A 72,089-nucleotide genomic window follows, 5' to 3' on the forward strand; every position below is an offset into this window, starting at 1 on the left:
CGAATGCCTTATCAGACCGGCTCTACCACTTCTACAAGGAACTTACATCTCCAAAAGAAATCTAGATGGCCCTACAATTCAAATACAAGGTGCAAGAAGCAGGTACGAATAAGTATCTTATTACAGAATACTTTGATTGGTCAATTACATGAGAAATTGCACCTGCACACTTGATTGGAAAATTATAAGTTTTGTTTTCAGTATTTCAATAAGTGTTGATTTACTCTCCTGAGAATTAGTAGAGGAGAGTATGGGGATTCGATACCGCGCAACGCACGGGCACCCATGTGGCTCGCGATGGGCTGTTTTGGTTTTGGTGCATTGCTGACCATTGATCAACGTTGAAGAGATCAATGGTCACGATTCGATCGGGTGTGATCAAGAGACACAATTCAAATTTAACAGTCACTATCTGTTGACTACTTCTTAAACAATCACAAGGTCTGAAATTGTGACAGTTCAAGGTGCATTCTCTAAACCAGCACCTACCTTTTCTTCATACATCTTCACAAATTATTTAAGGAGCATGAATTACACTCCAAAACACACAATGTCGAAATTCACTCTCTCTCTCTCTCTCTCAGTCCGGTCTGCTACAGGCTCACAGAAGGTTTCTTTGGAGACTCTTCAACTTTGCTCGTTGCGGATTCTCGCCCAATGCTCTGTTGTATCCTGAGTACGAATTTTCATGTAACCCAATAGTAAACTTAGTAAAACTGATTGGGGGCAAAAAACGTTCCAAAGACAATGTCTTTAGACACGCCTCAGAGCTTCTCCTCAAAAGTTATACTGACCCCATTTTCTCCAACAATTTTAGAACGTTATTCTGCAATGGAGGTGGAAGCAAGCATGACTTCGATCAAGATGATGAACCAAGATCTTGTTCAACTAGACCAGTTCGATGGAGAAAATTTCAGCCAATGGCAAGACAAGATGATCTTATTTCTGACCACACTGAAGCTATACTATCTGTTAGACCCGAATTTGCAATCACTTCCTGAACCCACTGACAAAGACTCAAAAAACTAAAGAAGGAAAGAGCAAAATGAGAAAAGGACTCACTTTTGTGCCGAGGACACATACCGAATGCCTTATCAGACCGGCTCTACCACTTCTACATGGAACTTACATCTCCAAAAGAAATCTAGAAGGCCCTGGAATTCAAATACAAGGTGCAAGAAGCAGGTACGAATAAGTATCTTATTCCAGAATATTTTGATTGGTCAATTACACGAGAAATTGCACCTGCACATTTGATTGAAAATTCAATTTTTCTCTTACAAAACCGAATTTTGAACTTGTCCCACATTGGAAAATTATAAGTTTTGTTTTCAGTATTTCAATAGGAGCTAATTTACACTCCTTAGAATTAGTAGAGGAGAGTATGGGGATTCGATACCGCGCAAAGCACGGGCACCAACGTGGCTCGCGATGGGCTGTTTTGGTTTTCGTGCATTGCTGACCGTTGATCACCGTTGATGAGATCAATGGTCACGATTCGATCGGGTGTGATCAAGAGACACAATTCAAATTTAACAGTCACTAACTGTTGACTACTTCTTAAACAGTCACAAGGATTGAAATTGTGACTGTTCAAGGTGCATTTTCTAAACCAGCACCTACCTTTTCTTCATACATCTTCACAAATTAGTTAAGGAGCATGAATTACACACCAAAACACACAATTTTGAAATTCACTCTCTCTCTCTCTCTCTCAGTCCGGTCTGCTACAGGCTCACAGAAGGTTTCTTTGGAGACTCTTCAACCTTGCTGGTTGCGGATTCTCGCCCAATGCTCTGTTGTATCCTGAGAACGAATTTGCTTGTAACCCAATAGTAAACTCAGTAAAACTGAGTGGGGGCAAAAAACGTTCCAAAGACAATGTCTTCAGACACGCCTCAGAGATTCTCCGAAAAAGTTATAATGACCCCATTTTCTCCATCAATTTTAGAACGTTATTCTGCAATGGAGGTGGAAGCAAGCATGACTTCGATCAAGATGATGAACCAAGTTCTTGTTCAACTAGACCAGTTCGATGGAGCAAATTTCAGCCGATGGCAAGACAAGATGATCTTCTTTCTGACCACACTGAAGCTATACTATCTGCTAGACCCGAATTTGCAATCACTTCCTGAACCCACTGACAAAGACTCAAAAAATTAAAGAAGGAAAGAGCAAAATGAGAAAAGGACTCACTTTTGTGCCGAAGTCACATACCGAATGCCTTATCAGACCGGCTCTACCACTTCTAAAAGGAACTTACATCTCCAAAAGAAATCTAGAAGGCCCTGAAATTCAAATACAAGGTGCAAGAGCAGGTACGAATAAGTATCTTATTCCAGAATACTTTGATTGGTCAATTACATGAGAAATTGTACCTGAACACTTGATTGAAAATTCGATTTTTCTCTTACAAAACCGAATTTTGAACTTGTCCCACATTGGAAAATTATAAGTTTTGTTTTCAGTATTTCAATAGGAACTGATTTACACTCCTTAGAATTAGTAGAGGAGAGTATGGGGATTCAAAACCACGCAACGCACGGGCACCCACGTGGCTCGCGATGGGCTGTTTTGGTTTTGGTGCATTGCTGACCGTTGATCACCGTTGATGAGATCAATGGTCACGATTCGATCGGGTGTGATCAAGAGACACAATTCAAATTTAACAGTCACTAACTGTTGACTACTTCTTAAACAGTCACAAGGATTGAAATTGTGACTGTTCAAGGTGCATTCTCTAAACCAGCACCTACCTTTTCTTCATACATCTTCACAAATTATTTAAGGAGCATGAATTACACTCCAAAACACACAATTTCGAAATTCACTCTCTCTCTCTCTCTCTCTCTCTCAGTCCGGTCTGCTACAGGATCACAGAAAGTTTCTTTGGAGACTCTTCAACTTTGCTGGTTGCGGATTCTCGCCCAATGCTCTGTTGTATCCTGAGAACGAATTTGCTTGTAACCCAATAGTAAACTCAGTAAAACTGAGTGGGGGCAAATAACGTTCCAAAGACAATGTCTTCAGACACGCCTCAGAGCTTCTCCTCAAAAGTTATAATGACCCCATTTTCTCCAACAATTTTAGAACGTTATTCTGCTATGGAGGTGGAAGAAAGCATGACTTCGATCAAGATGATGAACCAAGATCTTGTTCAACTAGACCAGTTCGATAGAGAAAATTTCAGCCGATGGCAAGACAAGATGATCTTCTTTCTGACCACACTGAAGCTATACTATCTGCTAGACCCGAATTTGCAATCACTTCCTGAACCCACTGACAAAGACTCAAAAAATTAAAGAAGGAAAGAGGAAAATGAGAAAAGGACTCACTTTTGTGCCGAGGACACATACCGAATGCCTTATCAGACCGGCTCTACCACTTCTACAAGGAACTTACATCTCCAAAAGAAATTTAGAAGGCCCTAGAATTCAAATACAAGGTGCAAGAAGCAGGTACGAATAAGTATCTTATTCCAGAATACTTTGATTGGTCAATTACATGAGAAATTGCACCTGCACACTTGATTGAAAATTTGATTTTTCTCTTACAAAACCGAATTTTGAACTTATCCCACATTGGAAAATTATAAGTTTTGTTTTCAGTATTTCAATAGGTGTTGATTTACACTCCTTAGAATTAGTAGAGGAGAGTATGGGGATTCGATACCGCGCAACGCACGGGCACCCATGTGGCTCGCGATGGGCTGTTTTGGTTTTGGTGCATTGCTGACCATTGATCACCGTTGAAGAGATCAATGGTCACGATTCGATCGGGTGTGATCAAGAGACACAATTCAAATTTAACAGTCACTAACTGTTGACTACTTCTTAAACAATCACAAGGTCTGAAATTGTGACAGTTCAAGGTGCATTCTCTAAACCAGCACCTACCTTTTCTTCATACATCTTCACAAATTATTTAAGGAGCATGAATTACACTCCAAAACACACAATGTCGAAATTCGCTCTCTCTCTCTCTCTCTCAGTCCGGTCTGCTACAGGCTCACAGAAGGTTTCTTTGGACACTCTTCAACTTTGCGCGTTGCGGATTCTCGCCCAATGCTCTGTTGTATCCTGAGAACGAATTTGCATGTAACCCAATAGTAAACTCAGTAAAACTGATTGGGGGCAAATAACGTTCCAAAGACAATGTCTTCAGACACGCCTCAGAGCTTCTCCTCAAAAGTTATAATGACCCCATTTTCTCCAACAATTTTAGAACGTTATTCTGCAATGGAGGTGGAAGCAAGCATGACTTCGATCAAGATGATGAACCAAGATCTTGTTCAAATAGACCAGTTCGATGGAGAAAATTTCAGCCGATGGAAAGACAAGATGATCTTATTTCTGACCACACTGAAGCTATACTATCTGTTAGACCCAAATTTGCAATCACTTCCTGAACCCACTGACAAAGACTCAAAAAACTAAAGAAGGAAAGAGCAAAATGAGAAAAGGACTCACTTTTGTGCCGAGGACACATACCGAATGCCTTATCAGACAGGCTCTACCACTTCTTCATGGAACTTACATCTCCAAAAGAAATCTAGAAGGCCCTGGAATTCAAATACAAGGTGCAAGAAGCAGGTACGAATAAGTATCTTATTCCAGAATTATTTGATTGGTCAATTACACGAGAAATTGCACCTGCACATTTGATTGAAAATTCAATTTTTCTCTTACAAAACCGAATTTTGAACTTGTCCCACATTGGAAAATTATAAGTTTTGTTTTCAGTATTTCAATAGGAGCTGATTTACACTCCTAAGAATTAGAAGAGGAGAGTATGGGGATTCGATACCGCGCAAAGCACGGGCACCAACGTGGCTCGCGATGGGCTGTTTTGGTTTTGGTGAATTGCTGACCGTTGATCACCGTTGATGAGATCAATGGTCACAATTCGATCGGGTGTGATCAAGAGACACAATTCAAATTTAACAGTCACTAACTGTTGACTACTTCTTAAACAATCACACGGTCTGAAATTGTGACAGTTCAAGGTGCATTCTCTAAACCAGCACCTACCTTTTCTTCATACATCTTCACAAATTATTTAAGGAGCATGAATTACACTCCAAAACACACAATGTCGAAATTCACTCTCTCTCTCTCTCTCTCAGTCCGGTCTGCTACAGGCTCACAGAAGGTTTCTTTGGAGACTCTTCAACTTTGATCGTTGCGGATTCTCGCCCAATGCTCTGTTGTATCCTGAGAACGAATTTGCATGTAACCCAATAGTAAACTCAGTAAAACTGATTGGGGGCAAATAACGTTCCAAAGACAATGTCTTCAGACACGCCTCAGAGCTTCTCCGAAAAAGTTATAATGACCCCATTTTCTCCAACAATTTTAGAACGTTATTCTGCAATGGAGGTGGAAGCAAGCATGACTTCGATCAAGATGATGAACCAAGATCTTGTTCAACTAGACCAGTTCGATGGAGAAAATTTCAGCCAATGGCAAGACAAGATGATCTTTTTTCTGACCACACTGAAGCTATACTATCTGTTAGACCCGAATTTGCAATCACTTCCTGAACCCACTGACAAAGACTCAAAAAACTAAAGAAGGAAAGAGCAAAATGAGAAAAGGACTCACTTTTGTTCCGAGGACACATACCGAATGCCTTATCAGACCGGCTCTACCACTTCTACATGGAACTTACATCTCCAAAAGAAATCTAGAAGGCCCTGGAATTCAAATACAAGGTGCAAGATGCAGGTACGAATAAGTATCTTATTCCAGAATATTTTGATTGGTCAATTACACGAGAAATTGCACCTGCACATTTGATTGAAAATTCAATTTTTCTCTTACAAAACCGAATTTTGAACTTGTCCCACATTGAAAAATTATAAGTTTTGTTTTCAGTATTTCAATAGGAGCTGATTTACACTCCTTAGAATTAGTAGAGGAGAGTATGGGGATTCGATACCGCGCAACGCACGGGCACCAACGTGGCTCGCGATGGGCTGTTTTGGTTTTGGTGCATTGCTGACCGTTGATCACCGTTGATGAGATCAATGGTCACAATTCGATCGGGTGTGATCAAGAGACACAATTCAAATTTAACAGTCACTAACTGTTGACTACTTCCTAAACAGTCACAAGGTTTGAAATTGTCACTGTTCAAGGTGCATTCTCTAAACCAGCACCTACCTTTTCTTCATACATCTTCACAAATTAGTTAAGGAGCATGAATTACACTCCAAAACACACAATTTTGAAATTCACTCTCTCTCTCTCTCTCTCAGTCCGGTCTGCTACAGGCTCACAGACGGTTTCTTTGGAGACTCTTCAACTTTGCTGGTTGCGGATTCTCGCCCAATGCTCTGTTGTATCCAAAGAACGAATTTGCATGTAACCCAATAGTAAACTCAGTAAAACTGAGTGTGGCAAAAAACGTTCCAAAGACAATGTCTTCAGACACGCCTCAGAGCTTCTCCTCAAAAGTTATAATGACCCCATTTTCTCCAACAATTTTAGAACGTTATTCTGCTATGGAGGTGGAAGAAAGCATGACTTCGATCAAGATGATGAACCAAGATCTTGTTCAACTAGACCAGTTCGATAGAGAAAATTTCAGCCGATGGCAAGACAAGATGATCTTCTTTCTGACCACACTGAAGCTATACTATCTGCTAGACCCGAATTTGCAATCACTTCCTGAACCCACTGACAAAGACTCAAAAAATTAAAGAAGGAAAGAGGAAAATGAGAAAAGGACTCACTTTTGTGCCGAGGACACATACCGAATGCCTTATCAGACCGGCTCTACCACTTCTACAAGGAACTTACATCTCCAAAAGAAATTTAGAAGGCCCTAGAATTCAAATACAAGGTGCAAGAAGCAGGTACGAATAAGTATCTTATTCCAGAATACTTTGATTGGTCAATTACATGAGAAATTGCACCTGCACACTTGATTGAAAATTTGATTTTTCTCTTACAAAACCGAATTTTGAACTTATCCCACATTGGAAAATTATAAGTTTTGTTTTCAGTATTTCAATAGGTGTTGATTTACACTCCTTAGAATTAGTAGAGGAGAGTATGGGGATTCGATACCGCGCAACGCACGGGCACCCATGTGGCTCGCGATGGGCTGTTTTGGTTTTGGTGCATTGCTGACCATTGATCACCGTTGAAGAGATCAATGGTCACGATTCGATCGGGTGTGATCAAGAGACACAATTCAAATTTAACAGTCACTAACTGTTGACTACTTCTTAAACAATCACAAGGTCTGAAATTGTGACAGTTCAAGGTGCATTCTCTAAACCAGCACCTACCTTTTCTTCATACATCTTCACAAATTATTTAAGGAGCATGAATTACACTCCAAAACACACAATGTCGAAATTCGCTCTCTCTCTCTCTCTCTCAGTCCGGTCTGCTACAGGCTCACAGAAGGTTTCTTTGGACACTCTTCAACTTTGCGCGTTGCGGATTCTCGCCCAATGCTCTGTTGTATCCTGAGAACGAATTTGCATGTAACCCAATAGTAAACTCAGTAAAACTGATTGGGGGCAAATAACGTTCCAAAGACAATGTCTTCAGACACGCCTCAGAGCTTCTCCTCAAAAGTTATAATGACCCCATTTTCTCCAACAATTTTAGAACGTTATTCTGCAATGGAGGTGGAAGCAAGCATGACTTCGATCAAGATGATGAACCAAGATCTTGTTCAAATAGACCAGTTCGATGGAGAAAATTTCAGCCGATGGAAAGACAAGATGATCTTATTTCTGACCACACTGAAGCTATACTATCTGTTAGACCCAAATTTGCAATCACTTCCTGAACCCACTGACAAAGACTCAAAAAACTAAAGAAGGAAAGAGCAAAATGAGAAAAGGACTCACTTTTGTGCCGAGGACACATACCGAATGCCTTATCAGACAGGCTCTACCACTTCTTCATGGAACTTACATCTCCAAAAGAAATCTAGAAGGCCCTGGAATTCAAATACAAGGTGCAAGAAGCAGGTACGAATAAGTATCTTATTCCAGAATTATTTGATTGGTCAATTACACGAGAAATTGCACCTGCACATTTGATTGAAAATTCAATTTTTCTCTTACAAAACCGAATTTTGAACTTGTCCCACATTGGAAAATTATAAGTTTTGTTTTCAGTATTTCAATAGGAGCTGATTTACACTCCTAAGAATTAGAAGAGGAGAGTATGGGGATTCGATACCGCGCAAAGCACGGGCACCAACGTGGCTCGCGATGGGCTGTTTTGGTTTTGGTGAATTGCTGACCGTTGATCACCGTTGATGAGATCAATGGTCACAATTCGATCGGGTGTGATCAAGAGACACAATTCAAATTTAACAGTCACTAACTGTTGACTACTTCTTAAACAATCACACGGTCTGAAATTGTGACAGTTCAAGGTGCATTCTCTAAACCAGCACCTACCTTTTCTTCATACATCTTCACAAATTATTTAAGGAGCATGAATTACACTCCAAAACACACAATGTCGAAATTCACTCTCTCTCTCTCTCTCTCAGTCCGGTCTGCTACAGGCTCACAGAAGGTTTCTTTGGAGACTCTTCAACTTTGATCGTTGCGGATTCTCGCCCAATGCTCTGTTGTATCCTGAGAACGAATTTGCATGTAACCCAATAGTAAACTCAGTAAAACTGATTGGGGGCAAATAACGTTCCAAAGACAATGTCTTCAGACACGCCTCAGAGCTTCTCCGAAAAAGTTATAATGACCCCATTTTCTCCAACAATTTTAGAACGTTATTCTGCAATGGAGGTGGAAGCAAGCATGACTTCGATCAAGATGATGAACCAAGATCTTGTTCAACTAGACCAGTTCGATGGAGAAAATTTCAGCCAATGGCAAGACAAGATGATCTTTTTTCTGACCACACTGAAGCTATACTATCTGTTAGACCCGAATTTGCAATCACTTCCTGAACCCACTGACAAAGACTCAAAAAACTAAAGAAGGAAAGAGCAAAATGAGAAAAGGACTCACTTTTGTTCCGAGGACACATACCGAATGCCTTATCAGACCGGCTCTACCACTTCTACATGGAACTTACATCTCCAAAAGAAATCTAGAAGGCCCTGGAATTCAAATACAAGGTGCAAGATGCAGGTACGAATAAGTATCTTATTCCAGAATATTTTGATTGGTCAATTACACGAGAAATTGCACCTGCACATTTGATTGAAAATTCAATTTTTCTCTTACAAAACCGAATTTTGAACTTGTCCCACATTGAAAAATTATAAGTTTTGTTTTCAGTATTTCAATAGGAGCTGATTTACACTCCTTAGAATTAGTAGAGGAGAGTATGGGGATTCGATACCGCGCAACGCACGGGCACCAACGTGGCTCGCGATGGGCTGTTTTGGTTTTGGTGCATTGCTGACCGTTGATCACCGTTGATGAGATCAATGGTCACAATTCGATCGGGTGTGATCAAGAGACACAATTCAAATTTAACAGTCACTAACTGTTGACTACTTCCTAAACAGTCACAAGGTTTGAAATTGTCACTGTTCAAGGTGCATTCTCTAAACCAGCACCTACCTTTTCTTCATACATCTTCACAAATTAGTTAAGGAGCATGAATTACACTCCAAAACACACAATTTTGAAATTCACTCTCTCTCTCTCTCTCTCAGTCCGGTCTGCTACAGGCTCACAGACGGTTTCTTTGGAGACTCTTCAACTTTGCTGGTTGCGGATTCTCGCCCAATGCTCTGTTGTATCCAAAGAACGAATTTGCATGTAACCCAATAGTAAACTCAGTAAAACTGAGTGTGGCAAAAAACGTTCCAAAGACAATGTCTTCAGACACGCCTCAGAGCTTCTCCGAAAAAGTTATAATGACCCCATTTTCTCCAACAATTTTAGAACATTATTCTGCAATGGAGGTGGAAGCAAGCATGACTTCGATCAAGATGATGAACCAAGATCTTGTTCAACTAGACCAGTTCGATGGAGCAAATTTCAGCCGATGGCAAGACAAGATGATCTTCTTTCTGACCACACTGAAGCTATACTATCTGCTAGACCCGAATTTGCAATCACTTCCTGAACCCACTGACAAAGACTCAAAAAATTAAAGAAGGAAAGAGCAAAATGAGAAAAGGACTCACTTTTGTGCCGAAGTCACATACCGAATGCCTTATCAGACCGGCTCTACCACTTCTACATGGAACTTACATCTCCAAAAGAAATCTAGAAGGCCCTGAAATTCAAATACAAGGTGCAAGAGCAGGTACGAATAAGTATCTTATTCCAGAATACTTTGATTGGTCAATTACATGAGAAATTGTACCTGAACACTTGATTGAAAATTCGATTTTTCTCTTACAAAACCGAATTTTGAACTTGTCCCACATTGGAAAATTATAAGTTTTGTTTTCAGTATTTCAATAGGAGCTGATTTACACTCCTTAGAATTAGTAGAGGAGAGTATGGGGATTCGATACCGCGCAACGCACGGGCACCAACGTTGCTCGCGATGGGCTGTTTTGGTTTTGTTGCATTGCTGACCGTTGATCACCGTTGATGAGATCAATGGTCACGATTCGATCGGGTGTGATCAAGAGACACAATTCAAATTTAACAGTCACTAACTGTTGACTACTTCTTAAACAGTCACAAGGATTGAAATTGTGACTGTTCAAGGTGCATTCTCTAAACCAGCACCTACCTTTTCTTCATACATCTTCACAAATTACTTAAGGAGCATGAATTACACTCCAAAACACACAATTTCGAAATTCACTCTCTCTCTCTCTCTCTCTCTCTCAGTCCGGTCTGCTACAGGATCACAGAAAGTTTCTTTGGAGACTCTTCAACTTTGCTGGTTGCGGATTCTCGCCCAATGCTCTGTTGTATCCTGAGAACGAATGGTCTTGTAACCCAATAGTAAACTCAGTAAAACTGAGTGGGGGCAAATAACGTTCCAAAGACAATGTCTTCAGACACGCCTCAGAGCTTCTCCTCAAAAGTTATAATGACCCCATTTTCTCCAACAATTTTAGAACGTTATTCTGCTATGGAGGTGGAAGAAAGCATGACTTCGATCAAGATGATGAACCAAGATCTTGTTCAACTAGACCAGTTCGATACAGCAAATTTCAGCCGATGGCAAGACAAGATGATCTTCTTTCTGACCACACTGAAGCTATACTATCTGCTAGACCCGAATTTGCAATCACTTCCTGAACCCACTGACAAAGACTCAAAAAATTAAAGAAGGAAAGAGGAAAATGAGAAAAGGACTCACTTTTGTGCCGAGGACACATACCGAATGCCTTATCAGACCGGCTCTACCACTTCTACAAGGAACTTACATCTCCAAAAGAAATTTAGAAGGCCCTAGAATTCAAATACAAGGTGCAAGAAGCAGGTACGAATAAGTATCTTATTCCAGAATACTTTGATTGGTCAATTACATGAGAAATTGCACCTGCACACTTGATTGAAAATTTGATTTTTCTCTTACAAAACCGAATTTTGAACTTATCCCACATTGGAAAATTATAAGTTTTGTTTTCAGTATTTCAATAGGTGTTGATTTACACTCCTTAGAATTAGTAGAGGAGAGTATGGGGATTCGATACCGCGCAACGCACGGGCACCCATGTGGCTCGCGATGGGCTGTTTTGGTTTTGGTGCATTGCTGACCATTGATCACCGTTGAAGAGATCAATGGTCACGATTCGATCGGGTGTGATCAAGAGACACAATTCAAATTTAACAGTCACTAACTGTCGACTACTTCTTAAACAATCACAAGGTCTGAAATTGTGACAGTTCAAGGTGCATTCTCTAAACCAGCACCTACCTTTTCTTCATACATCTTCACAAATTATTTAAGGAGCATGAATTACACTCCAAAACACACAATGTCGAAATTCGCTCTCTCTCTCTCTCTCTCAGTCCGGTCTGCTACAGGCTCACAGAAGGTTTCTTTGGATACTCTTCAACTTTGCGCGTTGCGGATTCTCGCCCAATGCTCTGTTGTATCCTGAGAACGAATTTGCATGTAACCCAATAGTAAACTCAGTAAAACTGATTGGGGGCAAATAACGTTCCAAAGACAATGTCTTCAGACACGCCTCAGAGCTTCTCCTCAAAAGTTATAATGACCCCATTTTCTCCAACAATTTTAGAACGTTATTCTGCAATGGAGGTGGAAGCAAGCATGACTTCGATCAAGATGATGAACCAAGATCTTGTTCAAATAGACCAGTTCGATGGAGAAAATTTCAGCCGATGGAAAGACAAGATGATCTTATTTCTGACCACACTGAAGCTATACTATCTGTTAGACCCAAATTTGCAATCACTTCCTGAACCCACTGACAAAGACTCAAAAAACTAAAGAAGGAAAGAGCAAAATGAGAAAAGGACTCACTTTTGTGCCGAGGACACATACCGAATGCCTTATCAGACAGGCTCTACCACTTCTTCATGGAACTTACATCTCCAAAAGAAATCTAGAAGGCCCTGGAATTCAAATACAAGGTGCAAGAAGCAGGTACGAATAAGTATCTTATTCCAGAATTATTTGATTGGTCAATTACACGAGAAATTGCACCTGCACATTTGATTGAAAATTCAATTTTTCTCTTACAAAACCGAATTTTGAACTTGTCCCACATTGGAAAATTATAAGTTTTGTTTTCAGTATTTCAATAGGAGCTGATTTACACTCCTAAGAATTAGAAGAGGAGAGTATGGGGATTCGATACCGCGCAAAGCACGGGCACCAACGTGGCTCGCGATGGGCTGTTTTGGTTTTGGTGAATTGCTGACCGTTGATCACCGTTGATGAGATCAATGGTCACAATTCGATCGGGTGTGATCAAGAGACACAATTCAAATTTAACAGTCACTAACTGTTGACTACTTCTTAAACAATCACACGGTCTGAAATTGTGACAGTTCAAGGTGCATTCTCTAAACCAGCACCTACCTTTTCTTCATACATCTTCACAAATTATTTAAGGAGCATGAATTACACTCCAAAACACACAATGTCGAAATTCACTCTCTCTCTCTCTCTCTCAGTCCGGTCTGCTACAGGCTCACAGAAGGTTTCTTTGGAGACTCTTCAACTTTGATCGTTGCGGATTCTCGCCCAATGCTCTGTTGTATCCTGAGAACGAATTTGCATGTAACCCAATAGTAAACTCAGTAAAACTGATTGGGGGCAAATAACGTTCCAAAGACAATGTCTTCAGACACGCCTCAGAGCTTCTCCGAAAAAGTTATAATGACCCCATTTTCTCCAACAATTTTAGAACGTTATTCTGCAATGGAGGTGGAAGCAAGCATGACTTCGATCAAGATGATGAACCAAGATCTTGTTCAACTAGACCAGTTCGATGGAGAAAATTTCAGCCAATGGCAAGACAAGATGATCTTTTTTCTGACCACACTGAAGCTATACTATCTGTTAGACCCGAATTTGCAATCACTTCCTGAACCCACTGACAAAGACTCAAAAAACTAAAGAAGGAAAGAGCAAAATGAGAAAAGGACTCACTTTTGTTCCGAGGACACATACCGAATGCCTTATCAGACCGGCTCTACCACTTCTACATGGAACTTACATCTCCAAAAGAAATCTAGAAGGCCCTGGAATTCAAATACAAGGTGCAAGATGCAGGTACGAATAAGTATCTTATTCCAGAATATTTTGATTGGTCAATTACACGAGAAATTGCACCTGCACATTTGATTGAAAATTCAATTTTTCTCTTACAAAACCGAATTTTGAACTTGTCCCACATTGAAAAATTATAAGTTTTGTTTTCAGTATTTCAATAGGAGCTGATTTACACTCCTTAGAATTAGTAGAGGAGAGTATGGGGATTCGATACCGCGCAACGCACGGGCACCAACGTGGCTCGCGATGGGCTGTTTTGGTTTTGGTGCATTGCTGACCGTTGATCACCGTTGATGAGATCAATGGTCACAATTCGATCGGGTGTGATCAAGAGACACAATTCAAATTTAACAGTCACTAACTGTTGACTACTTCCTAAACAGTCACAAGGTTTGAAATTGTCACTGTTCAAGGTGCATTCTCTAAACCAGCACCTACCTTTTCTTCATACATCTTCACAAATTAGTTAAGGAGCATGAATTACACTCCAAAACACACAATTTTGAAATTCACTCTCTCTCTCTCTCTCTCAGTCCGGTCTGCTACAGGCTCACAGACGGTTTCTTTGGAGACTCTTCAACTTTGCTGGTTGCGGATTCTCGCCCAATGCTCTGTTGTATCCAAAGAACGAATTTGCATGTAACCCAATAGTAAACTCAGTAAAACTGAGTGTGGCAAAAAACGTTCCAAAGACAATGTCTTCAGACACGCCTCAGAGCTTCTCCGAAAAAGTTATAATGACCCCATTTTCTCCAACAATTTTAGAACATTATTCTGCAATGGAGGTGGAAGCAAGCATGACTTCGATCAAGATGATGAACCAAGTTCTTGTTCAACTAGACCAGTTCGATGGAGCAAATTTCAGCCGATGGCAAGACAAGATGATCTTCTTTCTGACCACACTGAAGCTATACTATCTGCTAGACCCGAATTTGCAATCACTTCCTGAACCCACTGACAAAGACTCAAAAAATTAAAGAAGGAAAGAGCAAAATGAGAAAAGGACTCACTTTTGTGCCGAAGTCACATACCGAATGCCTTATCAGACCGGCTCTACCTCTTCTACATGGAACTTACATCTCCAAAAGAAATCTAGAAGGCCCTGAAATTCAAATACAAGGTGCAAGAGCAGGTACGAATAAGTATCTTATTCCAGAATACTTTGATTGGTCAATTACATGAGAAATTGTACCTGAACACTTGATTGAAAATTCGATTTTTCTCTTACAAAACCGAATTTTGAACTTGTCCCACATTGGAAAATTATAAGTTTTGTTTTCAGTATTTCAATAGGAGCTGATTTACACTCCTTAGAATTAGTAGAGGAGAGTATGGGGATTCGATACCGCGCAACGCACGGGCACCAACGTTGCTCGCGATGGGCTGTTTTGGTTTTGTTGCATTGCTGACCGTTGATCACCGTTGATGAGATCAATGGTCACGATTCGATCGGGTGTGATCAAGAGACACAATTCAAATTTAACAGTCACTAACTGTTGACTACTTCTTAAACAGTCACAAGGATTGAAATTGTGACTGTTCAAGGTGCATTCTCTAAACCAGCACCTACCTTTTCTTCATACATCTTCACAAATTACTTAAGGAGCATGAATTACACTCCAAAACACACAATTTCGAAATTCACTCTCTCTCTCTCTCTCTCTCTCTCAGTCCGGTCTGCTACAGGATCACAGAAAGTTTCTTTGGAGACTCTTCAACTTTGCTGGTTGCGGATTCTCGCCCAATGCTCTGTTGTATCCTGAGAACGAATGGTCTTGTAACCCAATAGTAAACTCAGTAAAACTGAGTGGGGGCAAATAACGTTCCAAAGACAATGTCTTCAGACACGCCTCAGAGCTTCTCCTCAAAAGTTATAATCACCCCATTTTCTCCAACAATTTTAGAACGTTATTCTGCTATGGAGGTGGAAGAAAGCATGACTTCGATCAAGATGATGAACCAAGATCTTGTTCAACTAGACCAGTTCGATACAGCAAATTTCAGCCGATGGCAAGACAAGATGATCTTCTTTCTGACCACACTGAAGCTATACTATCTGCTAGACCCGAATTTGCAATCACTTCCTGAACCCACTGACAAAGACACAAAAAACTAAAGAAGGAAAGAGCAAAATGAGAAAAGGACTCACTTTTGTGCCGAGGACACATACCGAATGCCTTATCAGACCAGCTCTACCACTTCTACAAGGAACTTACATCTCCAAAAGAAATCTAGAAGGCCCTGAAATTCAAATACAAGGTGCAAGAGCAAGTACGAATAAGTATCTTATTCCAGAATACTTTGATTGGTCAATTACATGAGAAATTGTACCTGAACACTTGATTGAAAATTCGATTTTTCTCTTACAAAACCGAATTTTGAACTTGTCCCACATTGGAAAATTATAAGTTTTGTTTTCAGTATTTCAATAGGAGCTGATTTACACTCCTTAGAATTAGTAGAGGAGAGTATGGGGATTCGATACCGCGCAACGCACGGGCACCCACGTGGCTCGCGATGGGCTGTTTTGGTTTTGGTGCATTGCTGACCGTTGCTCACCGTTGATGAGATCAATGGTCACGATTCGATCGGGTATGATCAAGAGGCACAATTCAAAGTTAACAGTCAGTAACTGTTTACTACTTCTTAAACAGTCACAACGTTTGAAATTGTGACTGTTCAAGGTGCATTTTCTAAACCAGCACCTACCTTTTCTTCATACATCTTCACAAATTATTTAAGGAGCATGAATTACACTCCAAAACACATAATTTCGAAATTCACCCTCTCTCTCTCTCTCTCAGTCTGGTCTGCTACAGGCTCACAGAAGGTTTCTTTGGAGACTCTTCAACTTTGCTGGTTGCGGATTCTCGCCCAATGCTCAGTTGTATCCTGAGAACGAATTTGCATGTAACCCAATAGTAAACTCAGTAAAACTGAGTGGGGGCAAATAACGTTCCAAAGACAATGTCTTCAGACACGCCTCAGAGCTTCTCCTCAAAAGTTATAATGACCCCATTTTCTCCAACAATTTTAGAACGTTATTCTGCAATGGAGGTGGAAGCAAGCAAGACTTCGATCAAGATGATGAACCAAGATCTTGTTCAACTAGACCAGTTCGATGGAGCAAATTTCAGCCGATGGCAAGACAAGATGATCTTCTTTCTGACCACACTGAAACTATACTATCTGCTAGACCCGAATTTGCAATCACTTCCTGAACCCACTGACAAAGACACAAAAAACTAAAGAAGGAAAGAGCAAAATGAGAAAAGGACTCACTTTTGTGCCGAGGACACATACCGAATGCCTTATCAGACCGGCTCTACCACTTCTACAAGGAACTTACATCTCCAAAAGAAATGTAGAAGGCCCTGGAATTCAAATACAAGGTGCAAGAAGCAGGTACGAATAAGTATTTTATTCCATAATACTTTGATTGGTCAATTACATGAGAAATTGAACCCGCACACTTGATTGAAAATTCGATTTTTCTCATACAAAACCGTATTTTGAACTTGTCCCACATTGGAAAATTATAAGTTTTGTTTTCAGTATTTCAATAGGAGCTGATTTACACTCCTTAGAATTAGTAGAGGAGAGTATGGGGATTCGATACCGCGCAACGCACGGGCACCCACGTGGCTCGCGATGGGCTGTTTTGGTTTTGGTGCATTGCTGACCGTTGCTCACCGTTGATGAGATCAATGGTCACGATTCGATCGGGTATGATCAAGAGGCACAATTCAAAGTTAACAGTCAGTAACTGTTTACTACTTCTTAAACAGTCACAACGTTTGAAATTGTGACTGTTCAAGGTGCATTTTCTAAACCAGCACCTACCTTTTCTTCATACATCTTCACAAATTATTTAAGGAGCATGAATTACACTCCAAAACACATAATTTCGAAATTCACCCTCTCTCTCTCTCTCTCAGTCTGGTCTGCTACAGGCTCACAGAAGTTTTCTTTGGAGACTCTTCAACTTTGCTGGTTGCGGATTCTCGCCCAATGCTCAGTTGTATCCTGAGAACGAATTTGCATGTAACCCAATAGTAAACTCAGTAAAACTGAGTGGGGGCAAATAACGTTCCAAAGACAATGTCTTCAGACACGCCTCAGAGCTTCTCCTCAAAAGTTATAATGACCCCATTTTCTCCAACAATTTTAGAACGTTATTCTGCAATGGAGGTGGAAGCAAGCAAGACTTCGATCAAGATGATGAACCAAGATCTTGTTCAACTAGACCAGTTCGATGGAGCAAATTTCAGCCGATGGCAAGACAAGATGATCTTCTTTCTGACCACACTGAAGCTATACTATTAGCTAGACCCGAATTTGCAATCACTTCCTGAACCCACTGACAAAGACACAAAAAACTAAAGAAGGAAAGAGCAAAATGAGAAAAGGACTCACTTTTGTGCCGAGGACACATACCGAATGCCTTATCAGACCGGCTCTACCACTTCTACAAGGAACTTACATCTCCAAAAGAAATGTAGAAGGCCCTGGAATTCAAATACAAGGTGCAAGAAGCAGGTACGAATAAGTATCTTTTTCCAGAATACTTTGATTGGTCAATTACATGAGAAATTGCACCTGCACACTTGATTGAAAATTTGATTTTTCTCTTACAAAACCGAATTTTGAACTTGTCCCACATTGGAAAATTATAAGTTTTGTTTTCAGTATTTCAATCGGTGTTGATTTACACTCCTTAGAATTAGTAGAGGAGAGTATGGGGATTCGATACCGCGCAACGCACGGGAACCAACGTGGCTCGCGATGGGCTGTTTTTGTTTTGGTGCATTGCTGACCGTTGATCACCGTTGATGAGATCAATGGTCACGATTCGATCAGGTGTGATCAAGAGACACAATTCAAATTTAACAGTCACTAACTGTTGACTATTTCTTAAACATTCACAAGGATTGAAATTGTGACTGTTCAAGGTGCATTCTCTAAACCAGCACCTACCTTTTCTTCATACATCTTCACAAATTATTTAAGGAGCATGAATTACACTCCAAAACACACAATTTCGAAATTCACTCTCTCTCTCTCTCTCTCTCTCAGTCCGGTCTGCTACAGGATCACAGAAAGTTTCTTTGGAGACTCTTCAACTTTGCTGGTTGCGGATTCTCGCCCAATCCTCTGTTGTATCCTGAGAACGAATTTGGTTGTAACCCAATAGTAAACTCAGTAAAACTGAGTGGGGGCAAATAACGTTCCAAAGACAATGTCTTCAGACACGGCTCAGAGCTTCTCCTCAAAAGTTATAATGACCCCATTTTCTCCAACAATTTTAGAACGTTATTCTGCTATGGAGGTGGAAGAAAGCATGTCTGCGATCAAGATGATGAACCAAGATCTTGTTCAACTAGACCAGTTCGATAGAGCAAATTTCAGCCGATGGCAAGACAAGATGATCTTCTTTCTGACCACACTGAAGCTATACTATCTGCTAGACCCGAATTTGGAAACACTTCCTGAACCCACTGACAAAGATTCAAAAAACTAAAGAAGGAAAGAGCAAAATGAGAAAATGACTCACTTTTTTGCCGAGGACACATACCGAATGCCTTATCAGACCGGCTCAACCACTTCTACAAGGAACTTACATCTCCTAAAGAAGTCTAGAAGGACCTGGAATTCAAATACAAGGTGCAAGAAGCAGGTACGAATAAGTATCTTATTCCATAATACTTTGATTGGTCAATTACATGAGAAATTGCACCCGCACACTTGATTGAAAATTCGATTTTTCTCGTACAAAACCGAATTTTGAACTTGTCCCACATTGGAAAATTATAAGTTTTGTTTTCAGTATTTCAATAGGAGCTGATTTACACTCCTTAGAATTAGTAGAGGAGAGTATGGGGATTCGATACCGCGCAACGCACGGGCACCCACGTGGCTCGCGATGGGCTGTTTTGGTTTTGGTGCATTGCTGACCGTTGCTCACCGTTGATGAGATCAATGGTCACGATTCGATCGGGTATGATCAAGAGGCACAATTCAAAGTTAACAGTCAGTAACTGTTTACTACTTCTTAAACAGTCACAACGTTTGAAATTGTGACTGTTCAAGGTGCATTTTCTAAACCAGCACCTACCTTTTCTTCATACATCTTCACAAATTATTTAAGGAGCATGAATTACACTCCAAAACACACAATTTCGAAATTCACTCTCTCTCTCTCTCTCTCAGTCCGGTCTGCTAAAGGATCACAGAAAGTTTCTTTGGAGACTCTTCAACTTTGCTGGTTGCGGATTCTCGCCCAATGCTCTGTTGTATCCTGAGAACGAATTTGCATGTAACCCCATAGTAAACTCAGTAAAACTGAGTGGGGGCAAATAACGTTCCAAAGACAATGTCTTCAGACACGCCTTAGAGCTTCTCCTCAAAAGTTATAATGACCCCATTTTCTCCAACAATTTTAGATCGTTATTCTGCAATGGAGGTGGAAGCAAGCAAGACTTCGATCAAGATGATGAACCAAGATCTTGTTCAACTAGACCAGTTCGATGGAGCAAATTTCAGCCGATGGCAAGACAAGATGATCTTCTTTCTGACCACACTGAAGCTATACTATTAGCTAGACCCGAATTTGCAATCACTTCCTGAACCCACTGACAAAGACACAAAAAACTAAAGAAGGAAAGAGCAAAATGAGAAAAGGACTCAATTTTGTGCCGAGGACACATACCGAATGCCTTATCAGACCGGCTCTACCACTTCTACAAGGAACTTACATCTCCAAAAGAAATGTAGAAGGCCCTGGAATTCAAATACAATGTGCAAGAAGCAGGTACGAATAAGTATCTTAATCCAGAATACTTTGATTGGTCAATTACATGAGAAATTGCACCTGCACACTTGATTGAAAATTTGATTTTCCTCTTACAAAACCGAATTTTGAACTTGTCCCACATTGGAAAATTATAAGTTTTGTTTTCAGTATTTCAATAGGTGTTGATTTACACTCCTTAGAATTAGTAGAGGAGAGTATGGGGATTCGATACCGCGCAACGCACGGGAACCAACGTGGCTCGCGATGGGCTGTTTTGGTTTTGGTGCATTGCTGACCGTTGATCACCGTTGATGAGATCAATGGTCACGATTCGATCGGGTGTGATCAAGAGACACAATTCAAATTTAACAGTCACTAACTGTTGACTATTTCTTAAACAGTCACAAGGATTGAAATTGTGACTGTTCAAGGTGCATTCTCTAAACCAGCACCTACCTTTTCTTCATACATCTTCACAAATTATTTAAGGAGCATGAATTACACTCCAAAACACACAATTTCGAAATTCACTCTCTCTCTCTCTCTCTCTCTCAGTCCGGTCTGCTACAGGATCACAGAAAGTTTCTTTGGAGACTCTTCAACTTTGCTGGTTGCGGATTCTCGCCCAATCCTCTGTTGTATCCTGAGAACGAATTTGGTTGTAACCCAATAGTAAACTCAGTAAAACTGAGTGGGGGCAAATAACGTTCCAAAGACAATGTCTTCAGACACGCCTCAGAGCTTCTCCTCAAAAGTTATAATGACCCCATTTTCTCCAACAATTTTAGAACGTTATTCTGCTATGGAGGTGGAAGAAAGCATGACTTCGATCAAGATGATGAACCAAGATCTTGTTCAACTAGACCAGTTCGATGGAGCAAATTTCAGCCGATGGCAAGACAAGATGATCTTCTTTCTGACCACACTGAAACTATACTATCTGCTAGACCCGAATTTGCAATCACTTCCTGAACCCACTGATAAAGACTCAAAAAACTAAAGAAGGAAATAGCAAAATGAGAAAAGGACTCACTTTTGTGCCGAGGACACATACCGAATGCCTTATCAGACCGGCTCTACCACTTCTACAAGGAACATACATCTCCAAAAGAAATCTAGAAGGCCCTGGAATTCAAATACAAGGTGCAAGAAGCAGGTACGAATAAGTATCTTATTCCAGAATACTTTGATTGGTCAATTACATGAGAAATAGCACCTGCACACTTGATTGAAAATTCGATTTTTCTCTTACAAAAGCGAATTTTGAACTTGTCCCACATTGGAAAATTATAAGTTTTGTTTTCAGTATTTCAATAGGAGCTGATTTACACTCCTTAGAATTAGTAGAGGAGAGTATGGGGATTCGATACCGCGCAACGCACGGGCACCAACGTGGCTCGCAATGGGCTGATTTGGTTTTGGTGCATTGCTGACCGTTGATCACCGTTGATGAGATCAATGGTCACGATTCGATCGGGTATGATCAAGAGGCACAATTCAAAGTTAACAGTCACTAACTGTTGACTACTTCTTAAACAGTCACAACGTTTGAAATTGTGACTGTTCAAGGAGCATTTTCTAAACCAGCACCTACCTTTTTTTCATACATCTTCACAAATTATTTAAGGAGCATGAATTACACTCCAAAACACACAATTTCGAAATTCACTCTCTCTCTCTCTCTCTCAGTCCGGTCTGCTATAGGCTCACAGAAGGTTTCTTTGGAGACTCTTCAACTTTGCTGGTTGCGGATTCTCGCCCAATGCTCTGTTGTATCCTGAGAACGAATTTGCATGTAACCCAATAGTAAACTCAGTAAAACTGAGTGGGGGCAAATAACGTTCCAAAGATAATGTCCTCAGACACGCCTCAGAGCTTCTCCACAAAAGTTATAATGACCCCATTTTCTCCAACAATTTTAGAACGTTATTCTGCAATGGAGGTGGAAGCAAGCATGACTTCGATCAAGATGATGAAACCAAGATCTTGTTCAACTAGACCAGTTCGATGGAGCAAATTTCAGCCGATGGCAAGACAAGATGATCTTCTTTCTGACCACACTGAAACTATACTATCTGCTAGACCCGAATTTGCAATCACTTCCTGAACCCACTGATAAAGACTCAAAAAACTAAAGAAGGAAATAGCAAAATGAGAAAAGGACTCACTTTTGTGCCGAGGACACATACCGAATGCCTTATCAGACCGGCTCTACCACTTCTACAAGGAACATACATCTCCAAAAGAAATCTAGAAGGCCCTGGAATTCAAATACAAGGTGCAAGAAGCAGGTACGAATAAGTATCTTATTCCAGAATACTTTGATTGGTCAATTACATGAGAAATAGCACCTGCACACTTGATTGAAAATTCGATTTTTCTCTTACAAAACCGAATTTTGAACTTGTCCCACATTGGAAAATTATAAGTTTTGTTTTCAGTATTTCAATAGGAGCTGATTTACACTCCTTAGAATTAGTAGAGGAGAGTATGGGGATTCGATACCGCGCAACGCACGGGCACCAACGTGGCTCGCAATGGGCTGATTTGGTTTTGGTGCATTGCTGACCGTTGATCACCGTTGATGAGATCAATGGTCACGATTCGATCGGGTGTGATCAAGAGACACAATTCAAATTTAACAGTCACTAACTGTTGACTACTTTTTAAACAGTCACAAGGATTGAAATTGTGACTGTTCAAGGTGCATTCTCTAAACCAGCACCTACCTTTTCTTCATACATCTTCACAAATTATTTAAGGAGCATGAATTACACTCCAAAGCACACAATTTCGAAATTCACTCTCTCTCTCTCTCTCTCTCTCTCAGTCCGGTTTGCTACAGGATCACAGAAAGTTTCTTTGGAGACTCTTCAACTTTGCTGGTTGCAGATTCTCGCCCAATGCTCTGTTGTATCCTGAGAACGAATTTGCTTGTAACCCAATAGTAAACTCAATAAAACTGAGTAGGGGCAAATAACGTTCCAAAGACAATGTCTTCAGACACGCCTCAGAGCTTCTCCTAAAAAGTTATAATGACCCCATTTTCTCCAACAATTTTAGAACGTTATTCTGCTATGGAGGTGGAAGAAAGCATGACTTCGATCAAGATGATGAACCAAGATCTTGTTCAACTAGACCAGTTCGATAGAGCAAATTTCAGCCGATGGCAAGACAAGATGATCTTCTTTCTGACCACACTGAAGCTATACTATCTGCTAGACCCGAATTTGCAATCACTTCCTGAACCCACTGATAAAGACTCAAAAAACTAAAGAAGGAAATAGCAAAATGAGAAAAGGACTCACTTTTTTGCCGAGGACACATACCGAATGCCTTATCAGACCGGCTCTACCACTTCTACAAGGAACTTACATCTCCAAAAGAAATATAGAAGGCCCTGGAATTCAAATACAAGGTGCAAGAAGCAGGTACGAATAAGTATCTTATTCCAGAATACTTTGATTGGTCAATTACATGAGAAATAGCACCTGCACACTTGATTGAAAATTCGATTTTTCTCTTACAAAACCGAATTTTGAACTTGTCCCACATTGGAAAATTATAAGTTTTTTTTTCAGTATTTCAATAGGAGCTGATTTACACTCCTTAGAATTAGTAGAGGAGAGTATGGGGATTCGATACCGCGCAACGCACGGGCACCAACGTGGCTCGCAATGGGCTGTTTTGGTTTTGGTGCATTGTTGACCGTTGATCACCGTTGATGAGATAAATGGTCACGATTCGATCGGGTGTGATCAAGAGACACAATTCAAATTTAACAGTCACTAACTGTTGACTACTTCTTAAACAGTCACAAGTTTTGAAATTGTGACTGTTCAAGGTGCATTCTCTAAACCAGCACCTACCTTTTCTTCATACATCTTCACAAATTATTTAAGGAGCATGAATTACACTCCAAAACACACAATTTCGAAATTCACTCTCTCTCTCTCTCTCTCAGTCCGGTCTGCTACAGGATCACAGAAAGTTTCTTTGGAGACTCTTCAACTTTGCTGGTTGCGGATTCTCGCTCAATCCTCTGTTGTATCCTGAGAACGAATTTGCTTGTAACCCAATAGTAAACTCAGAAAAACTGAGTGGGGGCAAATAACGTTCCAAGGACAATGTCTTCAGACACGCCTCAGAGCTTCTCCTCAAAAGTTATAATGACCCCATTTTCTCCAACAATTTTAGAACGTTATTCTGCTATGGAGGTGGAAGAAAGCATGACTTCGATCAAGATGATGAACCAAGATCTTGTTCAACTAGACCAGTTCGATAGAAAAAATTTCAGCCGATGGCAAGACAAGATGATCTTCTTTCTGACCACACTGAAGCTATACTATCTGCTAGACCCGAATTTGGAAACACTTCCTGAACCCACTGACAAAGATTCAAAAAACTAAAGAAAGAAAGAGCAAATTGAGAAAATGACTCACTTTTTTGCCGAGGACACATACTGAATGCCTTATCAGACCGGCTCTACCACTTCTACAAGGAACTTACATCTCCAAAAGAAATCTAGAAGGACCTGGAATTCAAATACAAGGTGCAAGAAGCAGATACGAATAAGTATCTTATTCCATAATACTTTGATTGGTCAATTACATGAGAAATTGCACCCGCACACTTGATTGAAAATTCGATTTTTCTCTTACAAAACCGAATTTTGAACTTGTCCCACATTGGAAAATTATAAGTTTTGTTTTCAGTATTTCAATAGGAGCTGATTTACACTCCTTAGAATTAGTAGAGGAGAGTATGGGGATTCGATACCGCGCAACGCACGGGCACCCACGTGCCTCACGATGGGCTGTTTTGGTTTTGGTGCATTGCTGACCGTTGATCACCGTTGATGAGATCAATGGTTACGATTCGATCGGGTATGATCAAGAGGCACAATTCAAAGTTAACAGTCACTAACTGTTGACTACTTCTTAAACAGTCACAACGTTTGAAATTGTGACTGTTCAAGGAGCATTTTCTAAACCAGCACCTACCTTTTTTTCATACATCTTCACAAATTATTTAAGGAGCATGAATTACACTCCAAAACACACAATTTCGAAATTCACTCTCTCTCTCTCTCTCTCAGTCCGGTCTACTATAGGCTCACAGAAGGTTTCTTTGGAGACTCTTCAACTTTGCTGGTTGCGGATTCTCGCCCAATGCTCTGTTGTATCCTGAGAACGAATTTGCATGTAACCCAATAGTAAACTCAGTAAGACTGAGTGGGGGCAAATAACGTTCCAAAGATAATGTCTTCAGACACGCCTCAGAGCTTCTCCACAAAAGTTATAATGACCCCATTTTCTCCAACAATTTTAGAACGTTATTCTGCAATGGAGGTGGAAGCAAGCATGACTTCGATCAAGATGATGAAACCAAGATCTAGTTCAACTAGACCAGTTCGATGTAGCAAATTTCAGCCGATGGCAAGACAAGATGATCTTCTTTCTGACCACACTGAAGCTATACTATCTGCTAGACCCGAATTTGCAATCACTTCCTGAACCCACTGATAAAGACTCAAAAAACTAAAGAAGGAAATAGCAAAATGAGAAAAGGACTCACTTTTGTGCCGAGGACACATACCGAATGCCTTATCAGACCGGCTCTACCACTTCTACAAGGAACATACATCTCCAAAAGAAATCTAGAAGGCCCTGGAATTCAAATACAAGGTGCAAGAAGCAGGTACGAATAAGTATCTTATTCCAGAATACTTTGATTGGTCAATTACATGAGAAATAGCACCTGCACACTTGATTGAAAATTCGATTTTTCTCTTACAAAACCGAATTTTGAACTTGTCCCACATTGGAAAATTATAAGTTTTGTTTTCAGTATTTCAATAGGAGCTGATTTACACTCCTTAGAATTAGTAGAGGAGAGTATGGGGATTCGATACCGCGCAACGCACGGGCACCAACGTGGCTCGCAATGGGCTGATTTGGTTTTGGTGCATTGCTGACCGTTGATCACCGTTGATGAGATCAATGGTCACGATTCGATCGGGTGTGATCAAGAGACACAATTGAAATTTAACAGTCACTAACTGTTGACTACTTTTTGAACAGTCACAAGGATTGAAATTGTGACTGTTGAAGGTGCATTCTCTAAACCAGCACCTACCTTTTCTTCATACATCTTCACAAATTATTTAAGGAGCATGAATTACACTCCAAAGCACACAATTCCGAAATTCACTCTCTCTCTCTCTCTCTCTCTCTCAGTCCGGTCTGCTACAGGATCACAGAAAGTTTCTTTGCAGACTCTTCAACTTTGCTGGTTGCGGATTCTCGCCCAATGCTCTGTTGTATCCTGAGAACGAATTTGCTTGTAACCCAATAGTAAACTCAATAAAACTGAGTAGGGGCAAATAACGTTCCAAAGACAATGTCTTCAGACACGCCTCAGAGCTTCTTCTAAAAAGTTATAATGACCCCATTTTCTCCAACAATTTTAGAACGTTATTCTGCTATGGAGGTGGAAGAAAGCATGACTTCGATCACGATGATGAACCAAGATCTTGTTCAACTAGACCAGTTCGATAGAGCAAATTTCAGCAGATGGCAAGACAAGATGATCTTCTTTCTGACCACACTGAAGCTATACTATCTGCTAGACCCAAATTTGCAATCACTTCCTGAACCCACTGACAAAGACTCAAAAAACTAAAGAAGGAAAGAGCAAAATGAGAAAAGGACTCACTTTTGTGCCGAGGACACATACCGAATGCCTTATCAGACCGGCTCTACCACTTCTACAAGGAACTTACATCTCCAAAAGAAATCTAGATGGCCCTACAATTCAAATACAAGGTGCAAGAAGCAGGTACGAATAAGTATCTTATTACAGAATACTTTGATTGGTCAATTACATGAGAAATTGCACCTGCACACTTGATTGGAAAATTATAAGTTTTGTTTTCAGTATTTCAATAAGTGTTGATTTACTCTCCTGAGAATTAGTAGAGGAGAGTATGGGGATTCGATACCGCGCAACGCACGGGCACCCATGTGGCTCGCGATGGGCTGTTTTGGTTTTGGTGCATTGCTGACCATTGATCACCGTTGAAGAGATCAATGGTCACGATTCGATCGGGTGTGATCAAGAGACACAATTCAAATTTAACAGTCACTATCTGTTGACTACTTCTTAAACAATCACAAGGTCTGAAATTGTGACAGTTCAAGGTGCATTCTCTAAACCAGCACCTACCTTTTCTTCATACATCTTCACAAATTATTTAAGGAGCATGAATTACACTCCAAAACACACAATGTCGAAATTCACTCTCTCTCTCTCTCTCTCAGTCCGGTCTGCTACAGGCTCACAGAAGGTTTCTTTGGAGACTCTTCAACTTTGCTCGTTGCGGATTCTCGCCCAATGCTCTGTTGTATCCTGAGTACGAATTTTCATGTAACCCAATAGTAAACTTAGTAAAACTGATTGGGTGCAAAAAACGTTCCAAAGACAATGTCTTTAGACACGCCTCAGAGCTTCTCCTCAAAAGTTATACTGACCCCATTTTCTCCAACAATTTTAGAACGTTATTCTGCAATGGAGGTGGAAGCAAGCATGACTTCGATCAAGATGATGAACCAAGATCTTGTTCAACTAGACCAGTTCGATGGAGAAAATTTCAGCCAATGGCAAGACAAGATGATCTTATTTCTGACCACACTGAAGCTATACTATCTGTTAGACCCGAATTTGCAATCACTTCCTGAACCCACTGACAAAGACTCAAAAAACTAAAGAAGGAAAGAGCAAAATGAGAAAAGGACTCACTTTTGTGCCGAGGACACATACCGAATGCCTTATCAGACCGGCTCTACCACTTCTACATGGAACTTACATCTCCAAAAGAAATCTAGAAGGCCCTGGAATTCAAATACAAGGTGCAAGAAGCAGGTACGAATAAGTATCTTATTCCAGAATATTTTGATTGGTCAATTACACGAGAAATTGCACCTGCACATTTGATTGAAAATTCAATTTTTCTCTTACAAAACCGAATTTTGAACTTGTCCCACATTGGAAAATTATAAGTTTTGTTTTCAGTATTTCAATAGGAGCTAATTTACACTCCTTAGAATTAGTAGAGGAGAGTATGGGGATTCGATACCGCGCAAAGCACGGGCACCAACGTGGCTCGCGATGGGCTGTTTTGGTTTTCGTGCATTGCTGACCGTTGATCACCGTTGATGAGATCAATGGTCACGATTCGATCGGGTGTGATCAAGAGACACAATTCAAATTTAACAGTCACTAACTGTTGACTACTTCTTAAACAGTCACAAGGTTTGAAATTGTGACTGTTCAAGGTGCATTTTCTAAACCAGCACCTACCTTTTCTTCATACATCTTCACAAATTAGTTAAGGAGCATGAATTACACACCAAAACACACAATTTTGAAATTCACTCTCTCTCTCTCTCTCTCAGTCCGGTCTGCTACAGGCTCACAAAAGGTTTCTTTGGAGACTCTTCAACTTTGCTGGTTGCGGATTCTCGCCCAATGCTCTGTTGTATCCTGAGAACGAATTTGCTTGTAACCCAATAGTAAACTCAGTAAAACTGAGTGGGGGCAAAAAACGTTCCAAAGACAATGTCTTCAGACACGCCTCAGAGATTCTCCGAAAAAGTTATAATGACCCCATTTTCTCCATCAATTTTAGAACGTTATTCTGCAATGGAGGTGGAAGCAAGCATGACTTCGATCAAGATGATGAACCAAGTTCTTGTTCAACTAGACCAGTTCGATGGAGCAAATTTCAGCCAATGGCAAGACAAGATGATCTTCTTTCTGACCACACTGAAGCTATACTATCTGCTAGACCCGAATTTGCAATCACTTCCTGAACCCACTGACAAAGACTCAAAAAATTAAAGAAGGAAAGAGCAAAATGAGAAAAGGACTCACTTTTGTGCCGAAGTCACATACCGAATGCCTTATCAGACCGGCTCTACCACTTCTAAAAGGAACTTACATCTCCAAAAGAAATCTAGAAGGCCCTGAAATTCAAATACAAGGTGCAAGAGCAGGTACGAATAAGTATCTTATTCCAGAATACTTTGATTGGTCAATTACATGAGAAATTGTACCTGAACACTTGATTGAAAATTCGATTTTTCTCTTACAAAACCGAATTTTGAACTTGTCCCACATTGGAAAATTATAAGTTTTGTTTTCAGTATTTCAATAGGAACTGATTTACACTCCTTAGAATTAGTAGAGGAGAGTATGGGGATTCAAAACCACGCAACGCACGGGCACCCACGTGGCTCGCGATGGGCTGTTTTGGTTTTGGTGCATTGCTGACCGTTGATCACCGTTGATGAGATCAATGGTCACGATTCGATCGGGTGTGATCAAGAGACACAATTCAAATTTAACAGTCACTAACTGTTGACTACTTCTTAAACAGTCACAAGGATTGAAATTGTGACTGTTCAAGGTGCATTCTCTAAACCAGCACCTACCTTTTCTTCATACATCTTCACAAATTATTTAAGGAGCATGAATTACACTCCAAAACACACAATTTCGAAATTAACTCTCTCTCTCTCTCTCTCTCTCTCAGTCCGGTCTGCTACAGGATCACAGAAAGTTTCTTTGGAGACTCTTCAACTTTGCTGGTTGCGGATTCTCGCCCAATGCTCTGTTGTATCCTGAGAACGAATTTGCTTGTAACCCAATAGTAAACTCAGTAAAACTGAGTGGGGGCAAATAACGTTCCAAAGACAATGTCTTCAGACACGCCTCAGAGCTTCTCCTCAAAAGTTATAATGACCCCATTTTCTCCAACAATTTTAGAACGTTATTCTGCTATGGAGGTGGAAGAAAGCATGACTTCGATCAAGATGATGAACCAAGATCTTGTTCAACTAGACCAGTTCGATAGAGAAAATTTCAGCCGATGGCAAGACAAGATGATCTTCTTTCTGACCACACTGAAGCTATACTATCTGCTAGACCCGAATTTGCAATCACTTCCTGAACCCACTGACAAAGACTCAAAAAATTAAAGAAGGAAAGAGGAAAATGAGAAAAGGACTCACTTTTGTGCCGAGGACACATACCGAATGCCTTATCAGACCGGCTCTACCACTTCTACAAGGAACTTACATCTCCAAAAGAAATTTAGAAGGCCCTAGAATTCAAATACAAGGTGCAAGAAGCAGGTACGAATAAGTATCTTATTCCAGAATACTTTGATTGGTCAATTACATGAGAAATTGCACCTGCACACTTGATTGAAAATTTGATTTTTCTCTTACAAAACCGAATTTTGAACTTATCCCACATTGGAAAATTATAAGTTTTGTTTTCAGTATTTCAATAGGTGTTGATTTACACTCCTTAGAATTAGTAGAGGAGAGTATGGGGATTCGATACCGCGCAACGCACGGGCACCCATGTGGCTCGCGATGGGCTGTTTTGGTTTTGGTGCATTGCTGACCATTGATCACCGTTGAAGAGATCAATGGTCACGATTCGATCGGGTGTGATCAAGAGACACAATTCAAATTTAACAGTCACTAACTGTTGACTACTTCTTAAACAATCACAAGGTCTGAAATTGTGACAGTTCAAGGTGCATTCTCTAAACCAGCACCTACCTTTTCTTCATACATCTTCACAAATTATTTAAGGAGCATGAATTACACTCCAAAACACACAATGTCGAAATTCGCTCTCTCTCTCTCTCTCTCAGTCCGGTCTGCTACAGGCTCACAGAAGGTTTCTTTGGAGACTCTTCAACTTTGCGCGTTGCGGATTCTCGCCCAATTCTCTGTTGTATCCTGAGAACGAATTTGCATGTAACCCAATAGTAAACTCAGTAAAACTGATTGGGGGCAAATAACGTTCCAAAGACAATGTCTTCAGACATGCCTCAGAGCTTCTCCTCAAAAGTTATAATGACCCCATTTTCTCCAACAATTTTAGAACGTTATTCTGCAATGGAGGTGGAAGCAAGCATGACTTCGATCAAGATGATGAACCAAGATCTTGTTCAAATAGACCAGTTCGATGGAGAAAATTTCAGCTGATGGAAAGACAAGATGATCTTATTTCTGACCACACTGAAGCTATACTATCTGTTAGACCCAAATTTGCAATCACTTCCTGAACCCACTGACAAAGACTCAAAAAACTAAAGAAGGAAAGAGCAAAATGAGAAAAGGACTCACTTTTGTGCCGAGGACACATACCGAATGCCTTATCAGACCGGCTCTACCACTTCTTCATGGAACTTACATCTCCAAAAGAAATCTAGAAGGCCCTGGAATTCAAATACAAGGTGCAAGAAGCAGGTACGAATAAGTATCTTATTCCAGAATTATTTGATTGGTCAATTACACGAGAAATTGCACCTGCACATTTGATTGAAAATTCAATTTTTCTCTTACAAAACCGAATTTTGAACTTGTCCCACATTGGAAAATTATAAGTTTTGTTTTCAGTATTTCAATAGGAGCTGATTTACACTCCTAAGAATTAGAAGAGGAGAGTATGGGGATTCGATACCGCGCAAAGCACGGGCACCAACGTGGCTCGCGATGGGCTGTTTTGGTTTTGGTGAATTGCTGACCGTTGATCACCGTTGATGAGATCAATGGTCACAATTCGATCGGGTGTGATCAAGAGACACAATTCAAATTTAACAGTCACTAACTGTTGACTACTTCTTAAACAATCACACGGTCTGAAATTGTGACAGTTCAAGGTGCATTCTCTAAACCAGCACCTACCTTTTCTTCATACATCTTCACAAATTATTTAAGGAGCATGAATTACACTCCAAAACACACAATGTCGAAATTCACTCTCTCTCTCTCTCTCTCAGTCCGGTCTGCTACAGGCTCACAGAAGGTTTCTTTGGAGACTCTTCAACTTTGATCGTTGCGGATTCTCGCCCAATGCTCTGTTGTATCCTGAGAACGAATTTGCATGTAACCCAATAGTAAACTCAGTAAAACTGATTGGGGGCAAATAACGTTCCAAAGACAATGTCTTCAGACACGCCTCAGAGCTTCTCCGAAAAAGTTATAATGACCCCATTTTCTCCAACAATTTTAGAACGTTATTCTGCAATGGAGGTGGAAGCAAGCATGACTTCGATCAAGATGATGAACCAAGATCTTGTTCAACTAGACCAGTTCGATGGAGAAAATTTCAGCCAATGGCAAGACAAGATGATCTTTTTTCTGACCACACTGAAGCTATACTATCTGTTAGACCCGAATTTGCAATCACTTCCTGAACCCACTGACAAAGACTCAAAAAACTAAAGAAGGAAAGAGCAAAATGAGAAAAGGACTCACTTTTGTTCCGAGGACACATACCGAATGCCTTATCAGACCGGCTCTACCACTTCTACATGGAACTTACATCTCCAAAAGAAATCTAGAAGGCCCTGGAATTCAAATACAAGGTGCAAGATGCAGGTACGAATAAGTATCTTATTCCAGAATATTTTGATTGGTCAATTACACGAGAAATTGCACCTGCACATTTGATTGAAAATTCAATTTTTCTCTTACAAAACCGAATTTTGAACTTGTCCCACATTGAAAAATTATAAGTTTTGTTTTCAGTATTTCAATAGGAGCTGATTTACACTCCTTAGAATTAGTAGAGGAGAGTATGGGGATTCGATACCGCGCAACGCACGGGCACCAACGTGGCTCGCGATGGGCTGTTTTGGTTTTGGTGCATTGCTGACCGTTGATCACCGTTGATGAGATCAATGGTCACAATTCGATCGGGTGTGATCAAGAGACAGAATTCAAATTTAACAGTCACTAACTGTTGACTACATCCTAAACAGTCACAAGGTTTGAAATTGTGACTGTTCAAGGTGCATTCTCTAAACCAGCACCTACCTTTTCTTCATACATCTTCACAAATTAGTTAAGGAGCATGAATTACACTCCAAAACACACAATTTTGAAATTCACTCTCTCTCTCTCTCTCTCAGTCCGGTCTGCTACAGGCTCACAGACGGTTTCTTTGGAGACTCTTCAACTTTGCTGGTTTCGGATTCTCGCCCAATGCTCTGTTGTATCCAAAGAACGAATTTGCATGTAACCCAATAGTAAACTCAGTAAAACTGAGTGTGGCAAAAAACGTTCCAAAGACAATGTCTTCAGACACGCCTCAGAGCTTCTGCTCAAAAGTTATAATGACCCCATTTTCTCCAACAATTTTAGAACGTTATTCTGCAATGGAGGTGGAAGCAAGCATGACTTCGATCAAGATGATGAACCAAGATCTTGTTCAACTAGACCAGTTCGATGGAGCAAATTTCAGCCGATGGCAAGACAAGATGATCTTCTTTCTGACCACACTGAAGCTATACTATCTGCTAGACCCGAATTTGCAATCACTTCCTGAACCCACTGACAAAGACTCAAAAAATTAAAGAAGGAAAGAGCAAAATGAGAAAAGGACTCACTTTTGTGCCGAAGTCACATACCGAATGCCTTATCAGACCGGCTCTACCACTTCTACATGGAACTTACATCTCCAAAAGAAATCTAGAAGGCCCTGAAATTCAAATACAAGGTGCAAGAGCAGGTACGAATAAGTATCTTATTCCAGAATACTTTGATTGGTCAATTACATGAGAAATTGTACCTGAACACTTGATTGAAAATTCGATTTTTCTCTTACAAAACCGAATTTTGAACTTGTCCCACATTGGAAAATTTTAAGTTTTGTTTTCAGTATTTCAATAGGAGCTGATTTACACTCCTTAGAATTAGTAGAGGAGAGTATGGGGATTCGATACCGCGCAACGCACGGGCACCAACGTTGCTCGCGATGGGCTGTTTTGGTTTTGGTGCATTGCTGACCGTTGATCACCGTTGATGAGATCAATGGTCACGATTCGATCGGGTGTGATCAAGAGACACAATTCAAATTTAACAGTCACTAACTGTTGACTACTTCTTAAACAGTCACAAGGATTGAAATTGTGACTGTTCAAGGTGCATTCTCTAAACCAGCACCTACCTTTTCTTCATACATCTTCACAAATTACTTAAGGAGCATGAATTACACTCCAAAACACACAATTTCGAAATTCACTCTCTCTCTCTCTCTCTCTCTCTCTCAGTCCAGTCTGCTACAGGATCACAGAAAGTTTCTTTGGAGACTCTTCAACTTTGCTGATTGCGGATTCTCGCCCAATGCTCTGTTGTATCCTGAGCACGAATCGTCTTGTAACCCAATAGTAAACTCAGTAAAACTGAGTGGGGGCAAATAACGTTCCAAAGACAATGTCTTCAGACACGCCTCAGAGCTTCTCCTCAAAAGTTATAATGACCCCATTTTCTCCAACAATTTTAGAACGTTATTCTGCTATGGTGGTGGAAGAAAGCATGACTTCGATCAAGATGATGAACCAAGATCTTGTTCAACTAGACCAGTTCGATACAGCAAATTTCAGCCGATGGCAAGACAAGATGATCTTCTTTCTGACCACACTGAAGCTATACTATCTGCTAGACCCGAATTTGCAATCACTTCCTGAACCCACTGACAAAGACACAAAAAACTAAAGAAGGAAAGAGAAAAATGAGAAAAGGACTCACTTTTGTGCCGAGGACACATACCGAATGCCTTATCAGACCAGCTCTACCACTTCTACAAGGAACTTACATCTCCAAAAGAAATCTAGAAGGCCCTGAAATTCAAATACAAGGTGCAAGAGCAGGTACGAATAAGTATCTTATTCCAGAATACTTTGATTGGTCAATTACATGAGAAATTGTACCTGAACACTTGATTGAAAATTCGATTTTTCTCTTACAAAACCGAATTTTGAACTTGTCCCACATTGGAAAATTATAAGTTTTGTTTTCAGTATTTCAATAGGTGTTGATTTACACTCCTTAGAATTAGTAGAGGAGAGTATGGGGATTCGATACCGCGCAACGCACGGGCACCCATGTGGCTCGCGATGGGCTGTTTTGGTTTTGGTGCATTGCTGATCGTTGATCACCGTTGATGAGATCAATGGTCACGATTCGATCGGGTGTGATCAAGAGACACAATTCAAATTTAACAGTCACTAACTGTTGACTACTTCTTAAACAATCACAAGGTCTGAAATTGTGACAGTTCAAGGTGCATTCTCTAAACCAGCACCTACCTTTTCTTCATACATCTTCACAAATTATTTAAGGAGCATGAATTACACTCCAAAACACACAATGTCGAAATTCGCTCTCTCTCTCTCTCTCAGTCCGGTCTGCTACCGGCTCACAGAAGGTTTCTTTGGAGACTCTTCAACTTTGCTGGTTGCGGATTCTCGCCCAATGCTCTGTTGTATCCTGAGAACGAATTTGCATGTAACCCAATAGTAAACTCAGTAAAACTGATTGGGGGCAAATAACGTTCCAAAGACAATGTCTTCAGACACGCCTCAGAGCTTCTCCTCAAAAGTTATAATGACCCCATTTTCTCCAACAATTTTAGAACGTTATTCTGCAATGGAGGTGGAAGCAAGCATGACTTCGATCAAGATGATGAACCAAGATCTTGTTCAACTAGACCAGTTCGATGGAGAAAATTTCAGCCGATGGCAAGACAAGATGATCTTATTTCTGACCACACTGAAACTATACTATCTGTTAGACCCAAAATTGCAATCACTTCCTGAACCCACTGACAAAGACTCAAAAAACTAAAGAAGGAAAGAGCAAAATGAGAAAAGGACTCACTTTTGTGCCGAGGACACATACCGAATGCCTTATCAGACCGGCTCTACCACTTCTTCATGGAACTTACATCTCCAAAAGAAATCTAGAAGGCCCTGGAATTCAAATACAAGGTGCAAGAAGCAGGTACGAATAAGTATCTTATTCCAGAATTATTTGATTGGTCAATTACACGAGAAATTGCATCTGCACATTTGATTGAAAATTCAATTTTTCTCTTACAAAACCGAATTTTGAACTTGTCCCACATTGGAAAATTATAAGTTTTGTTTTCAGTATTTCAATTGGAGTTGATTTACACTCCTTAGAATTAGTAGAGGAGAGTATGGGGATTCGATACCGCGCAAAGCACGGGCACCAACGTGGCTCGCGATGGGCTGTTTTGGTTTTGGTGCATTGCTGACCGTTGATCACCGTTGATGAGATCAATGGTCACGATTCGATCGGGTGTTATCAAGAGACACAATTCAAATTTAACAGTCACTAACTGTTGACTACTTCTTAAATAGTCACAAGGTTTGAAATTGTGACTGTTCAAGGTGCATTCTCTAAACCAGCACCTACCTTTTCTTCATACATCTTCCCAAATTATTTAAGGAGCATGAATTACACTCCAAAACACACAATTTCGAAATTCACTCTCTCTCTCTCTCTCTCAGTCCGGTCTGCTACAGGCTCACAGAAGGTTTCTTTGGAGACTCTTCAACTTTGCTGGTTGCGGATTCTCGCCCAATGCTCTGTTGTATCCTGAGAACGAATTTGCATGTAACCCAATAATAAACTCAGTAAAACTGAGTGGGGGCAAATAACGTTCCAAAGACAATGTCTTCAGACACGCCTCAGAGCTTCTCCTCAAAAGTTAAAATGACCCCATTTTCTCCAACAATTTTAGAACGTTATTCTGCTATGGAGGTGGAAGCAAGCATGACTTCGATCAAGATGATGAACCAAGATCTTGTTCAACTAGACCAGTTCGATGGAGCAAATTTCAGCCGATGGCAAGACAAGATGATCTTCTTTCTGACCACACTGAAACTATACTATCTGCTAGACCCGAATTTGGAAACACTTCCTGAACCCACTGACAAAGACTCAAAAAACTAAACAAGGAAAGAGCAAAATGAGAAAATGACTCACTTTTTTGCCGAGGACACATATCGATTGCCTTATCAGACCGGATGTACCACTTCTACAAGGAACTTACATCTCCAAAAGAAATTTAGAAGGCCCTGGAATTCAAATACAAGGTGCAAGAAGCAGGTACGAATAAGTATCTTATTCCATAATACTTTGATTGGTCAATTACATGAGAAATTGCACCCACACACTTGATTGAAAATTCGATTTTTCTCTTACAAAACCGTATTTTGAACTTGTCCCACATTCGAAAATTATAAGTTTTGTTTTCAGTATTTCAATAGGAGCTGATTTACACTCCTTAGAATTAGTAGAGGAGAGTATGGGGATTCGATACCGCGCAACGCACGGGCACCCACGTGGCTCGCGATGGGCTGTTTTGGTTTTGGTGCATTGCTGACCGTTGCTCACCGTTGATGAGATCAATGGTCACGATTCGATCGGGTATGATCAAGAGGCACAATTCAAAGTTAACAGTCACTAACTGTTTACTACTTCTTAAACAGTCACAACGTTTGAAATTGTGACTGTTCAAGGTGCATTTTCTAAACCAGCACCTACCTTTTCTTCATACATCTTCACAAATTATTTAAGGAGCATGAATTACACTCCAAAACACACAATTTCGAAATTCACTCTCTCTCTCTCTCTCAGTCCGGTCTGCTACAGGCTCACAGAAGGTTTCTTTGGAGACTCTTCAACTTTGCTGGTTGCGGATTCTCGCCCAATGCTCTGTTGTATCCTGAGAACGAATTTGCATGTAACCCAATAGTAATCTCAGTAAAACTTAGTGGGGGCAAATAACGTTGCAAAGACAATGTCTTCAGACACGCCTCAGAGCTTCTCCTCAAAAGTTATAATGACCCCATTTTCTCCAACAATTTTAGAACGTTATTCTGCAATGGAGGTGGAAGCAAGCATGACTTCGATCAAGATGATGAACCAAGATCTTGTTCAACTACACCAGTTCGATGGAGAAAATTTCAGCCGATGGCAAGACAAGATGATCTTCTTTCTGACCACACTGAAGCTATACTATCTGTTAGACCCGAATTTGCAATCACTTCCTGAACCCACTGACAAAGACTCAAAAAACTAAAGAAGGAAAGAGCAAAATGAGAAAAGGACTCACTTTTGTGCCGAGGACACATTCCGAATGCCTTATCAGACCGGTTCTACCACTTCTACAAGGAACTTACATTTCCAAAAGAAATCTAGAAGGCCCTGGAATTCAAATACAAGGTGCAAGAAGCAGGTACGAATAAGTATCTTATTCCAGAATACTTTGATTGGTCAATTACATGAGCAATTGCACCTGCACACTTGATTGAAAATTCGATTTTTCACCGAATTTTGAACTTGTCCCACATTGGAAAATTATAAGTTTTGTTTTCAGTATTTCAATAGGAGCTGATTTACACTCCTTAGAATTAGTAGAGGAGAGTATGGGGATTCGATACCGCACAACGCACGGGCACCCATGTGGCTCGCGATGGGCTGTTTTGGTTTTGGTGCATTGCTGACCGTTGATCACCGTTGATGAGATCAATGGTCACAATTCGATCGGGTGTGATCAAAAGACACAATTCAAATTCAACAGTCACTAACTGTTGACTACTTCTTAAACAGTCACAAGGATTGAAATTGTGACTGTTCAAGGTGCATTCTCTAAACCAGCATCTACCTTTTCTTCATACATCTTCACAAATTAGTTAAGGAGCATGAATTACACTCCAAAACACACAATTTAGAAATTCACTCTCTCTCTCTCTCTCTCAGTCCGGTCTGCTACAGGCTCACAAAAGGTTTCTTTGGAGACTCTTCAACTTTGCTGGTTGCGGATTCTCGCCCAATGCTCTGTTGTATCCTGAGAACGAATTTGCATGTAACCCAATAATAAACTCAGTAAAACTGAGTGGGGGCAAATAACGTTCCAAAGACAATGTCTTCAGACACGCCTCAGAGCTTCTCCTCAAAAGTTATAATGACCCCATTTTCTCCAACAATTTTAGAACGTTATTCTGCAATGGAGGTGGAAGCAAGCATGACTTCGATCAAGATGATGAACCAAGATCTTGTTCAACTAGACCAGTTCGATGGAGCAAATTTCAGCCGATGGCAAGACAAGATGATCTTCTTTCTGACCACACTGAAACTATTCTATCTGTTAGACCCGAATTTGCAATCACTTCCTGAACCCACTGACAAAGACAGAAAAAAGTAAAGAAGGAAAGAGCAAAATGAGAAAAGGACTCACTTTTGTGCCGAGGACACATACCGAATGCCTTATCAGACCGGCTGTACCACTTCTACAAGGAACTTACATCTCCAAAAGAAATGTAGAAGGCCCTGGAATTCAAATACAAGGTGTAAGAAGCAGGTACAAATAAGTATCTTATTCCAGAATACTTTGATTGGTCAATTACATGAGAAATTGCACCTGCACATTTGATTGAAAATTTGATTTTTCTCTTACAAAACCGAATTTTGAACTTGTCCCACATTGGAAAATTATAAGTTTTGTTTTCAGTATTTCAATAGGTGTTGATTTACACTCCTTAGAATTAGTAGAGGAGAGTATGGGGATTCGATACCGCGCAACGCACGGGCACCAACGTGGCTCACGATGGGCTGTTTTGGTTTTGGTGCATTGCTGACCGTTGATCACCGTTGATGAGATCAATGGTCACGATTCGATCGGGTGTGATCAAGAGACACAATTCAAATTTAACAGTCACTAACTGTTGACTACTTCTTAAACAGTCACAAGGTCTGAAATTGTGACTGTTCAAGGTGCATTCTCTAAACCAGCACCTACCTTTTCTTCATACATCTTCACAAATTATTTAAGGAGCATGAATTACACTCCAAAACACACAATTTCGAAATTCACTCTCTCTCTCTCTCTCTCAGTCCGGTCTGCTACAGGCTCACAGAAGGTTTCTTTGGAGACTCTTCAACTTTGCTGGTTGCGGATTCTCGCCCAATGCTCTGTTGTATCCTGAGAACGAATTTGCATGTAACCCAATAGTAAACTCAGTAAAACTGAGTGGGGGCAAATAACGTTCCAAAGACAATGTCTTCAGACACGCCTCAGAGCTTCTGCTCAAAAGTTATAATGACCCCATTTTCTCCAACAATTTTAGAACGTTATTCTGCAATGGAGGTGGAAGCAAGCATGACTTCGATCAAGATGATGAGCCAAGATCTTGTTCAACTAGACCAGTTCGATGGAGCAAATTTCAGCCGATGGCAAGACAAGATGATCTTCTTTCTGACCACACTGAAGCTATACTATCAGCTAGAACCGAATTTGCAATCACTTCCTGAACCCACTGACAAAGACACAAAAAACTAAAGAAGGAAAGAGCAAAATGAGAAAAGGACTCACTTTTGTGCTGAGGACACATACCGAATGCCTTATCAGACCGGCTCTACCACTTCTACAAGGAACTTACATCTCCAAAAGAAATGTAGAAGGCCCTAAAATTCAAATACAAGGTGCAAGAAGCAGGTACGAATAAGTATCTTATTCCAGAATACTTTGATTGGTCAATTACATGAGAAATTGCACCTGCACACTTGATTGAAAATTTGATTTTTCTCTTACAAAACCGAATTTTGAACTTGTCCCACATTGGAAAATTATAAGTTTTGTTTTCAGTATTTCAATAGTTGTTGATTTACACTCCTTAGAATTAGTAGAGGAGAGTAAGGGGATTCGATACCGCGCAACGCACGGGCACCAACGTGGCTCGCGATGGGCTGTTTTGGTTTTGGTGCATTGCTGACCGTTGATCACCGTTGATGAGATCAATGGTCACGATTCGATCGGGTGTGATCAAGAGACACAATTCAAATTTAACAGTCACTAACTGTTGACTACTTCTTAAACAGTCACAAGGATTGAAATTGTGACTGTTCAAGGTGCATTCTCTAAACCAGCACCTACCTTTTCTTCATACATCTTCACAAATTATTTAAGGAGCATGAATTACACTCCAAAACACACAATTTCGAAATTCACTCTCTCTCTCTCTCTCTCTCTCAGTCCGGTCTGCTACAGGATCACAGAAAGTTTCTTTGGAGACTCTTCAACTTTGCTGGTTGCGGATTCTCGCCCAATGCTCTGTTGTATCCTGAGAACGAATTTGCTTGTAACCCAATAGTAAACTCAGTAAAACTGAGTGGGGGCAAATAACGTTCCAAAGACAATGTCTTCAGACACGCCTCAGAGCATCTCCTCAAAAGTTATAATGACCCCATTTTCTCCAACAATTTTAGAACGTTATTCTCCTATGGAGGTGGAAGAAAGCATGACTTCAATCAAGATGATGAACCAAGATCTTGTTCAACTAGACCAGTTCGATAGAGCAAATTTCAGCCGATGGCAAGACAAGATGATCTTCTTTCTGACCACACTGAAGCTATACTATCTGCTAGACCCGAATTTGGAAACACTTCCTGAACCCACTGACAAAGATTCAAAAAACTAAAGAAGGAAAGAGCAAAATGAGAAAAGGACTCACTTTTGTGCCGAGGACACATACCGAATGCCTTATCAGACCGGCTCTACCACTTCTACAAGGAACTTACATCTCCAAAAGAAATCTAGAAGGCCCTGGAATTCAAATACAAGGTGCAAGAAGCAGGTACGAATAAGTATCTTATTCCCGAATACATTGATTGGTCAATTACATGAGAAATAGCACCTGCACACTTGATTGAAAATTCGATTTTTCTCTTACAAAACCGAATTTTGAACTTGTCCCACATTGGAAAATTATAAGTTTTGTTTTCAGTATTTCAATAGGAGCTGATTTACACTCCTTAGAATTAGTAGAGGAGAGTATGGGGATTCGATACCGCGCAACGCACGGGCACCAACGTGGCTCGCAATGGGCTGTTTTGGTTTTGGTGCATTGTTGACCGTTGATCACCGTTGATGAGATAAATGGTCACGATTCGATCGGGTGTGATCAAGAGACACAATTCAAATTTAACAGTCACTAACTGTCTACTTCTTAAACAGTCACAAGTTTTGAAATTGTGACTGTTCAAGGTGCATTCTCTAAACTAGCACCTACCTTTTCTTCATACATCTTCACAAATTATTTAAGGAGCATGAAATACACTCCCAAACACACAATTTCGAAATTCACTCTCTCTCTTTCTCTCTGTCCGGTCTACTACAGGCTCACAGAAGGTTTCTTTGGAGACTCTTCAACTTTGCTGGTTGCGGATTCTCGCCCAATGCTCTGTTGTATCCTGAGAACGAATTTGCATGTAACCCAATAGTAAACTCAGTAAAACTGAGTGGGGGCAAATAACGTTCCAAAGACAATGTCTTCAGACACGCCTCAGAGCTTCTCCTCAAAAGTTATAATGACCCCATTTTCTCCAACAATCTTAGAACGTTATTCTGCAATGGAGGTGGAAGCAAGCATGACTTCGATCAAGATGATGAACCAAGATCTTGTTCAACTAGACCAGTTCGATGGAGCAAATTTCAGCCGATGGGAAGACAAGATGATCTTCTTTCTGACCACACTGAAACTATACTATCTGTTAGACCCGAATTTGCAATCACTTCCTGAAGCCACTGACAAAGACTCAAAAAACTAAAGCAGGAAAGAGCAAAATGAGAAAAGGACTCACTTTTGTGCCGAGGACACATACCGAATGCCTTATCAGACCGGCTCTACCACTTCTACAAGAAACATACATCTCCAAAAGAAATCTAGAAGGCCCTGGAATTCAAATACAAGGTGCAAGAGCAGGTACGAATAAGTATCTTATTCCAGAATACTTTGATTGGTCAATTACATGAGAAATTGCACCTGAACACTTGATTGAAAATTTGATTTTTCTCATACAAAACCGAATTTTGAACTTGTCCCACATTGGAAAATTATAAGTTTTGTTTTCAGTATTTCAATAGGAGCTGATTTACACTCCTTAGAAATAGTAGAGGAGAGTATGGGGATTCGATACCGCGCAACGCACGGGCACCAACGTGGCACGCGATGGGCTATTTCGGTTTTGGTGCATTGCTGACCCTTGATCACCGTGGATGAGATCAATGGTCACGATTCGATCGGGTGTGATCAAGAGACACAATTCAAATTTAACAGTCACTAATTGTTGACTACTTCTTAAACAGTCACAAGGTCTGAAATTGTGACTGTTCAAGGTGCATTCTCTAAACCAGCACCTACCTTTTCTTCATACATCTTCACAAACTATTTAAGGAGCATGAATTACACTCCAAAACACACAATTTTGAAATTCACTCCCTCTCTCTCTCTCTCAGTCCGGTCTGCTACAGGCTCACAGAAGGTTTCTTTGGAGACTCTTCAACTTTGCTGGTTGCGGATTCTCGCCCAATGCTCTGTTGTATCCTGAGAACGAATTTGCATGTAACCCAATAGTAAACTCAGTAAAACTGAGTGGGGGCAAATAACGTTCCAAAGACAATGTCTTCAGACACGCCTCAGAGCTTCTCCTCAAAAGTTATAATGACCCCATTTTCTCCAACAATTTTAGAACGTTATTCTGCAATGGAGGTGGAAGCAAGCATGACTTCGATCAAGATGATGAACCAAGATCTTGTTCAACTAGACCAGTTCGATGGAGCAAATGTCAGCCGTTGGCAAGACAAGATGATCTTCTTTCTGACACACTGAAGCTATACTATCTGCTAGACCCGAATTTGCCATCACTTCCTGAACCCACAGACAAAGACTCAAAAAACTAAAGAAGGAAAGAGCAAAATGAGAAAAGGACTCACTTTTGTGCCGAGGACACATACCGAATGCCTTACCAGACCGGCTCTACCACTTTTACAAGGAACTTGCATCTCCAAAAGAAATTTAGAAGGCCCTAGAATTCAAATACAAGGTGCAAGAGCAGGTACGAATAAGTATCTTATTCCAGAATACTTTGATTGGTCAATTACATGAGAAATTGCACCTGCACACTTGATTGAAAATTTGATTTTTCTCTTACAAAACCGAATTTTGAACTTGTCCCACATTGGAAAATTATAAGTTTTGTTTTCAGTATTTCAATAGGAGCTGATTTACACTCCTTAGAATTAGTAGAGGAGAGAATGGGGATTCGATACCGCGCAACGCACGGGCACCAACGTGGCTCGCGATGGGCTATTTTGGTTTTGGTGCATTGCTGACCGTTGATCACCGTGGATGAGATCAATGGTCACGATTCGATCGGGTGTGATCAAGAGACACAATTCAAATTTAACAGTCACTAATTGTTGACTACTTCTTAAACAGTCACAAGGTCTGAAATTGTGACTGTTCAAGGTGCATTCTCTAAACCAGCACCTACCTTTTCTTCATACATCTTCACAAATTATTTAAGGAGCATGAATTACACTCCAAAACACACAATTTTGAAATTCACTCCCTCTCTCTCTCTCTCAGTCTGGTCTGCTACAGGCTCACAGAAGGTTTCTTTGGAGACTCTTCAACTTTGTTGGTTGAGGATTCTCGCCCAATGCTCTGTTGTATCCTGAGAACGAATTTGCATGTAACCCAATAATAAACTCAGTAAAACTGAGTGGGGGCAAATAACGTTCCAAAGACAATGTCTTCAGACACGCCTCAGAGCTTCTCCTCAAAAGTTATAATGACCCCATTTTCTCCAACAATTTTAGAACGTTATTCTGCAATGGAGGTGGAAGCAAGCATGACTTCGATCAAGATAATGAACCAAGATCTTGTTCAACTAGACCAGTTCGATGGAGCAAATTTCAGCCGATGGCAAGACAAGATGATCTTCTTTCTGACCACACTGAAGCTATACTATCTGCTACACCCGAATTTGCAATCACTTCCTGAACCCACTGACAAAGACTCAAAAAACTAAAGAAGGAAAGAGCAAAATGAGAAAAGGACTCACTTTTGTGCCGAGGACACATACCGAATGCCTTACCAGACCGGCTCTACCACTTCTACAAGGAACTTACATCTCCAAAAGAAATTTAGAAGGCCCTAGAATTCAAATACAAGGTGCAAGAGCAGGTACGAATAAGTATCTTATTCCAGAATACTTTGATTGGTCAATTACATGAGAAATTGCACCTGCACACTTGATTGAAAATTTGATTTTTGTCTTACAAAACCGAATTTTGAACTTGTCCCACATTGGAAAATTATAAGTTTTGTTTTCAGTATTTCAATAGAAGCTGATTTACACTCCTTAGAATTAGTAGAGGAGAGTATGGGGATTCGATACCGCGCAACGCACGGGCACCAACGTGGCTCGCGATGGGCTATTTTGGTTTTGGTGCATTGCTGACCGTTGATCACCGTGAATGAGATCAATGGTCACGATTCGATCGGGTGTGATCAAGAGACACAATTCAAATTTAACAGTCACTAATTGTTGACTACTTCTTAAACAGTCACAAGGTCTGAAATTGTGACTGTTCAAGGTGCATTCTCTAAACCAGCACCTACCTTTTCTTCATACATCTTCACAAATTATTTAAGGAGCATGAATTACACTCCAAAACACACAATTTTGAAATTCACTCCCTCTCTCTCTCTCTCAGTCTGGTCTGCTACAGGCTCACAGAAGGTTTCTTTGGAGACTCTTCAACTTTGCTGGTTGCGGATTCTCGCCCAATGCTCTGTTGTATCCTGAGAACGAATTTGCATGTAACCCAATAGTAAACTCAGTAAAACTGAGTGGGGGCAAATAACGTTCCAAAGACAATGTCTTCAGACACGCCTCAGAGCTTCTCCTCAAAAGTTATAATGACCCCATTTTCTCCAACAATTTTAGAACGTTATTCTGCAATGGAGGTGGAAGCAAGCATGACTTCGATCAAGATGATGAACCAAGATCTTGTTCAACTAGACCAGTTCGATGGAGCAAATTTCAGCCGATGGCAAGACAAGATGATCTTCTTTCTGACCACACTGAAGCTATATTATCTGTTAGACCCGAATTTGCAATCACTTCCTGAACCCACTGACAAAGACTCAAAAAACTAAAGAAGGAAAGAGCAAAATGAGAAAAGGACTCACTTTTGTGCCGAGGACACATACCGAATGCCTTACCAGACCGGCTCTACCACTTCTACAAGGAACTTACATCTCCAAAAGAAATTTAGAAGGCCCTAGAATTCAAATACAAGGTGCAAGAAGCAGGTACGAATAAGTATCTTATTCCAGAATACTTTGATTGGTCAATTACATGAGAAATTGCACCTGCACACTTGATTGAAAATTCGATTTTTCTCTTACAAAACCAAATTTTGAACTTGTCCCACATTGGAAAATTATAAGTTTTGTTTTCAGTATTTCAAGAGGTGTTGATTTAAACTCCTTAGAATTAGTAGAGGAGAGTATGGGGATTCGATACCGCGCAACCAATGGGCACCCACGTTGCTCGCGATGGGCTGTTTTGGTTTTGGTGCATTGCTGACCATTGATCACCGTTGAAGAGATCAATGGTCACGATTCGATCGGGTGTGATCAAGAGACACAATTCAAATTTAACAGTCACTAATTGTTGACTACTTCTTAAACAGTCACAAGGTCTGAAATTGTGACTGTTCAAGGTGCATTCTCTAAACCAGCACCTACCTTTTCTTCATACATCTTCACAAATTATTTAAGGAGCATGAATTACACTCCAAAACACACAATTTTGAAATTCACCCTCTCTCTCTCTCTCAGTCCGGTCTGCTACAGGCTCACAGAAGGTTTCTTTGGAGACTCTTCAACTTTGCTGGTTGCGGATTCTCGCCCAATGCTCTGTTGTATCCTGAGAACGAATTTGCATGTAACCCAATAGTAAACTCAGTAAAACTGAGTGGGGGCAAAAAACGTTCCAAAGACAATGTCTTCAGACACGCCTCAGAGCTTCTCCGAAAAAGTTATAATGACCCCATTTTTTCCAACAATTTTAGAATGTTATTCTGCAATGGAGGCGGAAGCAAGCATGACTTCGATCAAGATGATGAACCAAGATCTTGTTCAACTAGGCCAGTTCGATGGAGCAAATTTCAGCCGATGGCAAGACAAGATGATCTTCTTTCTGACCACACTGAAGCTATACTATCTGCTAGACCCGAATTTGCAATCACTTCCTGAACCCACTGACAAAGACTCAAAAAACTAAAGAAGGAAAGAGCAAAATGAGAAAAGGACTCACTTTTGTGCCGAGGACACATACCGAATGCCTTATCAGACCGGCTCTACCACTTCTACAAGGAACTTACATCTCCAAAAGAAATCTAGAAGGCCCTGTAATTCAAATACAAGGTGCAAGAAGCAGGTACGAATAAGTATCTTATTCCAGAATACTTTGATTGGTCAAATACATGAGAAATTGCACCTGCACACTTGATTGAAAATTCGATTTTTCTCTTACAAAACCGAATTTTTAACTTGTCCCACATTGGAAAATTATAAGTTTTTGTTTTCAGTATTTCAATAGGTGTTGATTTACACTCCTTAGAATTAGTAGAGGAGAGTATGGGGATTCGATACCGCGCAACGCACGGGCACCAACGTGGCTCGCGATGGGCTGTTTTGGTTTTGTTGCATTGCTGACCATTGATCACCGTTGAAGAGATCAATGGTCACGATTCGATCGGGTGTGATCAAGAGACACAATTCAAATTTAACAGTCACTAACTGTTGACTACTTCATAAACAATCACAAGGTCTGAAATTGTGACTGTTCAAGGTGCATTCTCTACACCAGCACCTACCTTTTCTTCATACATTTTCACAAATTATTTAAGGAGCATGAAATACACTCCAAAACACACAATTTCGAAATTCACCCTCTCTCTCTCTCTCAGTCCGTTCTGCTAAAGGCTCACAGAAAGTTTCTTTGGAGACTCTTCAACTTTGCTGGTTGCGGATTCTCTCCCAATGCCCTGTTGTATCCTGAGAACGAATTTGCATGTAACCCAATAGTAAACTCAGTAAAACTGAGTGGGGGCAAATAACGTTCCAAAGACAATGTCTTCAGACATGCCTCAGAGCTTCTCCTCAAAAGATATATTGACCCCATTTTCTCCAACAATTTTAGAACGTTATTCTGCAATGGAGGTGGAAGCAAGCATGACATCGATCAAGATGATGAACCAAGATCTTGTTCAACTAGGCCAGTTCGATGGAGCAAATTTCAGCCGATGGCAAAACAAGATGATCATCTTTCTGACCACACTGAAGCTATACTATCTGCTAGACCCGAATTTGCCATCACCTCCTGAACCCACTGACAAAGACTCAAAAAACTATAGAAGGAAAGAGCAAAATGAGAAAAGGACTCACTTTTTTGCCGAGGACACATACCGAATGCCTTATCAGACCGGCTCTACCACTTCTACAAGGAACTTCCATCTCCAAAAGAAATCTAGAAGGCCCTGGTATTCAAATACAAGGTGCAAGAAGCAGGTACGAATAAGTATCTTATTCCAGAATACTTTGATTGGTCAATTACATGAGAAATTGCACCTGCACACTTGATTGAAAATTCGATTTTTCTCTTACAAAACCGAATTTTGAACTTGTCCCACATTGGAAAATTATAAGTTTTGTTTTCAGTATTTCAATAGGAGCTGATTTACACTCCTTAGAATTTGTAGAGGAGAGTATGGGGATTCGATACCGCGCAACGCACGGGGACCAACGTGGCTCTCGATGGGCTGTTTTGGTTTTGGTGCATTGCTGACCGTTGATCACCGTTGATGAGATCAATGGTCACGATTCGATCGGGTGTGATCAAGAGACACAATTCAAATTTAACAGTCACTAACTGTTGACTACTTCTTAAACAGTCACAAGGTCTGAAATTGTGACTGTTCAAGGTGCATTCTCTAAACCAGCACCTACCTTTTCTTCATACATCTTCACAAATTATTTAAGGAGCATGAATTACACTCCAAAACACACAATTTCGAAATTCACTCTCTCTCTCTCTCTCTCATTCCGGTCTGCTACAGGCTCACAGAAGGTTTCTTTGGAGACTCTTCAACTTTGCTGGTTGCGGATTCTCGCCCAATGCTCTGTTGTATCCTGAGAACGAATTTGCATGTAACCCAATAGTAAACTCAGTAAAACTGAGTGGTGGCAAATAACGTTCCAAAGACAATGTCTTCAGACACGCCTCAGAGCTTCTCCTCAAAAGTTATAATGACCCCATTTTCTCCAACAATTTTAGAACGTTGATCTGCAATGGAGGTGGAAGCAAGCATGACTTCGATCAAGATGATGAACCAAGATCTTGTTCAACTAGACCAGTTCGATGGAGCAAATTTCAGCCGATGGCAAGACAAGATGATCTTCTTTCTGACCACACTGAAGCTATACTATCTGCTAGACCCGAATTTGCAATCACTTCCTGAACCCACTGACAAAGACTCAAAAAATTAATGAAGGAAAGAGCAAAATGAGAAAAGGACTCACTTTTGTGCCGAAGTCACATACCGAATGCCTTATCAGACCGGCTCTACCACTTCTACAAGGAACTTACATCTCCAAAAGAAATCTAGAAGGCCCTGAAATTCAAATACAAGGTGCAAGAGCAGGTACGAATAAGTATCTTATTCCAGAATACTTTGATTGGTCAATTACATGAGGAATTGTACCTGAACACTTGATTGAAAATTCGATTTTTCTCTTACAAAACCGAATTTTGAACTTGTCCCACATTGGAAAATTATAAGTTTTGTTTTCAGTATTTCAATAGGAGCTGATTTACACTCCTTAGAATTAGTAGAGGAGAGTATGGGGATTCGATACCACGCAACGCACGGGCACCCACGTGGCTCGCGATGGGCTGTTTTGATTTTGCTGCATTGCTGACCGTTGATCACCGTTGATGAGATCAATGGTCAAGATTCGATCGGGTGTGATCAAGAGACACAATTCAAATTTAATAGTCACTAACTGTTGACCACTTCTTAAACAGTCACAAGGTCTGAAATTGTGACTGTTCAAAGTGCATTCTCTAAACCAGCACCTACCTTTTCTTCATACATCTTCACAAATTATTTAAGGAGCATGAATTACACTCCAAAACACACAAATTTGAAATTCACTCTCTCTCTCTCTCTCTCTCAGTCCGGTCTGCTATAGGCTCACAGAAGGTTTCTTTGGAGACTCTTCAACTTTGCTGGTTGCGGATTCTCGCCCAATGCTCTGTTGTATCCTGAGAACGAATTTGCATGTAACCCAATAGTAAACTCAGTAAAACTGGGTGGGGGCAAATAACATTCCAAAGACAATGTCATCAGACACGCCTCAGAGCTTCTCCTCAAAAGTTATAATGACCCCATTTTCTCCAACAATTTTAGAACGTTATTCTGCAATGGAGGTGGAAGCAAGCATGACTTCGATCAAGATGATGAACCAAGATCTTGTTCAACTAGACCAGTTCGATGGAGCAAATTTCAGCCGATGACAAGACAAGATGATCTTCTTTCTGACCTCACTGAAGCTATACTATCTGTTAGACCCGAATTTGGAAACACTTCCTGAACCCACTGACAAAGTCTGAAAAAATTAACGAAGGAAAGAGCAAAATGAGAAAAGGACTCACTTTTGTGCCGAGGACACATACCGAATGCCTTATCAGACCGGCTCTACCACTTCTACAAGGAACTTACATCTCCAAAAGAAATCTTGAAGGCCCTGTAATTCAAATACAAGGTGCAAGAAGCAGGTACGAATAAGTATCTTATTCCAGAATACTTTGATTGGTCAAATACATGAGAAATTGCACCTGCACACTTGATTGAAAATTCGATTTTTCTCTTACAAAACCGAATTTTGAACTTGTCCCACATTGGAAAATTATAAGTTTTGTTTTCAGTATTTCAATAGGTGTCGATTTACACTCCTTAGAATTAGTAGAGGAGAGTATGGGGATTCGATACCGCGCAACGCAGGGGCACCCACGTGGCTCGCGATGGGCTGTTTTGGTTTTGGTGCATTGCTGACCGTTGATCACCGTGGATGAGATCAATGGTTACGATTCGATCGGGTGTGATCAAGAGGCACAATTCAAAGTTAACAGTCACTAACTGTTGACTACTTCTTAAACAGTCACAAGGTTTGAAATTATTTAAGGAGCATGAATTACACTCCAAAACACACAAATTTGAAATTCACTCTCTCTCTCTCTCTCTCTCAGTCCGGTCTGCTATAGGCTCACAGAAGGTTTCTTTGGAGACTCTTCAACTTTGCTGGTTGCGGATTCTCGCCCAATGCTCTGTTGTATCCTGAGAACGAATTTGCATGTAACCCAATAGTAAACTCAGTAAAACTGGGTGGGGGCAAATAACATTCCAAAGACAATGTCATCAGACACGCCTCAGAGCTTCTCCTAAAAAGTTATAATGACCCCATTTTCTCCAACAATTTTAGAACGTTATTCTGCAATGGAGGTGGAAGCAAGCATGACTTCGATCAAGATGATGAACCAAGATCTTGTTCAACTAGACCAGTTCGATGGAGCAAATTTCAGCCGATGACAAGACAAGATGATCTTCTTTCTGACCACACTGAAGCTATACTATCTGCTAGACCCGAATTTGCAAGCACTTCTTGAACCCACTGACAAAGACTCAAAAAACTAAAGAAGGAAAGAGCAAAATGAGAAAAGGACTCACTTTTGTGCCGAGGACATATACCGAATGCCTTATCAGACCGGCTCTACCACTTCTACAAGGAACTTACATCTCCAAAAGAAATCTTGAAGGCCCTGTAATTCAAATACAAGGTGCAAGAAGCAGGTACGAATAAGTATCTTATTCCAGAATACTTTGATTGGTCAAATACATGAGAAATTGCACCTGCACACTTGATTGAAAATTCGATTTTTCTCTTACAAAACCGAATTTTGAACTTGTCCCACATTGGAAAATTATAAGTTTTGTTTTCAGTATTTCAATAGGTGTCGATTTACACTCCTTAGAATTAGTAGAGGAGAGTATGGGGATTCGATACCGCGCAACGCACGGGCACCAACGTGGCTCGCGATGGGCTGTTTTGGTTTTGGTGCATTGCTGACCATTGATTACCGTTGAAGAGATCAATGGTCACGATTCGATCGGGTGTGATCAAGAGACACAATTCAAATTTAACAGTCACAAACTGTTGACTACTTCTTAAACAATCACAAGGTCTGAAATTGTGACTGTTCAAGGTGCATTCTCTACACCAGCACCTACCTTTTCTTCATACATTTTCACAAATTATTTAAGGAGCATGAATTACACTCCAAAACACACAATTTCGAAATTCACTCTCTCTCTCTCTCTCAGTCCGGTCTGCTATAGGCTCACAGAAGGTTTCTTTGGAGACTCTTCAACTTTGCTGGTTGCGGATTCTCTCCCAATGCCCTGTTGTATCCTGAGAACGAATTTGCATGTAACCCAATAGTAAACTCAGTAAAACAGAGTGGGGGCAAATAACGTTCCAAAGACAATGTCTTCAGACACGCCTCAGAGCTTCTCCTCAAAAGTTATAATGACCCCATTTTCTCCAACAATTTTAGAACGTTATTCTGCAATGGAGGTGGAAGCAAGCATGACTTCGATCAAGATGATGAACCAAGATCTTGCTCAACTAGACCAGTTCGATGGAGCAAATTTCAGCCGATGGCAAGACAAGATGATCTTCTTTCTGACCACACTGAAGCTATACTATCTGTTAGACCCGAATTTGCAATCACTTCCTGAACCCACTGACAAAGACTCAAAAAACTAAAGAAGGAAAGAGCAAAATGAGAAAAGGACTCACTTTTGTGCCGAGGACATATACCGAATGCCTTATCAGACCGGCTCTACCACTTCTACAAGGAACTTACATCTCCAAAAGAAATCTAGAAGGCCCTGTAATTCAAATACAAGGTGCAAGAAGCAGGTACGAATAAGTATCTTATTCCAGAATACTTTGATTGGTCAAATACATGAGAAATTGCACCTGCACACTTGATTGAAAATTCGATTTTTCTCTTACAAAACCGAATTTTGAACTTGTCCCACATTGGAAAATTATAAGTTTTGTTTTCAGTATTTCAATAGGTGTTGATTTACACTCCTTAGAATTAGTAGAGGAGAGTATGGGGATTCGATACCACGCAACGCACGGGCACCAACGTGGCTCGCGATGGGCTGTTTTGGTTTTGGTGCATTGCTAACCATTGATCACCGTTGAAGAGATCAATGGTCACGATTCGATCGGGTGTGATCAAGAGACACAATTCAAATTTAACAGTCACTAACTGTTGACTACTTCTTAAACAATCACAAGGTCTGAAATTGTGACTGTTCAAGGTGCATTCTCTACACCAGCACCTACCTTTTTCTTCATACATTTTCACAAATTATTTAAGGAGCATGAATTACACTCCAAAACACACAATTTCGAAATTCACTCTCTCTCTCTCTCTCAGTCCGGTCTGCTATAGGCTCACAGAAGGTTTCTTTGGAGACTCTTCAACTTTGCTGGTTGCGGATTCTCGCCCAATGCTCTGTTGTATCCTGAGAACGAATTTGCATGTAACCCAATAGTAAACTCAGTAAAACTGAGTGGGGGCAAATAACGTTCCAAAGACAATGTCTTCAGACACGCCTCAGAGCTTCTCCTCAAAAGTTATAATGACCCCATTTTCTCCAACAATTTTAGAACGTTATTCTGCAATGGAGGTGGAAGCAAGCATGACTTCGATCAAGATGATGAACCAAGATCTTGCTCAACTAGACCAGTTCGATGGAGCAAATTTCAGCCGATGGCAAGACAAGATGATTTTCTTTCTGACCACACTGAAGCTATACTATCTGCTAGACCCGAATTTGGAAACACTTCCTGAACCCACTGACAAAGACTCAAAAAAATAAAGAAGGAAAGAGCAAAATGAGAAAAGGACTCACTTTTGTTCCGAAGACACATACCGAATGCCTTATCAGACCGGCTCTACCACTTCTACAAGGAACATACATCTCCAAAAGAAATTTAGAAGGCCCTGGAATTCAAATACAAGGTGCAAGAAGCAGGTACGAATAAGTATCTTATTCCATAATACTTTGATTGGTCAATTACCTGAGAAATTGCACCTGCACACTTGATTGAAAATTCGATTTTTCTTTTACAAAACCGAATTTTGAACTTGTCCCACATTGGAAAATTATAAGTTTTGTTTTCAGTATTTCAATAGGAGCAGATTTACACTCCTTAGAATTAGTATAGGAGAGTATGGGGATTCGATACCGCGTAATGCACGGGCACCCACGTGGCTCGCGATGGGCTGTTTTGGTTTTGGTGCATTGCTGACCGTTGATCACCGTGGATGAGATCTATGGTCACGATTCGATCGGGTGTGATCAAGAGGCACAATTCAAAGTTAACAGTCACTAACTGTTGACTACTTCTTAAACAGTCACAACGTTCGAAATTGTGACTGTTCAAGGTGCAGTCTCTAAACCAGCACCTACCTTTTCAGCATACATCTTCACAAATTATTTAAGGAGCATGAATTACACTCCAAAACACACAATTTCGAAATTCACTCTCTCTCTCTCTCTCTCAGTCCGGTCTGCTACAGGCTCACAGAAGGTTTCTTTGGAGACTCTTCAACTTTGCTGGTTGCGGATTCTCGCCCAATGCTCTGTTGTATCCTGAGAACGAATTTGCATGTAACCCAATAGTAAACTCAGTAAAACTGAGTGGGGGCAAATAACGTTCCAAAGACAATGTCTTCAGACACGCCTCAGAGCTTCTCCTCAAAAGTTATAATGAACCCATTTTCTCCAACAATTTGAGAACGTTATTCTGCTATGGAGGTGGAAGCAAGCATGACATCGATCAAGATGATGAACCAAGACCTTGTTCAACTAGACCAGTTCGATGGAGCAAATTTCAGCCGATGGCAAGACAAGATGATCTTCTTTCTGACCACACTGAAGCTATATTATCTGCTAGACCCGAATTTGGAAACACTTCCTGAACCCACAGACAAAGTCTCAAAAAACTAAAGAAGGAAAGAGCAAAGTGAGAAAATGACTCACTTTTTTGCTGAGGACACATTCCGAATGCCTTATCAGACCGGCTCTACCACTTCTACAAGGAACATACATCTCCAAAAGAAATCTAGAAGGCCCTGGAATTCAAATACAAGGTGCAAGAAGCCGGTACGAATAAGTGTCTTATTCCAGAATACTTTGATTGGTCAATTACATGAGAAATTGCACCCTTACACTTGATTGAAAATTCGATTTTTCTCTTACAAAATCGAATTTTGAACTTGTCCCACATTGGAAAATTATAAGTTTTGTTTTCAGTATTTCAATAGGAGCTGATTTACACTCCTTAGAATTAGTATAGGAGAGTATGGGGATTCGATACCGCGTAATGCACGGGCACCCACGTGGCTCGCGATGGGCTGTTTTGGTTTTGGTGCATTGCTGACCGTTGATCACCGTTGATGAGATCAATGGTCACGATTCAATCGGGTGTGATCAAGAGACACAATTCAAATTTAACAGTCACTAACTGTTGACTACTTCTTCAACAGTTACAAGGTTTGAAATTGTGACTGTTCAAGGTGCATTCTCTAAACCAGCACCTACCTTTTCTTCATACATCTTCACAAATTATTTAAGGAGCATGAATTACACTCCAAAACAAACAATTTCGAAATTCTCTCTCTCTCTCTCTCTCTCTCAGTCCGCTCTGCTACAGGCTCACAGAAGGTTTCTTTGGAGACTCTTCAACTTTGCTGGTTGCGGATTCTCGCCCAATGCTCTGTTGTATCCTGAGAACGAATTTGCATGTAACCCAATAGTAAACTCAGTAAAACTGAGTGGGGGCAAATAACGTTCCAAAGACAATGTCTTCAGACAAGCCTCAGAGATTCTCCTCAAAAGTTATAATGACCCCATTTTCTCCAACAATTTTAGAATGTTATTCTGCAATGGAGGTGGAAGCAAGCATGACTTCGATCAAGATGAGGAACCAAGATCTTGTTCAACTAGACCAGTTCGATGGAGCAAATTTCATCTGATGGCAAGACAACATGATCTACTTTCTGACCACACTGAAGCTATACTATCTACTTGACCCGAATTTGGAAACATTTCCTGAACCCACTGACAAAGACTCAAAAAACTAAATAAGGAAAGAGCAAAATGAGAAAATGACTCACTTTTATTTCGAGGACACATACCGAATGCCTTATCAGACCGGCTCTACCACTTCTACAAGGAACTTACATCTCCCAAAGAAATCTAGAAGGCCCTGGAATTTAAATACAAGGTGCAAGAAGCAGGTACCAATAAGTATCTCATTCCAGAATACTTTGATTGGTCAATTACATAAGAAATTGCACCTGCACACTTGATTGAAAATTCGATACCGCGCAACGCACGGGCACCCACGTGGCTCGCGATGGGCTGTTTTTGTTTTGGTGCATTGCTGACCGTTGATCACCGTGGATGAGATCAATGGTCACGATTCCATCGGGTGTGATCAAGAGGCACAATTCAAAGTTAACAGTCACTAACTGTTGACTACTTCTTAAACAGTCACAACGTTTGAAATTGTGACTGTTCAAGGTGCATTCTCAAAACCCGCACCCACCTTTTCTTCATACATCTTCACAAATTATTTAAGGAGCATGAATTACACTCCTAAACACACAATTTCGAAATTCACTCTCTCTCTCTCTCTCTCAGTCCGGTCTGCTACAGGCTCACAGAATGTTATTTTGGAGACTCTTCAACTTTGCTGGTTGCGGATTCTCGCCCAATGCTCTGTTGTATCCTGAGAACGAATTTGCTTGTAACCCAATAGTAAACTCAGTAAAACTGAGTGGGGGCAAATAACGTTCCAAAGACAATGTCTTCAGACACGCCTCAGAGCTTCTCCTCAAAAGTTATAATGAACCCATTTTCTCCAACAATTTGAGAACGTTATTCTGCTATGGAGGTGGAAGCAAGCATGACATCGATCAAGATGATGAACCAGGACCTTGTTCAACTAGACCAGTTCGATGGAGCAAATTTCAGCCGATGGCAAGACAAGATGATCTTCTTTCTGACAACACTGAAGATATACTATCTGCTAGACCCGAATTTGGAAACACTTCCTGAACCCACTGACAAAGACTCAAAAAACTAAAGAAGGAAAGAGCAAAATGAGAAAATGACTCACTTTTTTGCTGAGGACACATTCCGAATGCCTTATCAAGCCGGATCTACCACTTCTACAAGGAACTTACATCTCCAAAAGAAATCTAGAAGGCCCTGGAATTCAAATACAAGGTGCAAGAAGCAGGTACGAATAAGTATCTTATTCCAGAATACTTTGATTGGTCAATTACATGAGAAATTGCACCCGCACACTTGATTGAAAATTCGATTTTTCTCTTACAAAATCGAATTTTGAACTTGTCCCACATTGGAAAATTATAAGTTTTGTTTTCAGTATTTCAATAGGAGCTGATTTACACTCCTTAGAATTAGTAGAGGAGAGTATGGGGATTCGATACCGCGTAATGCACGGGCACCCACGTGGCTCGCGATGGGCTGTTTTGGTTTTGGTGCATTGCTGACCGTTGATCACCGTTGATGAGATCAATGGTCACGATTCGATCGGGTGTGATCAAGAGACACAATTCAAATTTAACAGTCACTAACTGTTTACTACTTCTTAAACAGTTACAAGTTTTGAAATTGTGACTGTTCAAGGTGCATTCTCTAAATCAGCACCTACCTTTTCTTCATATATCTTCACAAATTATTTAAGGAGCATGAATTACACTCCAAAACACACAATTTCGAAATTCACTCTGTCTCTCTCTCTCTCAGTCCGGTCTGCTACAGGCTCACAGAAGGTTTCTTTGGAGACTCTTCAACTTTGCTGGTTGCGGATTCTCGCCCAATGCTCTGTTGTATCCTGAGAACGAATTTGCATGTAACCCAATAGTAAACTCAGTAAAACTGAGTGGGGGCAAATAACGTTCCAAAGACAATGCCTTCAGACACGCCTCAGAGCTTCTCCTCAAAAGTTATAATGACCCCATTTTCTCCAACTATTTTAGAACGTTATTCTGCAATGGAGGTGGAAACAAGCATGACTTCGATCAAGATGATGAACCAAGATCTTATTCAACTAGACCAGTTTGATGGCGCAAATTTCAGCCGATGGCAAGACAAGATGATCTTCTTTCTGACCACACTGAAGCTATACTATTTGCTAGACCCGAATTTGCAATCACTTCCTGAACCCACTGACAAAGACTCAAAAAACTAAAGAAGGAAAGAGCAAAATGAGAAAAGGACTCACTTTTGTGCCGAGGACACATACCGAATGCCTTATCAGACCGGCTCTACCACTTCTACAAGGAACTCACATCTCCAAAAGAAATCTAGAAGGCCCTGGAATTCAAAAACAAGGTGCAAGAAGCAGGTACGAATAAGTGTCTTATTCCAGAATACTTTGATTGGTCAATTACATGAGAAATTGCACCTGCACAATTGATTGAAAATTCGATTTTTCTCTTACAATACAGAATTTTGAACTTGTCCCACATTGGAAAATTATAAGTTTTGTTTTCAGTATTTCAATAGGAGCTGATTTACACTCCTTAGAATTAGTAGAGGAGAGTATGGGGATTCGATACTGCGCAACGCACGGGCACCAACGTGGCTCGCGATGGGCTGTTTTGGTTTTGGTGCATTGCTGACCGTTGATCACCGTTGATGAGATCAGTGGTCACGATTCGATCGGGTGTGATCAAGAGACACAATTCAAATTTAACAGTCACTAACTGTTGACTATTTCTTAAACAGTCACAAGTTTTGAAATTGTGACTGTTCAAGGTGCATTCTCTAAACCAGCACCTACCTTTACTTCATACATCTTCACAAATTATTTAATGGGCATGAATTACACTCCAAAACACACAATTTCGAAATTCACTCTCTCTCTCTCTCTCTCTGTCCGGTCTGCTGCAGGCTCACAGAAGGTTTCTTTGGAGACTCTTCAACTTTGCTGGTTGCGGATTCTCGCCCAATGCTCTTTTGTATCCTGAGAACGAATTTGCATGTAACCCAATAGTAAACTCAGTAAAACTGAGTGGGGGCAAATAACGTTCCAAAGACAATGCCTTCAGACACGCCTCAGAGCTTCTCCTCAAAAGTTATAATGACCCCATTTTCTCCAACAATTTTAGAACATTATTCTGCAATGGAGGTGGAAGCAAGCATGACTTCGATCAAGATGATGAACCAAGATCTTGTTCAAATAGACCAGTTCGATGGAGCAAATTTCAGCCGATGGCAAGACAAAATGATCTTCTTTCTGACCACACTGAAAAAATGATCTGCTAGACCCGAATTTGCAATGACTTCCTGAACCCACTGACAAAGACTCAAAAAACTAAAGAAGGAAAGAGCAAAATGAGAAAAGGACTCACTTTTGTGCCGAGGACACATACCGAATGCCATATCAGACCGGCTCTACCACTTCTACAAGGAACTTACATCTCCAAAAGAAATATAGAAGGCCTTGGAATTCAAATACAAGGTGCAAGAAGCAGGTACCAATAAGTATCTTATTCCAGAACACTTTGATTGGTCAGTTACATGAGAAATTGCACCTGCACACTTGATTGAAAATTCGATTTTTCTCTTACAAAACCGAATTTTGAACTTGTCCCACATTGGAAAATTATAAGTTTTGTTTTCAGTATTTCAATAGGTGTTGATTTACACTCCTTAGAATTAGTAGAAGAGAGTATAGGGATTCGATACCGCGCAACGCACGGGCACCCACGTGGCTCGCGATGGGCTATTTTGGTTTTGGTGCATTTCTGACCATTGATCACCATTGAAGAGATCAATGGTCACGATTCGATCGGGTGTGATCAAGTGACACAATTCAAATTTAACAGTCACTAACTGTTGACTACTTCTTAAACAATCACAAGGTCCGAAATTGTGACTGTTCAAGGTGCATTCTCGAAACCAGCACCTACCTTTTCTTCATACATCTTCACATATTATTTAAGGAGCATGAATTACACTCCAAAACACACAATTTCGAAATTCACTCTCTCTCTCTCTCTCAGTCCGGTCTGCTATAGGCTCACAGAAGGTTTCTTTGGAGACTCTTCAACTTTGCTGGTTGCGGATTCTCGCCCAATGCTCTGTTGTATCCTGAGAACGAATTTGCATGTAACCCAATAGTAAACTCAGTAAAACTGAGTGGGGGCAAATAACGTTCCAAAGACAACGTCTTCAGACACGCCTCAGAGCTTCTCCTCAAAAGTTATAATGACCCCATTTTCTCCAACAATTTTAGAACGTTATTCTGCAATGGAGGTGGAAGCAAGCTTGACTTCGATCAAGATGATGAACCAAGATCTTGTTCAACTAGACCAGTTCGATGGAGCAAATTTCAGCCGATGGCAAGACAAGATGATCTTCTTTCTGACCACACTGAAGCTATACTATCTGCTAGACCCGAATTTGCAATCACTTCCTGAACCCACTGACAAAGACTCAAAAAACTAAAGAAGGAATGAGTAAAATGAGAAAAGGACTCACTTTTGTGCCGAGGACACATACCGAATGCCTTATCAGACCGGCTCTACCACTTCTACAAGAAACATACATCTCCAAAAGAAATCTAGAAGGCCCTGAAATTCAAATACAAGGTGCAAGAGCAGGTACGAATAAGTATCTTATTCCAGAATACTTTGATTGGTCAATTACCTGAGAAATTGCACCTGCACACTTGATTGAAAATTCGATTTTTCTCTTACAATACCGAATTTTGAACTTGTCCCACATTGGAAAATTATAAGTTTTGTTTTCAGTATTTCAATAGGAGCTGATTTACACTCCTTAGAATTAGTAGAGGAGAGTATGGGGATTCGATACCGCGCAACGCACGGGCACCAACGTGGCTCACGATGGGCTGTTTTGCTTTTGGTGCATTGCTGACCGTTGATCACCGTTGATGAGATCAATGGTCACGATTCGATCGGGTGTGATCAAGAGACACAATTCAAATTTAACAGTCACTAACTGTTGACTACTTCTTAAACAGTCACAAGTTTTGAAATTGTGACTGTTCAAGGTGCATTCTCTAAACCAGCACCTACCTTTACTTCATACATCTTCACAAATTATTTAAGGGGCATGAATTACACTCCAAAACACACAATTTCGAAATTCACTCTCTCTCTCTCTCTCTCAGTCCGGTCTGCTACAGGCTCACAGAAGGTTTCTTTGGAGACTCTTCAACTTTGCTGGTTGTGGATTCTCGCCCAATGCTCTTTTGTATCCTGAGAACGAATTTGCATGTAACCCAATAGTAAACTCAGTAAAACTGAGTGGGGGCAAATAACCTTCCGAAGACAATGTCTTCAGACACGCCTCAGAGCTTCTCCCCAAAAGTTATAATGACCCCATTTTCTCCAACAATTTTAGAACATTATTCTGCAATGGAGGTGGAAGCAAGCATGACTTCGATCAAGACGATGAACCAAGATCTTGTTCAACTAGACCAGTTCGATGGAGCAAATTTCAGCCGATGGCAAGACAAGATGATCTTCTTTCTGACCACACTGAATCTATACTATCTGCTAGACCCGAATTTGCAATCACTTCCTGAACCCACTGACAAAGGCTAAAAAAACTAAAGAAGGAAAGAGCAAAATGAGAAAAGGACTCAATTTTGTGCCGAGGACACATACCGAATGCCTTATCAGACCGGCTCTACCACTTCTACAAGGAACTTACATCTCCAAAAGAAATCTAGAAGGCCCTGGAATTCAAATACAAGGTGCAAGAAGCAGGTACGAATAAGTATCTTATTCCAGAATACTTTGATTGGTCAGTTACATGAGAAATTGCACCTGCACACTTGATTGAAAATTTGATTTTTCTCTTACAAAACCGAATTTTGTAGTTGTCCCACATTGGAAAATTATAAGTTTTGTTTTCAGTATTTCAATAGGTGTTGATTTACACTCCTTAGAATTAGTAGAAGAGAGTATAGGGATTCGATACCACGCAACGCACGGGCACCCACGTGGCTCGCGATGGGATGTTTTGGTTTTGGTGCATTGCTGACCGTTGATCATCGTTGATGAGATCAATGGTCACGATTCGATCGGGAGTGATCAAGAGGAACAATTCAAATTTAACAGTCACTAACTGTTGACTACTACTTAAACAATCACAAGGTCTGAAATTGGGACTGTTCAAGGTGCATTTTCAAAACCAGCACCTACCTTTTTCTTCATACATCTTCACAAATTATTTAAGGAGCATGAATTACACTCCAAAACACACAATTTCAAAATTCACTCTCTCTCTCTCTCTCTCAGTCCGGTCTGCTACAGGCTCACAGAAGGTTTCTTTGGAGACTCTTCATCTTTGCTGGTTGCGGATTCTCGCCCAATGCTCAGTTGTATCCTGAGAATGAATTTGCATTTAGCCCAATAGTAAACTCAGTAAAACTGAGTGGGGGCAAATAACGTTCCAAAGACAACGTCTTCAGACACGCCTCAGAGCTTCTCCTCAAAAGTTATAATGACCCCATTGTCTCCAACAATTTTAGAATGTTATTCTGAAATGGAGGTGGAAGCAAGCATGACTTCGATCAAGATGATGAACAAAGATCTTGTTCAAATAGACCAGTTCGATGGAGCAAATTTCAGCCGATGGCAAGACAAGATGATCTTCTTTCTGACCACACTGACAAAATGATCTGCTAGACCCGAATTTGCAATCACTTCCTGAACCCACTGACAAAGACTCAAAAAACTAAAGAAGGAACGAGTAAAATGAGAAAAGGACTCACTTTTGTGCCGAGGACACATACCGAATGCCTTATCAGACCGGCTCTACCACTTCTACAAGGAACTTACATCTCCAAAAGAAATCTAGAAGGCCCTGGAATTCAAATACAAGGTGCAAGAAGCAGGTACGAATAAGTGTCTTATTCCAGAATACTTTGATTGGTCAATTACATGAGAAATTGCACTTGCACACTTGATTGAAAATTCGATTTTTCTCTTACAATACCGAATTTTGAACTTGTCCCACATTGGAAAATTATAAGTTTTGTTTTCAGTATTTCAATAGGAGCTGATTTACACTCCTTAGAATTAGTAGAGGAGAGTATGGGGATTCGATACCGCGCAACGCACGGGCACCAACGTGGCTCACGATGGGCTGTTTTGCTTTTGGTGCATTGCTGACCGTTGATCACCGTTGATGAGATCAATGGCCACGATTCGATCGGGTGTGATCAAGAGACACAATTCAAATTTAACAGTCACTAACTGTTGACTACTTCTTAAACAGTCACAAGTTTTGAAATTGTGACTGTTCAAGGTGCATTCTCTAAACCAGCACCTACCTTTACTTCATACATTTTCACAAATTATTTAAGGGGCATGAATTACACTCCAAAACACACAATTTCGAAATTCACTCTCTCTCTCTCTCTCTCAGTCCGGTCTGCTACAGGCTCACAGAAGGTTTCTTTGGAGACTCTTCAACTTTGCTGGTTGCGGATTCTCGCCCAATGCTCTTTTGTATCCTGAGAACGAATTTGCATGTAACCCAATAGTAAACTCAGTAAAACTGAGTGGGGGCAAATAACGTTCCGAAGACAATGTCTTCAGACACGCCTCAGAGCTTCTCCCCAAAAGTTATAATGACCCCATTTTCTCCAACAATTTTAGAACATTATTCTGCAATGGAGGTGGAAGCAAGCATGACTTCGATCAAGACGATGAACCAAGATCTTGTTCAACTAGACCAGTTCGATGGAGCAAATTTCAGCCGATGGCAAGACAAGATGATCTTCTTTCTGACCACACTGAATCTATACTATCTGCTAGACCCGAATTTGCAATCACTTCCTGAACCCACTGACAAAGGCTAAAAAAACTAAAGAAGGAAAGAGCAAAATGAGAAAAGGACTCAATTTTGTGCCGAGGACACATACCGAATGCCTTATCAGACCGGCTCTACCACTTCTACAAGGAACTTACATCTCCAAAAGAAATCTAGAAGGCCCTGGAATTCAAATACAAGGTGCAAGAAGCAGGTACGAATAAGTATCTTATTCCAGAATACTTTGATTGGTCAGTTACATGAGAAATTGCACCTGCACACTTGATTGAAAATTTGATTTTTCTCTTACAAAACCGAATTTTGAAGTTGTCCCACATTGGAAAATTATAAGTTTTGTTTTCAGTATTTCAATAGGTGTTGATTTACACTCCTTAGAATTAGTAGAAGAGAGTATAGGGATTCGATACCACGCAACGCACGGGCACCCACGTGGCTCGCGATGGGATGTTTTGGTTTTGGTGCATTGCTGACCGTTGATCATCGTTGATGAGATCAATGGTCACGATTCGATCGGGAGTGATCAAGAGGAACAATTCAAATTTAATAGTCACTAACTGTTGACTACTACTTAAACAATCACAAGGTCTGAAATTGGGACTGTTCAAGGTGCATTTTCAAAACCAGCACCTACCTTTTTCTTCATACATCTTCACAAATTATTTAAGGAGCATGAATTACACTCCAAAACACACAATTTCAAAATTCACTCTCTCTCTCTCTCTCTCAGTCCGGTCTGCTACAGGCTCACAGAAGGTTTCTTTGGAGACTCTTCATCTTTGCTGGTTGCGGATTCTCGCCCAATGCTCAGTTGTATCCTGAGAATGAATTTGCATTTAGCCCAATAGTAAACTCAGTAAAACTGAGTGGGGGCAAATAACGTTCCAAAGACAACGTCTTCAGACACGCCTCAGAGCTTCTCCTCAAAAGTTATAATGACCCCATTGTCTCCAACAATTTTAGAATGTTATTCTGAAATGGAGGTGGAAGCAAGCATGACTTCGATCAAGATGATGAACAAAGATCTTGTTCAAATAGACCAGTTCGATGGAGCAAATTTCAGCCGATGGCAAGACAAGATGATCTTCTTTCTGACCACACTGACAAAATGATCTGCTAGACCCGAATTTGCAATCACTTCCTGAACCCACTGACAAAGACTCAAAAAACTAAAGAAGGAAAGAGCAAAATGAGAAAAGGACTCACTTTTGTGCCGAGGACACATACCGAATGCCATATCAGACCGGCTCTACCACTTCTACAAGGAACTTACATCTCCAAAAGAAATATAGAAGACCCTGGAATTCAAATACAAGGTGCAAGAAGCAGGTACCAATAAGTATCTTATTCCAGAATACTTTGATTGGTCTGTTACATGAGAAATTGCACCTGCACACTTGATTGAAAATTCGATTTTTCTCTTACAAAACCGAATTTTGAAGTTGTCCCACATTGGAAAATTATAAGTTTTGTTTTCAGTATTTCAATAGGTGTTGATTTACACTCCTTAGAATTAGTAGAAGAGAGTATAGGGATTCGATACCGCGCAACGCACGGGCACCCACGTGGCTCGCGATGGGCTGTTTTGGTTTTGGTGCATTTCTGACCATTGATCACCATTGAAGAGATCAATGGTCACGATTCGATCGGGTGTGATCAAGAGACACAATTAAAATTTAACAGTCACTAACTGTTGACTACTTCTTAAACAATCACAAGGTCCGAAATTGTGACTGTTCAAGGTGCATTCTCGAAATCAGCACCTACCTTTTCTTCATACATCTTCACATATTATTTAAGGAGCATTAATTACACTCCAAAACACACAATTTCAAAATTCACTCTCTCTCTCTCTCTCTCAGTCCGCTCTGCTACAGGCTCACAGAAGGTTTCTTTGGAGACTCTTCAACTTTGCTGGTTGCGGATTCTCGCCCAATGCTCTGTTGTATCCTGAGAACGAATTTGCATGTAACCCAATAGTAAACTCAGTAAAACTGAGTGGGGGCAAATAACGTTCCAAAGACAATGTCTTCAGACACACCTCAGAGCTTCTCCTCAAAAGTTATAATGACCCCATTTTCTCCAACAATTTTAGAACGTTATTCTGCAATGGAGGTGGAAGCAAGCATGACTTCAATCAAGATGATGAACCAAGATCTTGTTCAACTAGACCAGTTCGATGGAGCAAATTTCAGCCAATGGCAAGACAAGATGATCTTCTTTCTGACCACTCTGAAACTATACTATCTGCTAGACCCGAATTTGCAATCACTTCCTGAACCCACTGACAAAGACTCAAAAAACTAAAGAAGGAAAGAGCAAAATGAGAAAAGGACTCACTTTTGTGCCGAGGACACATACCGAATGCCTTATCAGACCGGCTCTACCACTTCTACAAGGAATTTACATCTCCAAAAGAAATCTAGAAGGCCCTGGAATTCAAATACAAGGTGCAAGAAGCAGGTACGAATAAGTGTCTTATTCCATAATACTTTGATTGGTCAATTACATGAGAAATTGCACCTGCACACTTGATTGAAAATTCGATTTTTCTCTTACAATACCGAATTTTGAACATGTCACACATTGGAAAATTATAAGTTTTGTTTTCAGTATTTCAATAGGAGCTGATTTACACTCCTTAGAATTAGTAGAGGAGAGTATGGGGATTCGATACCGCGCAACGCACGGGCACCAACGTGGCTCGCGATGGGCTGTTTTGGTTTTGGTGCATTGCTGACCGTTGATCAACGTTGATGAGATCAATGGTCACGATTCGATCGGGTGTGATCAAGAGACACAATTCAAATTTAACAGTCACTAACTGTTGACTACTTCTTAAACAGTCACAAGTTTATAAATTGTGACAGTTCAAGGTGCATTCTCTAAACCAGCACCTACCATTACTTCATACATCTTCACAAATTATTTAAGGAGCATGAATTACACTCCAAAACACACAATGTCAAAATTCACTCTCTCTCTCTCTCTCTCAGTCCGGTCTGCTACAGGCTCACAGACGGTTTCTTTGGAGACTCTTCAACTTTGCTGGTTGCGGATTCTCGCCCAATGCTCTTTTGTATCCTGAGAACGAATTTGCATGTAACCCAATAGTAAACTCAGTAAAACTGAGTGGGGGCAAATAACGTTCCAAAGACAATGTCTTCAGACACGCCTCAGAGCTTCTCCTCAAAAGTTATAATGACCCCATTTTCTCCAACAATTTTAGAATGTTATTCTGCAATGGAGGTGGAAGCAAGCATGACTTCGATCAAGATGATGAACAAAGATCTTGTTCAACTAGACCAGTTCGATGGAGCAAATTTCAGCCGTTGGCAAGACAAGATGATCTTCTTTCTGACCACACTGAAGCTATACTATCTGCTAGACCCGAATTTGCAATCACATCCTAAACCCACTGACAAAGACTCAAAAAACTAAAGAAGGAAAGAGCAAAATGAGAAAAGGACTCACTTTTGAGCCGAGGACACATACCGAATGCCTTATCAGACCGGCTCTACCACTTCTACAAGGAACTTACATCTACAAAAGAAATCTAGAAAGCCCTGGAATTCAAATACAAGGTGCAAGAAGCAGGTACGAATAAGTATCTTATTCCAAAATACTTTGATTCTTCAATTACATGAGAAATTGCACCTGCACACTTGATTGAAAATTCGATTTTTCTCTTACAAAACCGAATTTTGAACTTGTCCCACATTGGAAAATTATAAGTTTTGTTTACAGTATTTCAATAGGAGCTGACTTACACTCCTTAGAATTAGTAGAGCAGAGTATGGGGATTCGATACCGCGCAACGCACGGGCACCAACGTGGCTCGCAATGGGCTGTTTTGGTTTTGGTACATTGCTGACCGTTGATCACCGTTGATGAGATCAATGGTCACGATTCGATCGGGTGTGATCAAGAGACACAATTCAAATTTAACAGTCACTAACTGTTTACTACTTCTTAAACAGTCACAAGTTTTGAAATTGTGACTGTTCAAGGTGCATTCTCTAAACCAGCACCTACCTTTTCTTCATATATCATCACAAATTATTTAAGGAGCATGAATTACACTCCAAAACACACAATTTCGAAATTCACCCTCCCTCTCTCTCTCTCAGTCCGGTCTGCTACAGGCTCACAGAAGGTTTCTTTGGAGACTCTTCAACTTTGCTGGTTGCGGATTCTCGCCCAATGCTCTGTTGTATCCTGAGAACGAATTTGCATGTAACCCAATAGTAAACTCAGTAAAACTGAGTGGGGGCAAATAACGTTCCAAAGACAATGTCTTCAGACACACCTCAGAGCTTCTCCTCAAAAGTTATAATGACCCCATTTTCTCCAACAATTTTAGAACGTTATTCTGCAATGGAGGTTGAAGCAAGCATGACTTCGATCAAGATGATGAACCAAGATCTTGTTCAACTAGACCAGTTCGATGGAGCAAATTTCAGCCGATGGCAAGACAAGATGATCTTCTTTCTGACCACACTGAAGCTATACTATCTGCTAGACCCGAATTTGCAATCACTTCCTGAACCCACTGACAAAGACTCAAAAAACAAAAGAAGGAAAGAGCAAAATGAGAAAAGGACCCACTTTTGTGCCGAGGACACATACCGAATGCCTTATCAGACCGGCTCTACCACTTCTACAAGGAATTTACATCTCCAAAAGAAATCTAGAAGGCCCTGGAATTCAAATACAAGGTGCAAGAAGCAGGTACGAATAAGTGTCTTATTCCAGAATACTTTGATTGGTCAATTACATGAGAAATTGCACCTGCACACTTGATTGAAAATTCGATTTTTCTCTTACAATACCGAATTTTGAACTTGTCCCACATTGGAAAATTATAAGTTTTGTTTTCAGTATTTCAATAGGAGCTGATTTACACTCCTTAGAATTAGTAGAGGAGAGTATGGGGATTCGATACCGCGCAACGCACGGGCACCAACGTGGCTCGCGATGGGCTGTTTTGGTTTTGGTGCATTGCTGACCGTTGATCACCGTTGATGAGATCAATGGTCACGATTCGATCGGGTGTGATCAAGAGACACAATTCAAATTTAACAGTCACTAACTGTTGACTACTTCTTAAACAGTCACAAGTTTAGAAATTGTGACAGTTCAAGGTGCATTCTCTAAACCAGCACCTACCTTTACTTCATACATCTTCACAAATTATTTAAGGAGCATGAATTACACTCCAAAACACACAATGTCAAAATTCACTCTCTCTCTCTCTCTCTCAGTCCGGTCTGCTACAGGCTCACAGAAGGTTTCTTTGGAGACTCTTCAACTTTGCTGGTTGCGGATTCTCGCCCAATGCTCTGTTGTATCCTGAGAATGAATTTGCATGTAGCCCAATAGTAAACTCAGTAAAACTGAGTGGGGGCAAATAACGTTCCAAAGACAACATCTTCAGACACGCCTCAGAGCTTCTCCTCAAAAGTTATAATGACCCCATTTTCTCCAACAATTTTAGAATGTTATTCTGCAATGGAGGTGGAAGCAAGCATGACTTCGATCAAGATGATGAACAAAGATCTTGTTCAACTAGACCAGTTCGATGGAGCAAATTTCAGCCGATGGCAAGACAAGATGATCTTCTTTCTGACCACACTGAAGCTGTACTATCTGCTAGACCCGAATTTGCAATCACTTCCTGAACCCACTGACAAAAACTTAAAAAACTAAAGAAGGAAAGAGAAAAATGAGAAAAGGACTCACTTTTGTGCCGAGGACACATACCGAATGCCTTATCAGACCGGCTCTACCACTTCTACAAGGAACTTACATCTCCAAAAGAAATCTAGATGGCCCTGGAATTCAAATACAAGGTGCAAGAAGCAGGTACGAATAAGTATCTTATTCCAAACTACTTTGATTGGTCAATTACATGAGAAATTGCACCTGCACACTTGATTGAAAATTCGATTTTTCTCTTACAAAACCGAATTTTGAAGTTGTCCCACATTGGAAAATTATAAGTTTTGTTTACAGTATTTCAATAGGAGCTGACTTACACTCCTTAGAATTAGTAGAGCAGAGTATGGGGATTCGATACCGCGCAACGCACGGGCACCAACGTGGCTCGCAATGGGCTGTTTTGGTTTTGGTACATTGCTGACCGTTGATCACCGTTGATGAGATCAATGGTCACGATTCGATCGGGTGTGATCAAGAGACACAATTCAAATTTAACAGTCACTAACTGTTTACTACTTCTTAAACAGTCACAAGTTTTGAAATTGTGACTGTTCAAGGTGCATTCTCTAAACCAGCACCTACCTTTTCTTCATATATCATCACAAATTATTTAAGGAGCATGAATTACACTCCAAAACACACAATTTCGAAATTCACTCTCTCTCTCTCTCTCTCAGTCCGGTCTGCTACAGGCTCACAGAAGGTTTCTTTGGAGACTCTTCAACTTTGCTGGTTGCGGATTCTCGCCCAATGCTCTGTTGTATCCTGAGAATGAATTTGCATGTAACCCAATAGTAAACTCAGTAAAACTGAGTGGGGGCAAATAACGTTCCAAAGACAATGTCTTCAGACACACCTCAGAGCTTCTCCTCAAAAGTTATAATGACCCCATTTTCTCCAACAATTTTAGAACGTTATTCTGCAATGGAGGTGGAAGCAAGCATGACTTCGATCAAGATGATGAACCAAGATCTTGTTCAACTAGACCAGTTCGATGGAGCAAATTTCAGCCGATGGCAAGACAAGATGATCTTCTTTCTGACCACACTGAAGCTATACTATCTGCTAGACCCGAATTTGCAATCACTTCCTGAACCCACTGACAAAGACTCAAAAAACAAAAGAAGGAAAGAGCAAAATGAGAAAAGGACTCACTTTTGTGCCGAGGACACATACCGAATGCCTTATCAGACCGGCTCTACCACTTCTACAAGGAATTTACATCTCCAAAAGAAATCTAGAAGGCCCTGGAATTCAAATACAAGGTGCAAGAAGCAGGTACGAATAAGTGTCTTATTCCAGAATACTTTGATTGGTCAATTACATGAGAAATTGCACCTGCACACTTGATTGAAAATTCGATTTTTCTCTTACAATACCGAATTTTGAACTTGTCCCACATTGGAAAATTATAAGTTTTGTTTTCAGTATTTCAATAGGAGCTGATTTACACTCCTTAGAATTAGTAGAGGAGAGTATGGGGATTCGATACCGCGCAACGCACGGGCACCAACGTGGCTCGCAATGGGCTGTTTTGGTTTTGGTGCATTGCTGACCGTTGATCACCGTTGATGAGATCAATGGTCACGATTCGATCGGGTGTGATCAAGAGACACAATTCAAATTTAACAGTCACTAACTGTTGACTACTTCTTAAACAGTCACAAGTTTAGAAATTGTGACTGTTCAAGGTGCATTCTCTAAACCAGCACCTACCTTTACTTCATACATCTTCACAAATTATTTAAGGAGCATGAATTACACTCCAAAACACACAATGTCAAAATTCACTCTCTCTCTCTCTCTCTCAGTCCGGTCTGCTACAGGCTCACAGAAGGTTTCTTTGGAGACTCTTCAACTTTGCTGGTTGCGGATTCTCGCCCAATGATCTTTTGTATCCTGAGAACGAATTTGCATGTAACCCAATAGTAAACTCAGTAAAACTGAGTGGGGGCAAATAATGTTCCAAAGACAATGTCTTCAGACACACCTCAGAGCTTCTCCTCAAAAGTTATAATGACCCCATTTTCTCCAACAATTTTAGAATGTTATTCTGCAATGGAGGTGGAAGCAAGCATGACTTCGATCAAGATGATGAA

Source organism: Nelumbo lutea, chromosome 3, assembly GCF_056320005.1.
Source record: "Nelumbo lutea isolate HS-2025 chromosome 3, American lotus-T2T, whole genome shotgun sequence".
NCBI lineage: Eukaryota > Viridiplantae > Streptophyta > Magnoliopsida > Proteales > Nelumbonaceae > Nelumbo > Nelumbo lutea.